Source organism: Cupressus sempervirens, chromosome 3, assembly GCF_028749045.1.
Source record: "Cupressus sempervirens isolate cs-2001-9-10 chromosome 3, ASM2874904v1, whole genome shotgun sequence".
NCBI lineage: Eukaryota > Viridiplantae > Streptophyta > Pinopsida > Cupressales > Cupressaceae > Cupressus > Cupressus sempervirens.
Window position 1 is genome coordinate 740,186,821 of NC_143120.1, and position 72,089 is coordinate 740,258,909.

The 72,089-nt window shown below is 35.4% G+C and overlaps 1 protein-coding gene and 1 long non-coding RNA gene across 2 annotated transcripts; one reads left to right on the forward strand and one right to left on the reverse strand.

Annotated features, from left to right (window-relative positions):
- Nucleotides 1-10,240: 10,240 nt before the first annotated feature.
- On the reverse strand, nt 10,241-59,364 carry LOC149568930 (MAC/Perforin domain-containing protein). The gene is made up of 7 exons (XM_089821767.1): nt 58,947-59,364; nt 46,898-47,136; nt 28,975-29,176; nt 20,033-20,110; nt 19,614-19,797; nt 11,380-11,546; nt 10,241-11,289 (listed from the first exon to the last, which is right to left on the reverse strand). Exons 1-7 carry the CDS (start codon nt 59,205-59,207, stop codon nt 10,615-10,617), a joined length of 1,806 nt encoding a protein of 601 aa, XP_089677893.1. The 5' UTR covers nt 59,208-59,364; the 3' UTR covers nt 10,241-10,614.
- Nucleotides 43,053-43,763, forward strand: LOC149568931 (uncharacterized). Its single transcript, XR_016361710.1, has 2 exons — nt 43,053-43,121; nt 43,228-43,763. It is a non-coding gene; the product is annotated as an uncharacterized LOC149568931 (long non-coding RNA).
- Nucleotides 59,365-72,089: the final 12,725 nt, after the last annotated feature.

The following is a 72,089-nucleotide window of genomic DNA, read 5'->3' on the forward strand; positions in this document are numbered from 1 at the left end:
TGGATTTGATGAATGGAGGGGTTTAAATAATGGTAGGAAATGGAGGAGGATCTATAAGGGGGTTGGATGAAAGAGGGATGATAGAAATGGGACATGAAGAGGAATGATGACTATGGGGGGTGGAAAATTTTGAGTGTGCTAGCAACTTTACATGATGTAATTAGATGACACATCCTTGTCAACTTAACTTGGACATGGATATTCTATTGGCTTCCTTGTAGAACTTCTTAGAGACTAAGTGTTCGTTGTAAAACAATTAAGAAAAAAAATTATGGAAATTTGTTTTGTTAGTGTCATACTAATTAAGAAATAATATGTATTTAAAAAACTTTATGTTGGGTGTTCTTGATCCTAGCCTCTCACTTCTAGCAAAAAGAGTACTCTATGGTGTTCTTGTACCGCTTGTTGCACCCTACATTGCATATTATTCACATATCAATCTAGAGTGCTCTATAAAATAATAAAATATTTACTTTTACAATATTTGGGTGATTAAATAATATCATGTCAAAACTCAAAAAGAAAAACCTATGTCTCATGTCCACCAAAAACCATCGTCATCAAATCATCTATGAGTGTGAAATCCCCACCTCCGTTTGAATAACAAGTATGCCCACAATGTACACATGGATGAGATGCCACACAATCCTAAGATGCCTCAACATCCATCCCATTAATCATGTGCTGACAACTAAAACAAAAATGTTGATTGGGGCTCGAAGTCTGTAATGATGCATGTGATGATGATGTAGGTGGCACAAGCGAGGATGACATTGGTGGTGCAAGTGACACAAGCAGGGATGACAATGGTGGTGCGGGTGATGCTAATGGAGTTGTTGTAGGATGTAATGACCCTAAAGGCACATCTGATGATATTCAAGGTGCCATAGGTGACGATGATGGAGAAATCACAAGCTGTGATGACCCTAAAGGTGCATTTGATGATGGTCAAGGTACCATAGGTGAAGGAAAACCACTTAACTATGAGCCATGATCAATGATAACATCTTCCAATGATATAGCGACATGAAGAGTTTGTAAATCAATAGAATCCTTTACAATGGATGGGATCACAACACGAGGCATGGTTTTTCGTGCTATATGTCTCCTCTCATGTTGTGGTACCACCCTACGAGCCCTAGGACTATCCTGCGCAGAGCCTCTCCCTCTACCCTAGAACTCATAGATGTCAAAGTAATTTGGCTTCTTGCCAAGGATGAACTCATAGTATAGTTTTCTCAAAAAATATAGAGGCATCTCATAATTATTACATGGTACTAGGTCAAATATCATATACCACCTATCCCAAAAACATGATCTCATCCTAGTATGAGTGCACCAATAAATAGGAAAAGTTTTGGTTGCATGTAATAGGGAGTTGATAGATATAGGATCAGTGAAAAGAGAACATATAGTACCTTTCTTTATGTCCTTATCTTTCACTTTCTAATATGATAACCCATCAACATAAAATGCACAACACTATCCCTCCATGAATCCCATTTCATAACCTCCATAAGCAAGCCACATTCACATTTTGGGCCATTTGTTCAAGGGTATTCACTAGGGTTGAGTGGTGAGGAAGTGTAGATGACTGCAACCTATTGACCATTTGGGTAATGTGAGCACTATTTTGTGTAAGGCAGTTTATGAGGTCCTCTTGTGTAGTATTTAAATGATGTAATGGTATGCATGAAGGGTTTATAGGCGGCAGTGGTTGTTGAACGGGAACATTGAGCGGAGGATTTTATGGTCGTGTCACTACGAGTAGAGGGTTTTGTGTTTGTGTCACAATGGGTGGAGTGTTTTTTGGTTGTGTCACTACGAGTGGAGGTTTTTATTGTGCAAGAGGTTGTCTTTTGCCTCTCCCTTGTTTTCTTGGATTCATTGATGCATCTGATATTTTTAAAAAATTAAAATAATTACAAATAATGCAAGCAAATTACATATCTTAAAAATTACAAAACCACATTACAAACTATGATGGAAAAATACATAAACGACAAGGAGAATGAAGACATACCTCATTTGTGGGGCACCATGGATAAAAATGCAAAAAAAAATCCTCTTTTCCTTACAAACCTGATCAGGTTTTGCCTTCTTCATCTCCAATCCACACTGTTGTTTTCATTTGAGGATATAAAAATTCCCTCAAACGTGAGCAACATAAATAATTTATATTTCTTAAAACCTGATTGGGTTTTAAGAAGCCCGGTTGGGTTTCAAGAGATAAATTTTAAAAACCTGATCCGGTTTTTAATAAGATAAATTTAAAAACCCAATCAAGTATTATAGAACCCAATCTAGTTCTTTTAAATTATAATGGTCAAGCTTGGATAGCAAGCCTAGCCTGCATTTGATGTTTAAATAACTCGATCAGGTTATTGAAAACTCGAACAGGTTATTGAGATTTTTTGCTTTTTTTTTGGGTGTCCACTTTTTTGTACACCAACTTGGTGCACTCGCTTGTAGACTGTAGAGCACTCAATACAACCACTAAGAAGAGTTGATTTACATTTCCTTTGATAGATCACATGCATGATAAATTAGCTAGTAAAACATATTTCTCTTTTTTGGGTGGGTTTAGTGGCTACAATCAAATTAAGATAGCACCTAAAGATTAGGATAAAACCACTTTCACCTATCCTTGGGGTATTTTTTAGTCCTATCATTTGGCTTATGTAATGCACTTGCTACTTTCCAAAGAGTTGTAATCAATATATTCTCTTATATCTCTACTGACTATATGGAAATCTATATGGATGACTTCACTGCTTACGTATCTACTTTTCAAGAAACCCAGGATAATTTAGAAAAGGTCTTTAAGAGGTGTCAAGAATATAATTTTTTGTTGAATAGTGAAAAGTGTTTCATAGTGATGGAGGAGGGAGTCATTTTGGGGCACTTTCTTTCTTCACTTGATATTTAAGTGGACCCAGCAAAGATAGAAGTAAAGCAAAAGGATATTAGAAGTTTCTTAGGACATGTTGGTTACTATAAAAGATTTATAAAGGACTTCAATTAGATTATAGCACCATTATATAATCTCCTCAAGAAAGAAGCAATCTTCCCTAGACCTCGGATTGTGACAAGTCCTTTCATTAGTTGAAAGAAATCTTAACTAAAGCATCTATATTGAGAGGGCCTAATTGAAGTCTTTCATTTCACATTCACACAGATGCTTCATATTATGCAATAGGTGTTGTGCTTGGATAAAAAGATGGTGTAGCAGAACATGTTATTTATTATATCAACAAAAACTTGCAAAGAGATGAACTAAACTATATTGTCACTGAGAAAGAATTACTTGTTATTTATGTGCTTAACAAGTTTAGGCATTATATAACAAGGTATAAGATCTTTATGCATACTAATCGTGTAACAATTAAATACATGATGAACAAGTGTGCTATCTCAGGGAGGTTAGCTAGGGAGTTACTATTTATGTAGGAGTTTGATATAAAGATAATACACAAGCCAAGAAGGGAAAATGTAGTTACAGATTTTCTCTCTTGGTTGCAAGTTCCAGATGATCTTGCAGTAATTGATGATAGATTTCCACATGAGCATCTCTTCTCCATATCAACTCAAAATCCATGGTATGCTCAATATGGAAAACTATCTTTCTACAGGAAGTACTCCAACACATTTATCCCCAAAAGATAGATGATTTCTAGCAGAGAAAAGCTTCAACCTTTCTTGGATAGATGGATGTATGTTTTATATAGGTCTAGATCAGGTGATGTGTAGATGTGTACATGAAGATGAGACATAAGAAATTCTTTATGCATGTCATGATGAGCCATGTGGTAGTCATTTTGTGGAAAAAAGAATAACATTCAATATTAACCACAAGTTATTATTGGCCTACAGTCCACAAATATGTTGCAAGGTGTAAAAAGAAATGTGACAGATGCTAGCGGATGGGAAGACCTACCAAATTAGATGAGATGCCCCTGCAACCGTAGGTAATTGTTACACCCTTTGATAAATAGGATATTAATTTTGTAGGATATATTGAGCCTTCATCAAATGGAAAATCGTATATATCCTGATTTGTAGTGATTATGTCATTAAATGGGTAGAGGCTAAACCTATGAAGCATGCTAGGGATAATAATGTTATCAAATTCTTATATGAAACTATCTTTACTAGATTTGGTGTCCCTAGAGAGTTAGTAACTGATCAAGGTTCTCAATTTACATCCAATCTAATCACTACTTTGATGGATGAGTATACCATTAGGCATGGTAAATATTCTCCTTACCATTCACATGCCAATGGTCGAGCAGAAATAACTATTAGGGATATTGAATCCATCCTGAGAAAAACTATAGCCATCCACAAGAAAGATTGGGTAGTTTGCCTTCCTAAAGTAATTTGGGCATACAGGATAACATGGAAAACTACTACTACCTTCACTCTCTTTGAGTTAGTTTATGGAAAAATACCTACGATGTTAGTTGAATTTGAGCACAATACTCATGAAACAACCTTAGAATTGAACATTGATCTCACTCAAGCTCAACATGAAAGGATCCTACATCTTAATGGGCTAGATGAATATAGGAAGTTCTCTCTACACAATACTGAGATAATTAAATAGAAGATAAATAAATGGCATGATAAATTCATAAAAGAGAAGTAGTTTGTTGCAGGTTACTAGACACTTCTCTATGATTCCTACTATCAATATATGTCATGGAAGTTTCAAGCAAGATAGTTGGGCCCATATGAAATAGTCTCAGTCTTTACACATGGTGTTGTGCAATTGTCTACCATAGATCATGTTCAGTTCAAACTATTGGTCAATGGTCATTGACTCAAGCTCTATCATAAACCACAACATAGAGAATAATTCTTGTAGTAGTTTCAATTTCAAGAACATCTTAGAACTCCTACAACAGAAAGAACTACGTCACGTGCCCGGATTCTTTCATCTCTTTGATATAATTTGAAGATGTCATAATAAACCTTTCACTTTATGTAAAAGTAATTCTCCGTAATAATTTTCCAACTCACCATCCATGTTATTCATCATTCAGCTCACCATATCAATTCAGTACATGGCTACTATGCAACACACATCATTTGATTATTACAACAAGGTAAGTGGTAATATTCCATCGTACATATGTTTTAAATCATTTTATTTCCTAGTTAAGTTTTTTATCATATGACCTATTCTTGCATATCTTGGCATGGTGGGGCCTCATGCCTAATTTTAGCTGGGGGGATGATACTTTTTATTTTTGCATATCTTATTTTTTATTTATCCATCTGTACGTACATGTCTATGTCATAATTCCATGTCACAATTATGTGTTAAAACTCATACGTCAATATGACTGCAAGCTTGTGTACTTGCGTTCATGAAAATAAAACATTAATGAAGGTCATTTCAAACACACATACTACTGATTATGACAAGAAGTGCTCTAAAAACTTGTTACAACCAGTGTTTTCTTTTCAAAATCAAAACTTTAATTTTCTGTTAGGTGCTTGTTTCTAGACTAAACTTGCAAACTTGTCTCATTTATGTATTTTATCTTATGTGGTTGTAGTTGCAAGGTTGGCCTCTATTAAAGGTTCATTTTCTTTACCCCTTTGGAGAGGCATGTTTCTGCTGGTTGTGTCTCTCTCCTGCACTTGGGTGGATTTTCTTTCTAGGGTAAATCTAGTTCCTCCAATGGCTTCAATCTTGCAATATTTAGTATTGTTGTTTTCTTCTTTGCATTTTCTTTAGTTGGCTTTGTTGTTTCTTTGTTGACTAGGAGTATTGCTTAGGTGTTGAGGTGGATAGGAGATCTCTCTTTTTCTTAGGTTAATTAAATTTTTTGGTTGTGGCCAATCCTGTGCTAATTTTCAAGGGCTCGCTTTGGCCTTCGATTGTTTTGGTTAAGGAGGCTCTCATATTTTGGCATTTCTCAGACCCTTGGTAGAATTTGGTGCTTCTCTTTGATGATGATCTAGTGGACTCTCATGAACATTCTTACGTCTCTTCATTTTGAGGCTTCTATAGAGGTGAAGCCTCCCCTTTGGCCTATGAGGCGCCTTTATGCTTCTTGCTCATGGGTTGGGTGATTTTTGTTGTTGTCTCTTTTGCTCTAATTCTTATTGAAGTGATTCTATCATTTATGGAGATTGTAATTTTCTCTGAGGGTGAGGTTGGTTGTGGCAGAATGTTGCTCTCGCTTGTGGATGGTTGCTAGGTGTAGGGTTGGTTTTGAAGTCATCCTTCTATCTTATTGAGGTTGGATCTCACTCTATTGAGGTGGAGGGGAGTTTTGTTGGGTGAAAGGCTTTGCTCTTCTGGAAAATCAGTGTTACTCATAGTTCATTGGTTTGGGGGTTCGTGTTAAAACACCCTATGAGAGCTGAATTTTTTCTTATATTAATTCTTTATGATGCAAGTCTTTGGTTGGGGAGTCATTCATCTCTCTACTATGGTTTTGGGAGCCATTTTGAGACCCAAAGTAATCTTGGGAACCCTATCAAAGCCCAAGTCAATTTGGGGTGTCCCTTTTAACCCCATGTTTCAATTGTACCTTTAATGCCTAATCTTCTAAGGTGGCTTCTAATGATGGTTTTGGAAGCCATGATAAAACCCAATGGTAAGGTATGGGGAGCCTTTAAAACCCAATGGATCTTGTTCAAGAGACTCGAACTTTGATGTAAAGTTTTGGCCTTACTTGTCGAGATCTTGTGGGCAACCAGTGCTTTGAATGTTTGATATTTTTTATTTGTTTGTCTATTGGCTTTGGGTTGCTAGTTTGCAAATGTTCTATTTTATGTAGCTTCTAATCATATTGGGTTTCTAGATCCCCCTCAAAATCAAATTGTAAGGACTTTCACAGTCCTTTAAAAACCTTGTTTTCCTTAGTCAAAAACCATAATCCTACATTGATAGATCTCTTGTCACATATTTACATTTGCAAATACGTAAAAAAGTGTTATCTAGTAGCCATTAATTCGTAGTATTATAATAAAATTATTTGTTGAAATTCTTTCATTATAATTTTTTTAAATATATTGTACAATATTAATATAACTCACATCAATAAAATAGTATAATAACTATTGTTTAAAATATATGTTATATTAAAAATATACATTTTTTATTAAAAAAATAAATCTAATTTAATCAAAACATTATTAAATTATAGTTATAATAATAAGATTGATTGCAGTTCTATTCACAAGAGCTTGTGGTAATGCTTTAATGAAATAATTTAAAAGCTCTCTCTAATAATGCTTATAATTAAATAATTTAAATATTAATTTAATTTGAATAATGTGAAACAGTTCTCTTTACAATAGTTCATTCAATTTGTCACCTCTTATAAAATCTAGACAATTATATTAAAAAATCATTTTATTTATATTACTAAAAATTTATAAATTAAATATATTTAAAATAAATATCTATGTATTTCAAATACTAGTATAGGCTATCAGCTATCAAAATACTAATAAATATATCAAGAGCAAGAGCAGTTTTACATTAGAGGCCCAAAAAAAAAAATTAAATGATTAAAACTAATCATTTTACATTTTCTCAAATCAAATTATAGTAGTCCCATTCTAATTATTAAATATAGTAAATATACTACATTATTCTAATATGAAAATGAAGACATGCTTGATATACTACACCATTCCAATATGAAAATGAAAACAAAGGCCAAAGTCAAGATTCATCATTATTATGGGATGTGATTAAGTATTATTATTATTTATTAAGAATAAAATCAATTCTTCCTCTTAAAGAAGACTACCATTGTGTTGTAGGCTTAATGGTATGGTATGCAATGAATTAGATGGATTGAAATAACATGCTATGGTATTCAAAATGTTCGATGTCAACAGACTTCAAACACATCAATGCATTTTTCAGTTGGTTTTCTTTACACAATATACTTTCCCCTATTCCTATGTACACTTCCCATCTACAAAAGCTAATGCTAGAACTTACCCATTAAAGCACATCAATGCTGTTACCAGCAACATCTTTTGGTAAGCATATTTACTCTTAAAATACTTTCCCCACTCTCCTGTCGAGAATATGCTTCTTTAAGAGCTACAGATAATACTTACCACATCAAAGCTCAATATTTAATTCTCCAACAAGTGCCTGGTCCGGTATAATTCTATCGTATAACATCTTTTGGTAAGCATATTTACTCTTAAAATACTTTCCCCACTCTCCTGTCGAGAATATGCTTCTTTAAGAGCTACAGATAATACTTACTACATCAAAGCTCAATATTTAATTCTCCAACAAGTGCCTGGTCCGGTATAATTCTATCGTATAGAAAGTCAACAGAGAACTGTTTTGGCCATCTTTTTTATTTGTAATCGGAGTTGGAACTCATCGTGTTTTGTTCATTCGGTTTATCACTCACCGCTCCAATCTTATAAAAAATGTCACGTCAAATCAAGTTCACATGTTGCTAAGAATATCCTTTTCAAATAAGTCATATTTATATTTTTATTATTACAGTATGTTTTTTAATAGTTATTTACAAATCAAGAATAGTCTGGATAGCATACGATGGGAAGTTAGCCAAACACCGTTCACAAAATACACCACCAAATGGAAAGTGAGAAACCGTGGAGATAAAAAGACAAATAATCCTGAATTGATCTATGGAAGGTTAAAAAAATTCTTCAAAATTCTTGTCAATTATGATATTTTACCAGATCACGAATGGAACATCAGATAGCTGATAAAAAAAAAGATATTAACCCAAAAAAAAATGATAGCAATATCACAACTTGACTTGCTGTGGAAACATATCTATCCTGATAGCAATATCACAATTTTGACTTGCTGTAGAAAAATATCTCCTACTAATCAATTGATGAGCTTAAGGGGCATAAGGCACAACACTTGATGAAGGTTTTGCAAATGGAGTTGCAAGCAGAGTGGTTTCACCATGGAGGAAACTCCGTAGTTAAGCGCACTCAAGCTGGAGTAATACTGGGATGGGTGATCTCCCAGGGAGTCCTGGTGCTTCACTTTAATGAGCATCATTAGATCCAATGCGTGTTGAGTGTTCCATTCATTCTCGTGAGAGATAGGTTCTGTGAACCACTACTCATGAAATATGGGTCAATTAGTTTGACTCCAGAAACTATACAGTTGAATCCTGATAGCAATATCAGAACAAGACAAATAACCTCAATAAAGATTGTGATCAACTTTGAGCAACTTTTAGAACTTGATCAAGCGATTTGATATTTACAAAGGATTCAGGCTGATATATCTAGATTTACCTCAATATAAATACTCATTGGCAATCTTAGGATGAGATCACATTCTGAGAAAAAAAGAAACAATTGTCCCTTCAGTATTTTCCTTTTGACCTGATGATGCTCAGGGATAAATTGTTTATAAACTTTTCCGTATTCAAAACTTGATTAACAAATTAATGTTTGGGAGCTGCCATCATAGATCACCACTCCCTGTGTGCTACAGCAGCTGCTGCACCTAGAGTGAGTGCACTCCTACTGGCCTGGAAAATCCTCCAACTATATACGAGTAGGCAGATTTATCACGAATAAAACCTTTCCCATATCATGATGATAAAAGCTTAATCCTTTACCTCCGCATACTTGTCTAGAGACTCTGCCCTGCCCTCTTGGTGGTTGGACCAAAACTTATCGTATGGCACAACCATAAGCACACAATAACAAATAACTCATAAATTATGCTTAATAATGATTATCATGATTGCCCTTGGTCTACACAGGTCAATTTCCAGGGAAAATTATTTTGAGAGAATTAAATTTATATCTAATTTGGTTCATGCATTTAATGTTGTTAAAAGCAAGTTGAGCGCCTTCAAATTCTATTATAGCCGAGAGGCATTCTATTATGCAATCCCTCTTTAATAATGATTAGTTAGTTTCATTCCCTGTCAAGACATTTGCCTTGTTAATACATTTAATTGCCTTAAAAGTAGTTCGAAGTTGCCAATATATATTCGACCTGTCAGTTCTGTTAATCGGACGCAATATTTATCCATCAATATGAATAAATACACTTCATTCGGACTTACTGATCTCTATTGGATTTGGACAGAATCATTATGTGAATCGGTAATGTTAATATAGTGGCACAACATCCGTTGTGCACTTTTAAATTATCAGAATAAATACTTTGTTCTGTGGATTTTTTTTGCTTTCTTAGAACAGTTCCATTCACAGATGTACAGTCAGTACATAAGGCACTTCATCAAAAAAAAATGTTTCCATCTATTTTTAACGTTGCTTGAAGGCTACAAGGAATATCATGTTCTCAACACAAGTTTGTCATGGAGAAAATTACATAAAATGTATACAAGATAGAACTACACAAGATACAACCTTCCAGTCACAGAAATGGCTTCTTGTACACAAGCCACAGCTGGATCATTGCATCTTCAGAAAATGTTCCACAGAAAGTATTAGAAAACCACTAGCTGTGTCCTAATCTATTAATACATACAGCAAGAATGATGTTTTACTGCACTTCCTCTTAACATGGTGTATGATTATTTTAACAAAAGGAAAAATTATTAAGTAGCTGACTATAGCACAAAAACTACTGCACTCATCTGAATTTTTCTCCTACATGGAATCCTCCAATGATATAGTTAAAAGGGAATACTTTACTCGCAAAGATATTTTACCACCATCCACACATAGCTTAGCTCCAGTGACTACCCAATGGCCAGGCATGTCTTGTGGACCTTTTGTCAATTCTGTTGTATCAACAAATTTCAACAACTTTGGGACTTGCACTGGAACAGGTGGACCACCAGGATATATGGCAGAATTAATGTTAACTGGTGTAGGCTTTGGCGGCTGTTGCGCTGAGGTGAAATGTGTACTAATGAGTGTGGATATAATCCCTGATTTCTGGTTTATATTAGGAGAATTATCCCATTCAGACCTCCGAATGCTTGCTCCAACTACCCTCGAAAATCGAAGCCTCAAAAATAAGACCTTTTTCATTTTCTCAACCCGCACTTCAAGCTGTGCCCCAGTCACAATTGACGCTGGATCACCTATCAATGTCCCACTGCACTCAACAGGTGCAGTACAGATGTGAGAGAAACTTTTCCATTGCACTGGTTCATAGTATTTACGACTAGCTTCTTCAGTTTCACCATCATCGTCATCAAACAATTGCAAAATTTTTGGTAAAGTGGAGAGATGCTGAAGATGAATTGCCAATCGATTGCATTTCTTCCCTTCCAAGAACAAACGAACACCAGTCACAGGTCTCCTACCAACATTGACCTGCCCATTTGCTTATCAGAAACAGTCTTAAAAGCCTTACCATAGAAAACAAATAACACCATCTGTAGAATTTGAAAAGACTTTACGTACTGGACTTGTATTGACATATAATTTGGGACCCATTAAGCTGAACTGAAGGGATGCATTTCCATGTTCCTTCCGTTGCGGTCCAAGAGGAAGCTCGCTAAAGACAGGAGCCCATTGTCTGGGAAGCTGGAATTCCAGAAACTGATAGAGTTCTTCAATAGGTGGCTTATCTGTAAGAACATAGACAATGTGAACTGGTTAACAACTTAACACCTTCAAGAACAGAAACCAAAAGAAAAATCACAACAATGAAGCCCTTCTAAAGTTAAATTGATAGACTACCTATGTTTTGAACTTTCAAAAGAATGCTTCCCTCATATCTCTTTTTTATCAGGTCGGATAATTAAACCAAAAGTTCCTAAAAAACCAGTTAATTGTAAAACACTAGTTGGAATTTCTAAATAAATAGACACTCAAACTTTATATATAAACACACCCTTCAACAGAAATAATGAAGCGGACAACTTAAGCTAAATCCTAAAAGACCTTAGTTTCTTCTTGTTTTAGTTTTTGCAACAAGTGGATAAATATCTTGAATAATTCTAGCCACCTGTTGGCATCAGGAGCATGAGTTGTGTCAGGTGCATGAAAAATCACCTCTTCTAGCTTAAAGCCAAAGACTGAGGGGTATCTATTCTGCGAAAATCCCCTGGAACACAATACCAGGCCCATCCCTTCAAAATGTTTAGCCTTTGCATTCAGCAAGACTTGATTCTTTGCGGGATCTTCATTTGGGTGGGATTGTGCCATTCACCAAGTTTGGGTGTCTTGTAATAATGGTAAATATGAATGGCAAATGTTGATTGAAAGCATTCAGCAAGACTTGATTCTTTGTGGGATCTTCATTTGGGTGGGATTGTGCCATTCACCAAGTTTGGGTGTCTTGTAATAATGGCAAATGTTGATTGAAATCCCTTAATCTCATAATTCAATGAGCGTCTCTGCTCATAAGTAAAATCCAAAATATAGCATCCCTCTAAAACAACCAATGTTGATACCAAAGCAGCACAATGGAATTGAATAATATTGGCAATTGCATAATCATTTTTAATTTGGTTCACCACACCACATTATAACCATCTTCATAAGAATACAAAACACACATAATTCCATTAAATATCTTACCGATCATTCTCCAAAATAGGAAATGAACCAAAAATTTGCTATATATAATCCCTCTCCTAGACTCCTAGTATGTGTACAAAAATATGATATCTATATAAACAAAGATGGATCAATAAATACTAAAAACCCTAACAAAGAAACTGTCTAGCGCATAAATTAAAGTTTCCTCATTCAATCTGTACATTGTTCTATTGATTTCTTAACATGTTAGAAGTAATTTGTAATGTCCCATTTTTTTTTGGAGGAATTAATTGTAAAGTTATCAATTAAAAAAATATATATTACAAGGTAACTTTATAAATTAAATAAAAAAAGCTTCTAGAGGTTGCTGGAAGAAGCGGAGAAAAATTTTTTAAAAGGAGGCCGACCTATCAAAGAAAAAAGAATAAATAGGCATTGAGGGCTCATTGCCTATCATCGAGATTTATTATTGATTTTTGCTTATGTGCATTGTGGAGCCTAGGGTTTCTGCAAATAGTCACAATTGGCCATTGAGAACGAAAACTCTCAATTGGTACGCAATTTTGAGGGTGTGAGAGATCACCTGAATTATTGCAGCTGGGGGAAGGATATTTCAGTCCTTTCATTTGTGCTTAATTGCTGATTTGGAGTTTCCAGTGGAGTTGCACTTTCACCATATCATCTACAGCATTCAGTCTCCACCATTTGATCAATCCAGGTTCTTTATTTCAATCTGTAGTTGGAACAAGTTCTCAATTGTATACAGCCAGTTAGGGTTTCTTTGTAATGTGCTATGTCATAATGTTTTGGTGCTGAAATTTGCCATATCATTTGTAAAAACCTTTGATTTTCATTGAATGAATACATTGGCACCGCTATTTCTTTATTTTCAGCAATATATTTTAGTAGTGTATTAAATTTAGGGTTTGTTTAGTGGCCTACTGGTACGGGTCATTACAATGGTATCAAAGCGGTTTCCTGCCAGCCTGACAGGGTTACCCAGCCACCATTTAATTTTGTTTACAAAGGAACCAGCATAACTAAGAATATGGCTGAGAGACATTCTCGAAGTCCATCCAGAAGTGTGCGAAATGATGAGACTTTACAGCAACAGGAGAGGCTTCTACAGTCAATAGAGGCAAGTACACAAGCAATGATGGTTATGATGCAACATTTGATTGGGGAAAATAGGAGAAATAATCATGATCAGGATGATAGAAGCATAGCAGGATCACAACATAGGACACGGTCTGGAATAGCTGATAGACCCACACGTCCTACATTTCACGCACACCTGATGCTATGGTAACAGATATTGTAGATGAACTTCGACAAGTGAGGAATGAGTGGGATTCATTACCAGAATATGTACAAGATGGATGGACATTTGACAGGTACCTGAACTATAGAGCTGCCAGGCAGAAGCAAGTAGATAAACACAGTGAGTTGCAACAGGCCACCGACAAGTTGGTATTACCCACATTTGATGGCAGTGGAAAAATGATTGCTCGTGCTTGGATTCATAAGGTGGATACTTTCCTATCTCTGAAGACTATGACAGAAATTGAAGCACTCAAGTATGCCACTTTACACTTAGATGGGACAGCACATGATTGGTGGACACATGGCATGATCACATTGCAACACAATCAGGTAACCACTTATCAAGAGTTTGTGGATAGATTGATAGAAAGGTTTGATAAAAAAAATCCTGAAGTTTATTTCCAGGAGTTAGCCCAGTTGAGACAGTCAAGAGGCTTAGAACAATTTATCAATAACTTCCAGAAGCTTGCAGTGATGGTGCCTGACATTTCAGAAAGGAGGCTAGTCATTTTATTTATAGAGGGATTAATTGAACCACTCAAGGGGTGGGTAAAGGCCTTTGATCCTCCTACATTACAGGAAGCCATGAAGAAAGCCCGCAGTATGGAACTTGCAGCTCCAACAAATCGGTTTAGTTCAAAGAGTTCTTCACCATTTAGAGATAACAAAGGGGAATTCAGCAAGGGTAAAGAGAAGGTTAATGACTCAAAAGACAAGCTAGCTGCACCTTGGGATAAGGAAACACTTAATGACCTACGTAGGAAGAAGCTATGCTTCTTTTGCAAAGGTCCCTTTGAGTTTGGTCGTGATTGTCCTATGAAGCCTAAGGGGAAGGCTAACCGGGTGATGTGGGCTTATTATGAAGGTTCAGATTCAGACATCTTAGAGCACCATGATGAGGATCCTGATGAGGTAGAGGGTGAACAAGAGGTAGATAGTGCTGAGAAAAAAGAGGCTCCAAAGATACATTTACAGGAGGCACGTCTGTCTAGTATTCAAAGAGAGGGATCTTTCAGATTTCGAGGAATCTTGGCAAGACAAAAGATTATTACTCTGTTGGATACAGGTGCCACGCATAATTTCATTGATGCATGATTTGTGGAGAGGCGTGGACCCATTACTGAGGAGTTCGAGGGACTAAGAGTTAAGGTAGCTGATGGATATACTCTTCGTTGTGATAGGATGGTGCGAGATCTACCTTTGCGCCTGAACAACTATGAGTTTAAGACGGACTATCATGTGGTCAACATGGGTGACATGGACATAGTACTTGGGATGCAATGGCTACATTCTTTAAAGGAGGTTACCCTGAGATTGGATAATATGGAGATACGATTCGTGGTGGATGGCAGGACTCATGTGCTGAAGGCTATCCGTAATGGTAATGTTAGGACTATCTCACTTAAGCAGTTGGAGAGATTAGCCAGGCATAATAATATAGAGTGGGCAGCAATATGTGCCTTGATGCCTACCCAAGGGGAACAACATAAGATTGAATATCATCCAGATATTCAAAAATTGAGAATCAAGTATGGGAAGGTATTCAGTGAGATTCCACCAGGCAAACCACCAGACAGAGGTATTGAGCACATTATCGAGTTGGAGGAAGGTGCTAAGCCTATCATGATCAGACCATACCGACACCCAAAACAACTCAAAGATGAGATCGAGAGGACCATCAATGAGTTGCTAGCAATGGGACACATCAGACCAAGTAAGTCACCTTTTGCATCTTCTGTTGTTTTGGTAAAAAAGGATGGAACTCTACGAATGTGTATTGATTATAGGGTGTTGAATAAGAGAACTATAAAGAACAAGTATCCCATCCCATGCATTGATGAGCTGATAGACGAATTGCATGGGGCTTGTTATTTCACAAAAATTGATTTGAGATCAGGCTATCACCAAATCAGGGTTCGAGACCAGGATATTGAAAAAACTGCTTTCAAATGTCATTATGGGCATTTTGAGTTTGCAGTCATGCCTTTTGGTTTGACTAATGCACCTGCCACTTTTCAGTCCACTATGAACAAGATCTTTCACCATCAGTTGAGGAAATTTGTGCTAGTGTTCTTTGATGATATTTTGATCTATAGCAAGACATAGCAGGAACATTTAGAGCACTTGGAGATAGTATTAAGCATTTTACAGAGCGAGTCCTTGTATGCCAAGGAGTGCGAATGGATCTTGAAAAGATCCGTGCTATTGTTGATTGGCCACCACCAAAGAACCTTACACAGTTAAGAGGGTTTCTTGGTCTATGTGGATTCTATCGCAGGTTTGTTAGTGGCTACTCACGACATGCAGCGCCTATGACAGATTTGCTGAAAAAAGGGGCATTTGTGTGGACTCAGGAGGCACAGGAGTGTTTTATGCGGTTCAAGGAAATAATGACTACATGCCCAATATTAGCATTGCCTGATTTCACGAAGCCATTTGAGCTTCAATGTGATGTTTCTGGAGAGGGAGTTGGTGTTGTACTCATGCAGGACAAGCATCCTATAGCTTATGAGAGTACGAAACTCAGAGGGGTTGAGAGATCATTCAGCATATATGATAAGGAGATGCTGGCCATCATGCATGCCTTGGCCAAATTCAGACAATATCTTGTGGGCAGCAAATCTTGTATTAAAATTGATCATAATAGTTTGAGGCACTTTTTGGGACAGCGGGACCTGAATGATCGTCAGCAGAAGTGGGTGAGTAAGTTACAGGCATATGATTTTGATATCACATATGTTAAGGGGACACAAAATATTGTTGCAGATGTTTTATCCCATAGGCCACACCTCACTTCTATGATTCGGATATCAAAAGATTGGCGACACTTGATTGTAGTAGAATATGCCAAAGACACGTGGGCCTCTGCTATAGTGGAGGGAACAACAATTGACATCAGATACACTCTCATAGATAATTTGATCATTCACAAGAACAGGATCTACTTAGTCCCAGGATCGAAAGTGAAGCAGTTGATTTTTAGAGCATTCCATAATTCACCTACAGCAAGCCATCCTCGATATTTCAAGACTTACAGGTTAGTACGGGAACGATTCACTTGGAAGGGACTTAAGGCTGATGTTTTGCAATATGTGCGTGAGTGTCATGTTTGCCAACAAAACAAACAAGAGCACACTTATCCAGCAAGGCTCCTTCAGCCACTTCCTATTCCTGACAGGAAGTGGGAGTGCATCTCTATGGATTTTATTACGGGCTTGCCTAGGGCTCAGGGGCGTGATTGTATCTATGTGCTGGTGGATAGGCTAACAAAATATGCTCACTTCTTCCCTATCGCTACTACATACTCAGCAACTCAGGTGGCAGAGGTATTCTTCAGGGAGATTTTTAGATTACACGGTTTGCCTCGGAGCATTGTGAGTGACAAGGACAGCCGCTTCATGAGTCACTTTTGGTAGGAGATATTTCAGTTGTGTGGCACTGAGCTTACACCTAGTACCAGTTATCACCCACAGACTGATGGTCAAACAGAGATTGTAAACAAATGGGTGGAAGGGTATTTGAGGAATTATGTGGCAGATCAACAGCGAGCTTGGGTCAGATGGATATATCTCTATGAGTATTGTTACAATACTACATATCATATGACTATACAAATGACACCCTTCATGGCACTTTACGGTTATGAGGCACCTAGTTTCTTCGATTTGTTGTTGGGAGACAGTCGAGTACCCCGTGCAGGTGAACTATTACAGGAAAGTAAGGATATAGTTGCTACTCTCAAAGACAACATTGCTAGAGCTCAGAACCAGCAAAAACAGTATGCAGACAAGAAGAGGATTGAGCGTAGTTTTGAGGTAAATGATATGGTTTACCTCATGTTGCAACCATATAAGCAGTCCACTCTCAAGAAGAGTGGTACAGAGAAACTCAAGCCACGCTATTATGGACCATTCAAGATCATCAAACGAGTTGGTGAGGTGGCTTATGAGTTGGAGCTTCCCACAGATAGTCGAGTGCACAATGCGTTTCATGTATCACGCCTCAAAAAGGCGTTGGGTCAGAATGTGATGCCTTCTGCAGTATTACCTCCCTTGGATGATGAGGGGAAATTGATCTTACTGCTAGAATTCATTCTAGATAGTAAAGAGAAGCAGCTTCGCAGGAGAGTAATCAGAGAATATCTAGTTAAGTGGAAAGATTTACCTATTGAAAATGCTACTTGGGAGGGAGAAGTGATTTTGCAGCATCTAGCATTAAGATTGCTTGAGGCCAAGCAATTTTAGGAGGGACGGACCTGTAATGTCCCATTTTTTTTTGGAGGAATTAATTGTAAAGTTATCAATTAAAAAAATATATATTACAAGGTAACTTTATAAATTAAATAAAAAAAGCTTCTAGAGATTGCTAGAAGCGGAGAAAAATTTTTAAAAAGGAGGCCGACCTATCAAAGAAAAAAGAATAAATAGGCATTGAGGGATCATTGCCTATCATCGAGATTTATTATTGATTTTTGCTTATGTGCGTTATGGAGCCTAGGGTTTCTGCAAATAGTCACAATTGGCCATTGAGAACGAAAACTCTCAATTGGTACACAATTTTGAAGGTGTGAGAGATCACCTGAATTATTGCAGCTGGGGGAAGGATATTTCAGTCCTTTCATTTGTGCTTAATTGCTGATTTGGAGTTTCCAGTGGAGTTGCACTTTCACCATATCATCTACAGCATTCAGTCTCCACCATTTGATCAATCCAGGTTCTTTATTTCAATCTGTAGTTGGAACAAGTTCTCAATTGTATACAGCCAGTTAGGGTTTCTTTGTAATGTGCTATGTCATAATGTTTTGGTGCTGAAATTTGCTATATCATTTGTAAAAACATTTGATTTTCATTGAATGAATACATTGGCACTGCTATTTCTTTATTTTCAGCAATATATTTTAGTAGTGTATTAAATTTAGGGTTTGTTTAGTGGCCTACTGGTATGGGTCATTACATAATTTGACTTGCCCCAATGTAAATAAGCACTGGAACATCACAACTCATAATAGTATCCACAACAGTCCACAATGATGTATCTCATGTATCACATTCTGCTTCCTATTGAACTACATATTCAATGTATTAAACATGCTCCGTTGTAACTTGCAAATACTTCCACAAGAAAGTAGGTCCTGAAATGGTTCCCTTTCAAAGTACATTCCATCAGTTGTCCACAAGAGGCAATGAAATAGAAACATGATCAATAACTCATCAAATATGCATTTACCTCTTTTAGTGACTCTATGAATGCCCTAGTACTTCCCATGGAGCCAATCTTAGGAAATAGCATGTCAATGTACAGTTTTCTCTGAAAAAGTTTAAAAGCAGAACAAATCTGCGAGAGAGTCAATACGAACTACCCAAAAAAAAAAAAATCGCAGTGTGCATGTAAGAGGTTGGAATTGATTTCCTTGCTTTGTTTAGCAAGATGCTTGCAAATGCCACCTTCAAACATGCAACTGGGAAAGGAAGTTAGTGACCACACCAAAATAAAATCTGCTCTACAGTGTAATAATAGACACAACAGCAGGTAATGCACACCAATTGATTTTGAGTGCACTGATGAAAACATTCAAAAATTAAAGCATAGTTGATCGACCCTTATCCCTAATGTTTTCGATGTACTGTGTTTGCCTGCCTATGAAACTATAGTTCTGTAAGACCACCAATAGAAGCAAAAGTTCCAAAAAAATGAAGTCTCATCTCCATTTCTCTCAAACTACTAAACCAATATTTTATTCATGTCACACAAGGATAAGAAGGAAAAAGAAATCAAAATTATAATGTTCAGCACTAATTATTTCAAGGTGAGAGTATAGTAACACTTACAACGGAGGTATAAATTTACAGCATGGCTTAAAAATCCAGTTCCGGGAACTCCATTTAGGAGGGATGTTATTGGAACAAATGACATAGATATCACATCAGGAGCAGATGGTACTGTTGTCAGCCACTGATGGTGGGTGTCAGAATGCTCAAGACCTCCTCTCCTCTTATATATCTTTATGATATCCTGCAGATATAAACCTGATTTATCTTAAGAATTATTAGGAAAAATAAGTACATTGTTGGTGACATGGTTTTGAAAAGATAACATTAATTATAGAACACTAAATTTATGTGCATTAGACTTAATGAGAATGGTAAGCATTTTTAGGAAAAGTACATTGTTGGCGACATGGTTTTGACAAGATAACATCAATTACTGCACACCAACATTAGGCTGATTGAGAAAGGAGAAACATTACCTCTTTGACTGAATGAGATGTAGAGCCATTTGACTCCACAAACCTGAGATGGTTTGTATGCATTAAAGGATCTGCAACCTGACATATGGAAATTGGCAGTTCAGTATACGATTCATACAAACCCAAACATATCCATACAACTATTGACAAATAAAATCCACAATACTCACAGAAATACACTAATGTTTTCATCAGAAATACTATCAATTAAGGGTCCCACAACATTAAAAAAATAGAAGCATGGGCTATTTACAACATTTCAGATGGTAAATGATCAACGTGGAAATTCTAAGTTGCACAGGCAAAAAATTGAATGGAGAGTTTCTAGAAAAAGGCTAGAATTAAGAACACTACCCAAATGTTGTTAAAGAAAATTTAAAACAGTCACATAACCAACTTCCCTGCCAGCACAGAATAGGGGAAAGAACTCCATTAAAGCAGGAATTTTCACTATTAGGATTATTTTTCATCAAAGAACCAATCTCATAGATATTGATTTGTTAAACAGAAGAGTGTTAACAGATCTCAAAAGGCCTGTCTAAGGTATTTCACAACAAAATTGTAGCCCTATAGTATTAGAACAAATTAAATTGCTGGCATTTTTATGCAGGCGCTGTTTATCCCGTCTCTTATGAGCAATGGTATCTTAGAAGTTATAGCTCAGATATTTGACAGCATAATTCTAGTCTTATATATTATTAAAATGAATTTAGGTAGTTACATTTTTGTAGCAGGGTTTATATCCTTCATCCGTCATGATATTCAACAAAGGTGGTGGATCCCCTCACTATATTCAACAAAGGCTCACAACCATTTCATGTTTTCACTAAGGTTGAATGTGAATAACATGTTTGTTTTGCATTGCTCTGTACCAAAATGATAAAAGGTAATAGGCCCTCACATTCAATCTCCTTGATTGCCCCTAGCCATAGATCCTTCAGCCATCACCACAAGTTGTTGATCATTAAAGAGATGATGAATCAAGACATTGACCTAAAAGGAAGATGGCGGACATGTGGCAATGCAAGATGATATAATGTCCCCTGCTAGGTTTAGGCCTGTTTTAACGCCAGATTTAATATTTATGTCCTAACCTAAATGGATAATGATATAATGACTAAGTGTAAGACAATCAAAGTAAAGAGAATTATTCAGTCATCTTATTAGATTAAGTTATTTGTATATATTATTAACATCCATACCGACCTTATTACTACTTTAACTCAATGAAGGAAGGACTAGGCATGTAACCAAGGTGTCTAGAGACCAATTACAATAGGCTCCCTCAAAGTTTACAGGTCCAAGCCTGTATCCTATCTTGGGACTTGCACTCAAGGCTTTTGGGAAACTAACCCCTACCTTGTCTTGGGACTGATACTATTGATTGGATTTAGACAAGGCCCTCCTTGGAAACATTATAGCCTCTTTCTCCTCGGCAAAAATAGTAATAAGACTGAATCTGTAATGTTGAACACAATTTATTATGCAACCAAATCGATTCAACTAGGACGCTATTAATTCTCAATGTTGAACACACTTTATAATGCAACCGCTATTAATTCTCAATGTTGAACACACTTGTTATGCAACCAAGTCGATTCAACTAAGAACTCAATTAATAATTCATAATACATTTGGTAGTTAAAATATTTGAGCCCAGATTCCTTATGTCTCTCCTAAACTCAACTCTACAGAGATTGTGGTTTTAATTGTTGTAGGGAACTTGATACAAGTACATTCTCTAGATTTACTCCACCTCTCCCTACACAACACCAACCTATCATTTCCCAGGGCTATAGCAAGAGATTAAGGAATAGGCTATGCATCTATCAATATCTTTTGTATTACCAAAATATTATATGTGTGTGTGTGCGCGCACGCGCACGCACGTGTGCCTGTGTGTGTATATTTTGATCTTATTATCATTGACACATAGATACATGAGTAGGATATACAGATTACACCATATGTGAGTACCTATCTCCAAAAGAATTCAAATATATATAACAATTATCATTATATGCCTTACCATTGTGTGTTGTGTGCGTGCAGGTGCGGGAGCGGCCGCATGCAGATGTGTGTGTGAGAGAGAGAGACCATATGATGGTTTTTCATCCTTAATATCACATTGCATAAAATTCTATAAATTAGTACCTAATTCAGATGTGTTACCATCTTATTGCTGTCATATAATGCTTACAGCATAGTAAATGAGTTTATATCTTCAATGAGAGTATTCTTCATATTTATAATATTATCTTAGTCTTTCTTATGATCTAGACCTCCTAATCCCTGGAAAAGGGATTTTAATCTCCATTTTATATCCTGCAATATTGACAGTTATATTAATTGAGTATCTAGGGACATGACTCTTCATAAACAGCTCATATCTCCTAATGATAACAATTGGTTTATTTATAATGCTTTCTTATCTCTCGATCCCTGCCACCCATAATTACCTTCATAATTACTTTTTTAATTTGTATCAATTACACAGATCAGTTTAGGATGTAACTATTGTTCAGCAATGGTTGCAAATAATTATAATTGACAACCCTTGGTCAATATTGCATCATTCTTTTGTATGCTGATTGGTGGCAGCAAGAAACTCGAAGTCTACAACATATTATATTTAATGCTAGGTGTTGACATTGATATAATCATTGTCTTAATTTTCAGGGTAATCGACCACCTCTACTTCTGTATTCTTTGCTACTGCATATGCAAATTACAGACACATACTTTAGTGCTACATGTACAAACTATAATTGTTTGTATTACTCGCTCAATGATTCCTTATTAAAGTCACTGCCACTAAGTGATTTTATGGACTGCTGAGTGTGTGTGTGTGTCTATATATATATATATATATATATATATATATATATATATATATTTGTATTTAACACTGCAATACGAATGGATTATATGATACAATCAGGCACTCAAATATATTTCATAAAACCATCTCTTCAATCAGGCACTCAAATATGTTTCATAAAACCATCTCTTCTGCATGACTAGGATACTTCTTACATGTCTATAAATTATGTCATAGTTGTTTGGATACTCTTTCTTATTTCCTAATCTTAATGAATACTTGATGATCAAGTCTCTCACTTTAGAGACGTGGTCTAGTTACATTATTATATTCTACTGTAATTTGTTGTTATTTATTTATTTAATTTTAACTCTTATTACAGATCATTAAATCCTATCTCGGACAGGGAACATCACAGAAGACTTCATGGTCAAAGGCTTTATGCAAGTTTTCTAACAGATCCACTCTAGTGGCAACAAATAGAATATTGGTGCAAACCATCGATTCTATCAACTTTTTAGTTGGCAAGTAGCAAAGATACAAGGGAGATGGCTGCTTTCAATGTACATTTGAACTAATATGTCACACCATTGTTTCCCATAAGGAGAATGCATGGATAATCCATATGGGTCCATATCATATGGAGTCTTGGACTAGTGAAGAACCACCATGTGGCCATAGATGGCAAGTGTTGTGGGATCATCTAGGGGCCTCGTTTTAATATATGTGTTCAAAAGCTTTTATTTGGGGGCACAAGGTTTATATGGGCTGCATGGATTGTAATATGGGCCACAATGTCAAAGAGCGAAAGCTGCATGGCTAACTCAAATGAAATGAAAGATGAAGAGATAGTGGAGTGTCGCAAGGTAATTTCAAGAAACAAAGGTAGTGGACCCCCTCAATATATTCAACAAAAAGCCTGCAACCATTTCATGCGTTCGCTAAGGTTGAGTTTGAAGATAACGTTTGTTTTTTATTTGCTATCCTTGAATTACCCTGAAAGGAAGGTGATGCAGATGTGGCAATGCAAGATGACTTTTTTGATTGAACGCCTATATCAAGATTTCTAAGGGTTTCACTCCAGTGGCAACAAATAGTGAATTGCTATACGATCTTGAGTGGCATACTTAGAATGTTCATTGTGTATACTATGTAAACTCATTTTGTATAGATTGCATGGTGCTCAACTACATTTTTCAAGACAACTTAGCAATATTTATAGGTGACATGTTTATTTCCTATTACATCATAGCTAAATGGCTAAATGAACCCATGTGTAACTTTACTTTTAGTATTCACTCCTCAAGCATTGTTTGTTGATTTGTCATATGCCATGTTAGATTATGGTGACTGATCAGGAAAGTACTGTACATACTTCATAATTCGAAAAAAAAATTTGGGCCGTGGCCGACGTTGTAGCCGACATATTATGGTTGACATATGGCCGACATGTTGTAACCCTAAAACGGATAAAATACTTGTATAAAAGGATTTAGGGTTAGGTATTTTCATTATGTTGTGATGCGAAATTGGTTCTTGCAGTGGTATTGAGCTGTAAGGGATTACGAACTGTAATCAGGTTGTAATCACTGGTTTGTAATAAGATCGGACTTGCTATTTGGTGGATGTAGCCTAGGGATTGGGTGAACCACGTTAAATCTTGGTGCCTTGTGTTCTTTTCTGTGTGATCTATTATTTTCTGTTATTGGTTATATTTGCGTGTAGTTTTTATTTCTGTCCGTGGTTTATCCTAACATGCCATGCCTCCATCTTTCCTTTCTTAATGTCATTGATAATGATTTCTGAATCTCCATCCAAATGTATATGTTGACATCCAATTTTTACTCCTAATCCTAAAGATTCCTTTGCAGCAAAACATTCTACAATATTATTTGTACCATCCGACAATCGTTTGGCTGTAAATGCAATTATGTTGCCTTTATGATCTCTTGCCAGACATCCACACCTTGATACACCTGGGTTACCCCTTGCCGCCCTGTCAAAGCTAATTTTAACCCATCCCTCCTCTGGAGGTATCCCTAATGCCTTCTCCCTTTTCGAGATTGGATTAACCCCAATACACCCATGAACGGGCAAAATTTTGAAATATTTAAATGGGATCTTACAACGTAATATAAATATGATATGAGATACATAAAATTTAACATATTTATAATATGTTTTTTAATAAAATGAACATAAAATTTTGCACATATCTATGCAATAATATTTTTAAATTTACGATGAATGGTGCAATGCTTAAATGGCAAGGCCTATTAAGATAATATCTTATACTTTTTATAATAGTCAACTACTTGTCTGTAGTCCGTCTTTCAGTCTAGATAGGAATGTTTCCTATCCTGCCTCTTTTGTCTTCAGTCCAAATAGGAATGTTTCCTATCCTGTCTCTAGTTTTGTTTCTAATTCCGTCTTCAGTCTACATTGTTTCTTTTAGAAACAACATCCTTGTAATCCTTCTTAAGGAACACATTTGTTCCTCTGTTAATCAATCAATCATCCGAAAATCCGTTAATCTGCCAACTCTTCTTGAATCTTGTAACATGGTATCAGAGCCAGTGCTTCAAAATTTTTCAAAAAATTTATAATTTCTTTTGAAATTATTTGTTACATTTTTTCGAAATTATTTTTGAGATTTCACCAAGAACCTAGCTAGGGTTTCTGCAAATCGTGGTCTAATTCTGGTCGAATATGAAAATCATATTTTTTTTTGGCATCCAATTTTGGAAAAACACAAGTTTTGTAATGAAAAATCGCAGCCTCCTGGTCTGCAAAATCCGTGCCTGTATCCTTGGGAAAGCTTGCAATTTTTTTCTACAAATCGCGTCCAAATCACACGCGTTTGAAGCAACTCACGTCCATATATTTTCAAGCTCATTTAACAGCAAAATCGCTATTGTAGGGTCCAGGATTAGTTCGTTTTGTCTGCATTCTTCATCGTTTGCGCTCTCCCTGAAAAAAATGCCATTTTTATCAAGAAATCTTAAGTTTTTTCAAGCTTTTTTCAGCCAGGGCCTTTTTTTCGAAACCCTAATTTTTGGGGTCGAATAATTTTTTTGTTTGCAGATTCTTGATGGGTTTTTCGAGACCTCATCTAAGTCTTCATCAAAATTTTCTGGGTACCTCGTTTTCTGTGCCTCAATTTTCGAGCTGGCAGATTTACATTGCGACTGCAGATTCCTACTAGGTTTTTTGTCTACTCTTCTGGGCACTTGTCTTTTTTTTTTGGGTCAGCCTTAGCGTTGCCTCGAACTTCGTGCAAATGGCATCTTTGACTAATCTGATGTTGGAGGGCAGTCTACGATTCAATGGCCACAATTATAATCACTGGAAGCAGCGCATGTTAACAATCTTCGAATATCGTCGTTTGGATGAGCTTGTTCTGGGCACAAAGACTCGTTCGATCTCCGACCAAGTAGAACAGGACAAGTTTGATGATCGCAATCGAGAGGCTGTTATGCTTCTTAAGCTCTCTGTTATCGATGATCAGCTATCGCAAATTCCTTCCGGCAAGTCAGCTGCAAAAATCTGGAAATATCTGAAGGAGCTGCATGAAACATCTGACAAAAGTCAAGCATTCTTTCTAAAGAATCAGTTGTTCTCCATTATGATGGATGAACGTATGTCCTTACAAGAGCATCTAACAAAGATTAAGGACATCTGCGATCAACTCGAAGCTATTGGTCGAAAAATGGAGGAAGAAGATATGGTAGTCATCACTCTAAAAAGTCTACCAGCATCCTATGAGCACTTCATAGAAACACTCAACATTACGTCAACTAATGTTGATCTGAAGTTTCCAGAATTATGCACCAAACTTCTGCAGCAGAATCGTTGGAAACGACAATTTCGCAGCAGTGCTTCTACAGCCTCCTCAGAGCAGGCATTTGCTGCAAAATCCTTTCAACAGAACATTGGCAACCATTAGTCTTCTCAGCCTTCCCAGCATCAACCTTTTGATCAATCCTTGGATGGCTCTACGAAGCAAAATGTACAATGTAATTACTGTCACAAGTTCGGCCATATGAAATTCGAGTGCCGGAAACGTTTGGCTGCCCAAGCAAGGCAAAATGCTTCCCAGCCAACAGCACAAGTTGTCGAGCTTCCTAATCAAGGCGAAGCTGCATTTTTCACCTTCTGAATCTGTTTCTGTATTTTCTGGGTTTGTTGATTTTCTCCTCAAAAATCATTTTCAAGTTGTCTGTAATACGCAAGGTTGCGTGAGATTCTGGGTTTTACCGTTTTTTCCACAAAAACGAAGTTTTGTAATTGCAACCTATTTTGAGTCATAGCAATCTTCTGACAAAGCTTCTTGGTTTCAGCATTCTATAGATCCAAGGAGGGTCTCAGTTATCATAGAATGTTCTGACATCCGTACGTTGACCATGAAGGGAGGGTATTAAGTTAATATCTTATACTTTCTATAATAGTCAACTACTTGTCTGTAGTCCGTCTTTCAGTCTAGATAGGAATGTTTCCTATCCTGCCTCTTTTGTCTTCAGTCCAGATAGGAATGTTTCCTATCCTGTCTCTAGTTTTGTTTCTAATTCCGTCTTCAGTCTACGTTGTTTCTAAAAAGAAACAACGTCCTTGTAATTCTTTATAAGGAACACATTTGTTCCTCTGTTAATCAATCAATCATTCGGAAATCCGTTAATCTGCCAACTCTTCTTGAATCTTGTAACAAGGCCATACCGTTTGCATGTTGTAGATCCATGTTCAGATCCCTCAAAGTGACATCTAGTTGCCTACGTGGCCTATGTTGACTTAAGTGGCTTATGTGTTTTTATGTATGGGGAGGATTCCCCCATATGACTGCAGCTTCGACTGCACCTTAACTATCAGACTATATATATATATATGACAAGGCCATACCGTTTGCATGTTGTAGATCATGTTCAGATCCCTCAAAGTAACATCTAGTTGCCTATGTGGCCTATGTTGACTTAAGTGGCTTATGCATTTTTATGTATGGGGAGGATTCCCCCATATGACTGCAGCTTTGACTGCGCCTTAACTATCAAAAAATATTTTATTTTTTTTTAAATTTAAATTATTATGTTTTATTTTTAATAATTTTAATTTAATGTGTACAATATTTATATTGATTTTTAAATTTATTTATTTTTATCAGTAAGAGGTTGAAGCCAAGATTTATTTTTATGTGTTTTGATTAATTATTGTTATTATTTATTCATTCAACTCGAGTAGATTCTAACCCAAGACCTCCTAGATAAGAGGCTCACAATTTACCGTTGTGTTGTAAGCTCTTGCCTTATATTAATTTTAAATTTAATAACATATTGTTTTCAAATATCATTTAATTTCAAAATTATTTATCATTTTATTTTTTTTTTTGGCAATTTTATGTATTTATTATTTATATACTTTTTAAATCAAATTAATATATTGTCAAATTTTTCTTCAAATTTTTTACCCTTGTTGACCATCCAGATTTTATAGTTGTTGAACTCAAAATTGAATTTGAACCTTGTGACTTAGGTTATTGTATTAAACAGAGGAGAGTACTCATATAGAACGTTACAAAAGATCTTTCCAAAGAGAAATGATCAAGAACTAAAGACATAAATGGAAGTTACTAAACCAACATACAAAATAGAAACTTATAAACTGAACTACTTAAATGACTTAAATGATCATTATAAACTAAATATGACAATATTACTTTAATAGATACTTGATAAAAATATAAAGTGAATGGAAAGAAACCCTCGTGTGACCTCTAAAGTGAGCTCTCATATAAAAAAATAATCTATGATACCTGATTTGGCCATTACCTAATTCCCTCTCTGTAAGGAAGGATAATAAAAATAATATTTTTATCCATCAACAAATTAAATATAAATTATATAATTTTTTTCAAACTGTATAAATTCAAGTCAAGGTGACAAATGCAAAAATTATGTTTTCCTTAACTATAATTCTTCTTCAACAATTTATTAAACACTTACAGGCTTCTATATTGCATTTCATATCTTTTGTTCTTTGTTTCCAAGTTTATACAACTAAGCTATCAAAAAATACTAGAAGTGCGTCAACTCAATAATACTAATAAAGATTTAAAGAGTAAAAACATTCTTACTTTGTCTCTTCGGGAGGTTTCCTCAGATCCAAAACTGAACCGACCATTAGCATCTGCAAATCTTTCATCTGCTATCCTTTTTAACAATTTCTGTACATCTGTTGTTTGAAGACTTGAAGTGTGTTGCTGTTTAACAAAAATCACATCTTTCCCTCCCATCTTTATTCCAGTAATAATATGAGTTCCATACTTGTCAATAAATCTGAACACAATTAAGTGTAGTCAATGTCTGTCCTATTTGTTAAGAACTAAAAAAATTTGAATTACATAAATTCCTTGAGAAAGCAAGGACGCCCTTGAAGATAAGGCATTCATCAAACAAGAATAATAAAGTCAGCTAAAAAGCATTTAAGAAACATGCATTTTTTTTATTTGGTGGAGTTTTTGAGGAACATTTATTAATTAAATTATGTATTGAAATTTAGATAAAAATTAATGAACTTGTTTAGTTTGACTTCTAAACCATCCTAAGTTGAGCAGAGTCATAGACAGGACATACAATCCAGACTACACAGAAAGAAAATATGTAAAATAAACAGCGTTAGAGTACAAAAAGACACCTCTGAGATTATATATTTCTTACAAACATATGTCAATAAGAGAAATAAGAGATTGGAACTATATACATTAAGGCGTTAAAGAAAGTATTTTCCCTACATCCCTTACACTGTGCCCGCACACTCACCATATCTGTATCCTTTTAGCTTATGTTAATATTAATTTAAGGTTACTTTTGGGACTTTTCAGTCCCATTTCTCTGGTGTTCTAGGCTGCTGCTTCAAAATATCAAAATTTTCAGTATTAAACAAGACGGGGACAGAGATTTCATCTTTTCAGCCTTGAAATCTTCAACACTTCCAATTTTTTATGCATTGCTAGCTTTAGTGGAAAATTTGGGATTAAAAACATAATGGTGGTATTGAGAAAAAGTCCTTGCCCACACAAGGGAGTACCAAGAGTCACTCCTTACCAAGCCCTCATTTAGAAGATTATATGAAATCAATATTGTATTCAATGGTGGATGCCACAAGAAATTGGTTAGAGGGCACAAGACAAACTGTGCATAAAATTAAGCAGGCTCTACATTTTTTGCAAGCCATATTCGACTATTGAGGGCACATAAAGAGCAGTAGAGAAAATGGCAATCAAAGATTACAAAACAGAGAAGTGGAACACCGTGGACAAAATGAGAAAGCTCTACATTTTTCGATGGCCACAACCAAACGATGAGAATGTAGTCACAACAGGAGTGAACAGACTGATCCAAGTCCCAAGAAACAGGTAAGGGCAGTGATCATTATGATAATTATTAAAATTCCCTAGCAAGAATTATTAGAACCAGATGACAATTCCATTATATTAGCCAAAGGATACTTGAGAAAGTTCTCGTTTCTAAATTTGGTAGAAAAATTCAGAAGAATTAATCCAAGGAATTGACTAGATTAAATGTCTATCTTTCTCCAATAAGTCCAATGCAAGATCACTAGAACATTCACTTTTCAACGTTCATAGCCTGAATTTTATTGGAGTAATATTAGCATATTTCTTATTTCATGGTCAATGAGTTCAGTTAATTGTTTCGTTTAGAAACATCATTCTTGTAATTCCTTTAAATGCAGCTTTGCCTCTCAATTGTAAATACATCAGCTAGTTACCATTTCATGGTATTAGAACGGGATTCACTTTTTTGAAGATTTTTACCAAAAAATCATAGGCATTTCTAATGATTTTTAAATAAATCTTTTATAAGATTATTAATTTGATGTTTTTGAAAAAAAATTGAAGGCGGTTTGCAGACATTGAAAGTTTTAATACAGGGAAAAAAATGCGGGTATCCAGTATTCTGCAAATTTTTCAAGGGCATCTTTTTGGAGAAATGGTGGATTGTTTTGAACTAACACACCCTCCATTCAAAGGGTTTGGTGGAGTTGTTTGGCAGGCATTTTTTAGGGCTCTTTATTTGTGCAAATCAGTTAAAAACCGTGGCTCTTTCTTCAGTAATAAATTGCGGGTTTCTGTGTTTCCAAGATGCGCCATTTTTTAAGGAATCATTTATGATTTTTAGGGTTTTCAAGCCCATTGGGAATTTTGATTTCTACCTTTAACCTTCTCACAGGCCCGTGCATTGCATCTGGACTTTCTTCAAAATTGCACAGCATTCTGCACTTCAGATTGCTATTTCTTTTCAATAAAAACCTGTGTGATTTCTGTGTATTCTCTTTCATTGATTGCCTGCATTTTTTCTCAAACCACACAGCGGAAGCACGTGAGTTTTTTTTTGGAAGAATCACACACCATTTCTGCTTATTTGTCCAGCACACGGAAGGGTTTCTTTTTGTAGCAGCTACCATTTTTTTATTCTTTTACAGAATCAACTGTGATTTACAGCCTAGAATTTTGATTTTCTTCACTACAGATAGATTTTGCGATTTTCATTTTCAGCACCTAGAGTTTCTGATTTTTCACCTGGGATTTCAAGAAAAAGTTTCTGCAGATGCCTTGGGATTTGTACTGGTACATTCTGTCTGATTTTTTACAGCGAGCTCATTTTTTCGGTGTTGCTTTTTTACCTCATTTTTCGTGCATTGGAAAACAAGAGGGATGGCATCGATAACCAACATCATGTTGGAAAGCAGTCGATGCTTCAACGAAAGAACTACAACAGTTGGAAACAGTGCATTTTCACAATCCTTGAGCATAGGTTCCTGTATCAAATTGTACTCGATGAAGTTGTTCGCCCTACGGCAGCAAGCAAAGATCAAAACATGTACAACAAGTGCAATCGAGAAGTAGTCATGCTCATCAAGTTGTTTGTTATTAATCACATGCTTCTAGAAGTGCCCTATGAAAAGACAACTGCAAAGATCTGGACTCAATTGAAGAATCTCCATGAACAGTCCAAAAAAGGTAGAGCATTCTTTCTCAAGAATATGTTGTTTTCCATTATGATGGACAATGAGGTGTCTCTGCAGGAGCATCTTATGAAGATCAAGGATATTTGCAATCAGCTGTAGGCTATTGGTCGCATGGTCGAAGAACACAATATGGTGCTAATCACATTGAAAAGTCTACCACAATCCACAAATGTTAATCTCAAGTTCAATGAATTGTGCAACAAGCTCCTGCAGCGGGACAGAAGGAAGCAATAGTTTGGGGTCAGCCAGACACCTATTGTGAAACAAGCATTCACAGGCAAGCCCATTTAGCAGAAAGAACAAAACAAATCTGAGGAGAGTTCCAGAAAGGTAAACAAATGTTTTTACTGTGTAAAACTTGGTCATATGAAAAATCAATGCAGGAAACGGTTGGCTAATGAAAAATATAACCAAGGACAGTCTCAACAGAAGGCCCATGTTGCAAAGCATCTGAGCAGGAGTCTGCCTTTTATGCATTTATAGCCAAAAGACCAGCCGATCGTGTCAAAAAATCTATCTCATACCTTATTCTGGAGCTTCTCAACACTTTACACATAGAATGGATTGGATTACAGAGTGTACACCGTGCTTTGATATTGTGATCTTTGGGGGAGGTGAAGAGTATACAGTTGTTGGCAAGAGCATAGTTCAAATTACCTCTGGTCGGAGAAATCTCATATTTCTCAGCGTATACTCTGTTACGAGCATGTAGCTAAGTCTGCTCTCACTGAATTTAATTATACGAGACTGTCCGAAGTTGGATGTCATTTTCTTCAGTACACACAAGTGTCATATTGTTGACAAAGAGTCAAAAACTACAATTGCTGTTGGTCCATGATCTTTGGTGGAGATGATGAGTATACAGTTATTGGCAAGGGCGGAGTTCAAATTACATCCAGTGGTAGAAAATGTATACTATGTTATGGATATGGAGCTAATCTGCTCTCAATGACTGAGATTATTCATTATACACAATTGTTCAAAGTTGAATGTCATCCTAAATTGACACAAGTAGTGTCATATTGTTGACAAAATGTCAAAGGCTATGATTGTTGTTGGCCTTGAAGACCATGGATTATTCTGCCTTATTGGTACTGGCAAGTCTCAGGAAGTTGCATTGGTTGTGAAGAGTTCAACCATTAGTTATCTTTGGCATAAATGCTATGGTCACCTCGACATACACTATTTCTCAAATGACCCAGCATACTCCGGTGAATAGCTTACTGAGATTTAGTCACAAGTACACACTGTTTATGGAGCTTGCCAGGCAAGGAAATAGCATCGCACTCCCTTCTCAAATAAAGACTCTTGGAGAGCATCTAAGGTCTCGTAGCTAGTTCATGTCGGTGTTTGTGGACCAATGGATATTGCAGCAGTCAGCTAGGTATTTTCTTTTGTTTGCAGATGATTTCAGTAGGAAAATGTAGGTGTTTTACCTAAAGGCAAAATCGAAGCACACTGTTTATGGAGTTTATCAGGCAAGGAAATAGCATCGCACTCCCTTCTCAAATGGAGACTCTTGGAGAGCATCCAAAGTCTTGCAGCTAATCCATACCAGTGTTTGTGGACCAATGGATATTGCACCAGTCAGCCAGGTATTTTATTTTGTTTGTAGATGATTTTAGCAGGAAAATGTAGGTGTTTTACCTAAAGGCAAAATTAGAATGTATTTAATGAATTTCAAAATTTAAAGCATTAGTTGAAAAAGCGTCAAGATGTCAGATTATTACTCTTTGGTCAAATAATGGGACGGAATTCTGTTCCAATGAATTATTCAACTTATGTGCTTAACACAATATTAAGTGTCAACTAGCCACACCCTACACTCCTCAGCAAACTGGTGTTGTTGAGAGAAGAAAACATACTATTACAGAAATGGCCCAATCTACCTTGGAGCATTGACATGTTCCCAAGAAGTTTTGGGCAAAGGCAGCATATACTGCAATGTAGCTTCTGAATAGATCTCCCACACACACCGTCAAGAAGATCAGAAGAAGCATGGTCTAAGAGGAAGCCAAATTAGTCACCTAATGGTTTTTGGTTCAATGTCTTATGCTTGGATTCCAAATGCAAAGAGGACTAGACTGGATTCCAAAATTTATAAGTTGATGCTTAGGAGATATAGTGACAATCACAAATCCTATCAATTAATTGATGTGGACATTGATCATCTCACATTCAGCAGAGATGTGGTTTTTGATGAAGAATGTGGGCCCTTTCTGCTCTCTTTTCCTATCCAAAGTCCTAAAGATCTGCCTATGAAGAAAATAATTTTGGCTGTTAGGCATTCATTCACTTCACTGGATGAGAGGGATTCTGAAGATTCTAAATCTATAGTGGTGCAATCTTCTAGGCATGACATTGTAACACCAGGTTTCCCTCGGGATAACCAGAATCAACATTCAAATGATTTCATTCCGAGCAGCCCAAGTCATGATGCTCATTCTAATTTGGAAATAGTTGGTTCTACTCTCGAGACTAAGTGGCGTGAAAAACCTATCAATGATGTTCAAGATGATGAGTTGGTTGCGGGTAGATCTTTCAAAGGTCAGTGCAAGAACTCAGCCAATTTGTTTCTTATGGCCAACATTTAGAGTATTTATGAGCCCCAAACTCATTCAGAGGCAAAAGGGATGCTTGAATGGGAGAAGGCTATGGAAGCTGAGTATCCTAGTCTTCTCAAGAACAACACTTTTATCAGATTTTCCACCCAAGATGAAACTTATAGGCTACAAATGTGTCTATAAAGTGAAGTACATAGCTGATGGAACTCTTGAGAAGTACAAAGCTTGCTTGGTGGCTGAGGGCTTCTCACAAAAAGAAAGCATCGACTATGTGGAAACCTTTGCTTCTACACCATAGATAAGCACCATGAGATTGGTTCCAGCCTTTGCAGCACTTGGTTGGAAAGTCCATTTAATGGGCATAAAGAGTGTCTTCCTCAATGGTGATTTAGAGGAAGAAGTCTATATGTCACAACCTCCTAGTTTCAAAGTTGCAGGCAAAGAGCTCAAGGTATGCAAACTGGTTAAGGTTCTTTATGACCTCAAGAAGGCCCCCAAGGCTTGGTACATCGAAACTGATACCTATTTGGTTGTGCAGGGTTGTCAAAGGAATCCTTCGGACCCAAAATTGTATGTCAAAAGCACTAGTAATGACATCATTTTTCTTGTAATCTATGTTGATGATATTATCATTAATAGTAATGGGGCATAGTTGCTTAAGCAGATTAAATTGAATTTTATCATGCATTTGATATGACTGATTTGGGACATCTGAATTCTTGTCTCAGCGTAGCGGTTTACCGTTTGGCAGGCAGGTGGCAACATCTTTATTTCTCAGTCTAAGTATGCTAGGAGTTGCTAAATAAGTTCAAGATGGTTGACTGCAAGCTTTCATATAAACCTATGGAGCAAGGGCTGAAACAAAAAGCCAAATCATATTCGCTTGTGGTGAATGAGTCAGCTTTCAAGCTACTAGTAGGCAGCCTCATCTATCTTATGACCACTAGACTTGATCTAAGTTATTTTGTGAGCTACATATCTCATTTTATGACGAACCCTAGTTCATGACAGCCCCTAAGGCAGAACATTGGGTTGTAGTGAAGCATGTACTGAGATATGTGAAAGGGACACTAGACTTTTGGCATTCTGTATAGCAAAAGAAAAGATCCTCAGCTAATTGGTTTTACAGACTCCGATTGGGTATGTTTTTGTTGATGATAAGAAGTCTACTTCTCGGCAGTTCAGATGAGGGGGTGGGTACAAGAACCCCATATGTGGATACATGAAAAAAAAAATAGGTGTCTTTAATGCATTTGGGTACGCTTATATATATAGACACAAAAAAACAAAAATATACAGAATTAAATCATTTTATATAATGATACCTCATTATTGATCAATGCCAAATGTCAAAGATAAAAATTAAATGTCAATCGTTAGTTCAAAAATATGGCTACGGAGGATTTTTTTGATATAAAAATGTCTCATGATTAACATAAATCGGCAGTGGTGTACTGTATATAAAAATTAATATGGAAGTCTAAGAAAGATTAATATGGAAGTCTGAGATTGTGAATACCATATATACTATGCATACTTCCAGAAGAAGTCTTTGACAAGCTTTGATTCTAGGGCTTCAAGAATTAAATCTGCCTAACAGTACTTCCAAAATTATCTTTTGCTTACCAATATTTTCCAAACTCTGCAGGGAAAGAAGCCATTACAATTCTTGGCAGGTTCTCAAAACGTCATTTCAGAATTTGGCCACCTCAAGAACCATAATGGAAAACTCATTTGCACCAAGCTTAAATAAAGTTATTCAATAATAGATTCTGAGAGAAGGTGAGCAATGCCTTATTAAGACCCAATGAGTGTAGTCCCATATATTTTCGATACCAATATTTCATCGGGTAAATGCAAATAAATTTTTCATCACAAATATATGGAGATGAGTTCATAAAGATCGGTATCAACTTTTTCGCCAACTGTAAATTTACTTGTTGCTATCTCTTATTTAAAACGAAACCTCTAGAATATGAAACGGCTTCTAACTCATTCAAACAAGGAGTCTATAGTAACAACCCTTCTAATGAATGATTCATTTTGTCTGTAGCTCCTACAAAAGTTCCCGGAATAATTCTAACTTCCTACCAAATTAAGGAACCTTTTAAATATCTCTTTCCTAAGCATATTTGGAGCAACCAAGGAATAATTTCACTCTTGTTCTAGAATATATTGCTCAAATGAACTATCCCCATGAAGGATTTCACCTATTGGTCTCTTCGAATTTACAGATATTTTTACTTCTTCATCAATAGCAACCTCTATTCTATTGCTTTAGGTATCTATCCTAGTGCTCATGATGAGCTTGGTCCAGTGGTTTACTTTGGCGCTATAGTTTTTGAAGGCCGGATTATATATGTATTCAGACTATAGCAACTACGACTCCTGATGAATAGCTTACCCAACATATCAAATATTAAATCTAACACCACATATTATATTATGGCAAGTCCAAAGCATTTTTTATTTTATTCTCTTCTCATACAATATTCCGACCAACTATGGAAGTACTTCCAAAATTAGCTTTTGCTTACCAATATTTTCCAAACTCTGCAAAGAAAGAAGCCATTAAAATTCTTTCCAAGTTCTCCAAAATTTGGCCACCTCAAGAACCATAACCGAAGACTCATTTGCATCAAACTTAAATAAAGTTATTCCATAATCGATTCTGAGAGAAGGTGGGCAATGCCTTATTGAGGCCCAATGAGTGTAGTCCCATATATTTTCGCTACCAATATCTCATTGGGTAAATGCAAATAAAGTTTTCATCACAAATATGTGGAGATGAGTTCATAAAGATCAATATCAATTCTTTTGCAAATTGTGAATTTACATGTTCCATCTCTTATTTGAAACGAAACCTCCAGAATATGAAACAGCTTCTAACTCATTCAAATAAGGAGTCCGCAATAACGACCCTTCTAATGAATGATTCATTTTGTCTGTAGCTCCTGCAAAATTTCCCAGAATAATTCTAACTCCCTTCCAAATTAAGCAACCCTTTAAATATCTCTTTCCTAAGCATATTTGGAGCAACCAAGGAATAATTTTACTCTTGTTCTAGAATATATTGCTCAAATGAACCCTCCCATGAAGGATTTCAGTTGTTGGTCTCTTCGAATTTATAGATATTTTTGCTTCATCAATAGCAACCTCTACTCTATTGCTTTAGGTATCTATCCCAGCGCTCATGATGAGCTTGGTCCAATGGTTTACATCGATGCTATAGTTTTTGAAGACCAGATTATATATGTATTGAGACCACCACAACTACAGCTCCTAGCGAATAGCTTACCCAACATATCAAAAATTAAATCTGACACCACATATAATATTATGGCAAGTCCAAAGTATTGTTTATTTAATTATCTTCCCATACAATATTCAAACCAACTATGGAAGTACTTCCAAAATTAGTTTTTGCTTACCAACATTTTCCAAATTCTGCAAGGATAGAAGTTGTTACAATTCTTGGCAGGTTCTCCAAACGACATTTTAGAATTTGGCCACCTCAAGAACCATAATTGAAAACTCATTTGCATCAAACTTAAATAAAGTTATTCAATAATCAATTCCGAAAGAAGGTGGGCAATGCCTTATTAAGGCCCGATGAGTGCAGTCCCATATATTTTCACTACCAATATTTCATCGAATAATAAGTTTTTCATCGCAAATAAATTTTTCATCGCAAATATATGGAGATGAGTTCATAAAGATCAGTATCAACTCCTTTTCCCAACTGTAAATTTACATGTTGCTATCTCTTATTTGAAATGAGACCTCCAAGATATGAAACGGCTTCTAACTCATTCAAATAAGGAATTTGTAGTTACGACCCTTCTAATGAATGATTCATTTTGTTTGTAGCTTCTACAAAAGTTCTCGGAATAATTCTAACTTCCTTCCAAATTAAGTAACCCTTTAAATATCTCTTTCCTAGGCATGTTTGGAGCAACCAAGGAATAATTTCGCTCTTGTTCTAGTATCTATTGCTCAAATAAACCCTCCCCATGAAGGATTTCAGTTGTTGGTCTCTTTGAATTTATTGATATTTTTGCTTCCTCATCAATAGCAACCTCTAATCTATTGCTTCAGGTATCTATCCCAGCACTCATGATGAGCTTGGTCCAGTGGTTTACTTCGGCACTATAGTTTTTGAAGGCCAGATTATATATATATTTAGACCACTGCAACTACGGCTCCACATGTAATATTATGGCAAGTCCAAAATATTTTTTATTTAATTCTCTTCCCATACAATATTAAAGTTTCACATATTCACCGAACATCAATGTAGTCTTGGCGACCTACAGGAAGGCAAACAGTGTCCAACAAATAGAAGCATTGCCTTTATGGAATATTTTGCCTGATTGTATTCTCAAAATAATACGACTTTTCAAGGAAGCCACAACAATCTATGGAAAATATTCACGAGAATATCAACTTCAAAATGTAAGCCCCATAATAATTAGAGATTCTAGTGGACATAACAATCTCTAAAATTTCCCATCATCAATTCAAAATTTAAATGGGTCTCGATAGTTCTCAGATGAATTCATTCCAACCCTAAACTTTAGCCTATATGATGGTGTGCTTTGGCCCCACATATTATTATTTATGATCACTCAATACATAGACAAGAATATTTCTTTCCCACAAATATTTCGGGTCCCAATATAATGTTTAGCTGTCAAACTTTGAAGAACATGGGCCTGAATATTTTCTTATGATATTTTTCTGCAAAAAATTGTGTGATACACCTTACAGGCAGGCAGAATTTTTAGCTCTGATACCAATTGTAATGTCCCTTATTGAGACCTTTAATTTAATTATTTTTCTAGGAATTGTAGACACTTGTATATATTTTCTTGAAAGTTTCTCCATTTCTGAATGATGATCTCTCAATGTTAAAACTCTCTATATATAGTTTTTTTAATTAAATGTCATGTATTTTCATAAATATTATATTATATTAATAAATTAATTATATCAATTATATTAATTAAACATGTTATATTTAAAAACAAAATACATATTATATTAATAATTATATTTCTTATTAATATATATTATTATTAATATTAATAATATTATTTTAATACGATTGCATAATATATTTACCACTGTATAAATATTTATTTTATATATTATAAATAATAATATTTAGTTCTCATATTTAATATTAATATATTATGCAATGAATATGGAAAATTTAATATTATTAGTATTTTATTATTGTTTTATCTATTTATTATTTAATTATATGGATTTATTTTGACAGGGATATCACATTTTTGGGCCTGGACAAGTTTGTAAAATTCAAGGGACCATTGATAAAATGACTAGTAAGGGCAAGTATTAGAGTACTATTAGCAATATTTCTTTTTTAATGGTTACTTAATGTACTTAAGCAAGTATGGCTAGTTTATATTTTCAGTTTCCGTTAATGATTATTTCATTTAGAAATATTGTTCTTGTAAATCCTTTAAATGTAGCTTTGCTTCTCCAAATTAAATAAATCAGTTAATTACAATTTCATATTTGACTTGCAAGTTTGCAACAAATCAGGGAAGGCAGTAAAGACAAGGCTGTAGCTAGCAATCCCCACTTAGGATCGTTTACTGACTGCATCTTGTCATAATTGTAAGGCTTATACCCAAGAAGATTGTTGCATCACTTTCAATAACATAAAGAAACAAGTTAATGGGGCATCCTACCCCAGATAATTCTGCCATGCTAGCTTGCTTGTGGAAATATTTCAACACAAAGGCCACTTGGAATATGCATTGATGTATTGAAAGAGTGCTGCAACAAGAGATATATCAAGACTTGAAATATTTCACCCTTGAGAAGGCATTCAGTCAATGGCCACTCTACAAAAGCACCTTCTCCAAAAATCTCTTGATGCTACAGAAGTCCACAACATATAATAATGCCTAAATACCACTTGTTTCTGTGGCTACAGATAATAAGCTAAATTACACGAGTACCCCTCCCCCCCCTCCGGACCTCGAACTGGTTCGAACCGGTTCGAGATTCTGGTCCGGTTCGACCAAGGTTCGCCCAAGGTTCGATTTTCGAACCCTGGTTCGAACTGGTTCGAACCCTGGTTCGAACTGGTTCGAACCATGGTTCGAACCCAGGCGGACCAAGCTGGGAAAATCGAACCAGGTTCGAACCCAGCCAAGAACCCGCCCACGGACACGGAAATAAAGTTATTTATTTGCATTTTTTAATCATTTTTGGGGTCCACGTACCCTAAAAAGGTGTTATGAATTGGTTTTTTGCTCTCTCATAGTCATTTGTTGTTTCTAAATAGGTTGTTTTGCCTTGAAGGAGAGCACATAAGTTTTTGAGCAAGCATCCGATTGTGCAAGGAGGAGTTTGAAGATTGACTTGTTGGTGTTCTTGAAGTGTTTGTGCATCATTTATACACATTTGCAAACTTGCAATGGCTGGAAAAGGACCAAGAGGTAAGATCTTATTCCATTTACTATTGTTTTGTTCTAGTTTTTCCAATTTTTTTCATTTCTCTTTCAATCTTCATATGTTCTAAGTTCTTGAATCTTTTCCATTATTTCAAAATTCGTCATTTTCTTGCATATAGATTATGAACATATATCTAATTAGTAATTTATTGCCATAGGGAAAGGTTCGAAAGTAATGTCATCTACCTCTTCATCAATAGGCAACACCGAACAAAGAATGGAAACCAACTCTGATTCTCCTCTATGGAAGTATGTAGACATTATAAAACCCATTCCAGGAGGTGGTGCATTCCATTGGAGATGTCGAGGATGTGATGTAGAAAGAAATAGTTCTTATTATCGTGTGGTAGGCCATCTATGTGGTTATACTGGAAGAGGAGTCAAGAAATGCCCTAGCAAAAATGGTGTCCCTATACCAAATCACACCATCTTAAAATATATTGAAGAGCATGAGGCAGCAGAAGAGAGAGAAGGACACAGGGCAATAGAACTCGGTAGTAGTAGCAATAAAAGTAAAAAAGCTAAGGGAATGCAGCCCCCCTCAGATGTTATTGTACAAGACCATCCCTTTTTCAATACTACAATGGACACTGACACTGAATCTGTCCCCATTGTACACAAAAGAAAGGGGCCAATAGAAACTTCTTTTCAAAACAAGGCCCGGGATATTGCTGACATTAAGGTGGGAAGATGCCTCTATGCAAATGGGTTGTCTTTTAATGTTGTCCGCTCTCCGTTTTGGAAGGACATGTTGAGGGGTGCCAATGAAGCTCCAAAAGGGTATTGTGGCCCCGGTTATGAGAAAGTGCACACCACCTTGTTGGATGATGAGGTCCAACGGGTTGAAAATCAATTGAACCCCATAAGGGACTCATGGGTTGAGACAGGGGTGACAATTGTTTCAGATGGTTGGAAGGATTCTAGGAACCGTCCCTTGATCAATGTCCTTGCGGTGTCCCCTAAAGGGGCAATGTTTCTGAAAGCGGTGGATTGTGAGGGCAAAGTAAAAGATGGGCCATTTATTGCTGATATCTTAATTGAGGCCATTGAACAAGTGGGTGCAAGAAACGTTGTCCAAGTCATAACGGACAACGCAAAGAATTGTAGAGCAGCAGGTTTGTTGGTTGAATCACGATATCCACATATCTTTTGGACACCTTGTGCAGTCCATTCACTCAATCTTATGCTACAAAAGATTGGGAACCAAATTGAGTGGATCAAAACAGTGTATGAAGAGGCTGAGGACATACAAATGTTTGTCACAAACCACCACATGACTCAATCTCTTTTCAGGAACTACTCAAAATTGGAGCTATTGAAGGTAAATGAACTTGAACTCAAATTAGTAATTTAATTTTTAATATTTGACAATTTCTGATTTTTCATATTTTACTTGTGCAATTGCCAATGTGTATACTTTTCTTAGTTTTCTAAAATATGTATCTAATAGTTGTTTTTTGCTCTAATTTATGTCACAGGTTGCTGAGACCCGTTTTGCATCACATATAATCGTCTTAAGACGACTTGTGCAAGTGAAAGATGCACTTCAAGGTATGGTTATCAGCAACAATTGGGGTGTATGGAAGCAAAAGAACACTGAAAGGGCAAACAAAATAAAGGATAGGCTATTGGCTGACTCATGGTGGGAACGTGTGGAATATCTCCTTAAGATCACTGAGCCCATTATGAGCATGCTTAGCTACACTGACATGGATAGGCCTTGCCTTGGAGAGATCTATGATGGCATAGACTCAATGATTGAGAAGATCAGGCAAGTTATAAATGAGCAGGAGCAAGATCCGCAAGAGACCTTTTTCAAACAAGTGCAAAAAATTATTGATGAAAGATGGAACAAAATGACCACTCCATTACATTTGCTTGCCTATGTCTTGACCCCCAAATACTATAGCTCACAATATTGTGATCTACCAGGAAGGTTGCCACCATACAGAGATATGGAAGTGTCTGACGGGTACCAGGCAGCATTTAGAAGAATATTTCCTGATGATGATATAAGAGATGTAATCATGGATGAGTTCATAGCATTTGTCAATGCTACAGGTCTAAGTAATGATGCTCTTCGTCATCGGTTCAAGAAGCATGCTAATGGTTGGTGGTACCTCCATGGCCAAAAATTCCGAACATTGCAGCCCCTTGCAATCAAAGTTATATCACAAGTAAGTTTTATTTTTTTTTAAATTAGCTCACTTTATCTTCAAAAGAATTTTTTAATAAGATTGAATTAATTCCTTTTTAATTGCCTACCCTATGTTGTCTTTATAGGTTGCTAGTTCTTCTGCATCAGAAAGAAATTGGAGCACCTATTCTTTCATCCACTCGGTGAAGCGCAATAGGTTGCAATCAAAAAAAGCCGAGAACCTGGTATTTGTGCATAACAACTTGCGCCTTCTTTCACACAAGAGTCAAGAATACAAAGAAGGGGAGACAAAGAAGTGGGATGTAGATGCAAAGATTGCGGACTTGGATGCTTCCACTACTGCGCTTACAATTGATGATTTTGATAACTTTGATGCCAATACCATTGTTGATTCTGCTGCTGATCCCATTGGCCTTGGTGCAAGTAATAGCGTAGGCGAAGAAGGAGGAGATGAAGAAGAAGATGAAGAAGAAGAAGATGAATATGAAGAAGATGAAGATGAAGAATGAAGAACTTAGAACTAGAAATTCAGAATTTTAATAGATTTTCATTCTATTAGTTACTGTTAAACATTGAACGTGAAACAATGACACTTGAACTTGATATTTTAAATGTTTTGAATCTTTCATCTTTGATGTTGAAGTTGATTGAATTATGTTACTATATGATGGTATGCTCACCATGATACATTGATATGTTATTGTTTATGGCTATGCTGTTTTAAAGTTTTAAATGTGTTTATGGTACTATGCTACATTCTAATTTTAACTCATGCTTCATAAAAATGTATATATATATATATATATATATATATATATATATATATATATATATATATATATATATATATATATATATATATATATATATATATATATATATAATTTTTACATGTTTTTGTACTAACGAACCCAAACGAACCCAAACCCCTTTCCAAAATTTTGTCGAACCAGCGAACCGGTTCTCGAACCCAAACCCGGAACCGAACCACGAACCGGCAACTTAGATAATAAGTAATCAATATTATATAGGTTAAGCTCAGAAATAGTAAGTTTTGGATGCAACTATAAGCAGTGTGAGGTCTGTAGTCACTGATCATCCTGTAGTAGATTTGAAGTTGGAACATGCGTCTAGATAAGTCTTATGGAATGGAGAAAGGGTGCTCCCCCTCTTGATCAAGAAATTTCTGATATAACAGATCTAGAATGAGAAAATATGTAGACCCTAGTAGCCGCTACACATTGAGGAGGAATGCAGTGGCCAGTATTGATCCCCAATTCAGGTGAATTTACCTTAATATCCAACAGGAGCCCTGAGACTATGAGTACAGTGTCAGCAAATATAAATGTATTTTCAGTGATTTGATTGTTGCTCAACTGTCATTATTTTGAAGATTAGCTGAGACCTGTAAAGCCAATCAATCGAAAGGTCTGACCCCTGACAAAATGACCCTACAATCCACCTGATTCTTTAAAGAAGGAATTGGTGCAGTTCAATTTACTCAACTGGTTTAGTAAAAGCTAAAACATCAACCTGACAACCAGTAGTTGTAGCATTGACTTACTTGTAAGAACAGTTCGAGTGAAGAACAGAAACAAAATTAAAGCTTCAACAGATGACTATTAAGTTAATTACTTCAAAGTTCAGAAGGTATGAGAATAGCATCTATTTAATGTTGACTAAAATTTTACTTTAGTTGCAAATCACTAGGTATTCAAGTAGTGTAGTTCACTTTGTGGAATCTTATTGTTATAATTACTCCCGAACAAGATATATATTACTCATTAAAAATGGAAAATCTATATAAGTTAGTTTTATATAGCCCACAAATAAGTGGACTATGCTCCAACAAAAGTGAAAAGGTTGTGACAGTAGATACTTATGTCCCCATTGGAGCAGAGGCATTATGAACTTTATAATTAGATGTACCGGTTTCATCAAATTATTTAAATTATTTTATTTGTAATCCAAATTTGAGGGGTGATGGAAATGTAGTTGGTATTGATCCCAAATTACCAATGCCTTATGTAGATGAGCATCAAGGGATACCAAATCTCTACTGACACTAGATCTATTGTGTTGATAACCAACTAATGGGATAATTCATAACAACGGATAAAAATAATGCAGTTACATATTCAGTATTTCCTATCCAAGCTATCTAGCTAACACCGTGCACAATACTTCAGATTAAACAAAGGTGCATAGAAGAGATACATGTTGGACATGAAGTTGAAAGAAAAATAAGGTATATATTCTCAAGTTATTTGGTTCCCAATGAGAACTACATTTTCTGTTGGTTACTGTGATTTTCTTTATCAGGTTTCTAGTGATCAATCTAGAACTAGTGGTGTCCCTAATATGAAATGTGATGGCTCTAGTTCTCATTGTACTCCATCATAGCCACCCATGTTTCATCTCAAGTTTTTGACTTTTCATATTTGTTTTCCATGAAGTTATCTTAATATCTAGTAGGGTTCTATTTTAAAAATTTCAGAGTTTCTATTTATGTTCAGATTTAGATTTTAGATTGTTGTCTTCAATTTTTTTATTTCAATCTGTTAAAAATGATCTATTTTTTACATTCTCTAGCTCTAAGTTTATTGGGCCAAGAAATTGGATTTCAGGACAACAGCATGTTATAATAATATAACGACCTTAACTTTACTGCTTCTATATGTTTTGATCCTTCATTAGTAATCCAAACAGGGGTCAAATTTAATATGATATTCAGTGCAGGCAAAGTGTATGAATTATGTTTGAGATAATATGTGTAGACCTTGATGTGTTTTTGTGCCTTGAAAGGCATCACATGGATGGTTCCTTGCAGATCATCTCAACCTGAGCTAAAAAAAGTGAACATTCTAACACAAGAAAGAAAAAGGGAATGGAATCATGAAAACACTATGTTCTTTTAAATGGCTTTAGTGAATGGACTAGTACGAAAATGACAAAGAAAAGGTGGCACTGGCAATCCCTTTACTTTTACCCAAGAGGCAAGGAGCATATGAAATTAACATAAGCTCATAAAAGCCCATGTCTAGGGTATGTCTATAAGCACCATCTCCAATCTTCCTCTACCAACAAGAATAGCCTTCATTTAGCATTTAGTACATCTCCTTGGGTCCAACAGAGCACACTTATATTTTTTGGGTCTCTGACACATCATGTAAACTGCAAATTTACTATTTATTGTTTATCATTCATTGTATAAATTATTGCTTATTATTTGCTTAATGTGTAGACAATGAATTACCCCACCCTGAATGTAGAAATACCCACCAACATAAACAAGAGGTAACAATCCAACACAACCATGATCTTCTTCAATGTTTTCCCAGGATACATATCAATCAATTAAAATACAAGATACTGTAAATCTGCCAATGAGTTGAACTTGAAAACCACCAAACAGCAATACAGACTTTTCTTCACTGCAAGTTAGAAGAGGCCTAATTATTCTAAAACCTAGCAATTACTTGTCAAATTGTCTCAGCTGGCCCTCTTACACAGCTTTTTATATCCTTTATTGACCAAAAGCAAACAGATATCATGCCACTTGAAACTGCTATTTATAAAATTGAATGAGTCATTTGTCATCAAAAAATTAATCAATTAACTAGATATACTTCTGTTTAAAATATAAAATTGAGACAATTTGAAAGGAAGAATGTTGCCAGTGATTTCTTAAACTAATTGAGAAGAACTTTCCCAAATAACATCATTGACCAATTTCTTCCTTAAGAAGAGACATAATTACAAGATTAGAAAGTGACAGCTTCTGGAAAAACTCACCCAGCTAATGCTGCAGGGTCCCATGCAGATGGAACCTCTTGTTTCACTGCATCACGTAGTACTATATGTGATCTTGTAAGCCCTACGCTGTAAAGAGTTATAAACCATCCATCAAAGGCGAGATGTTTTGTTGCAGATGCATCTTTTTGCCATGAGCCTGTGAATTCGAACATCGCATTGAATATACCTGAAGGAATTTTCCCTGGTATATTGAGTTCCTGATTAAAATGCTCTGACATCTGCAATTATTTTTTAACACACATATTGTAGACTTCAGATATTTCAGAATACATACTATTCCTTATTATGAAGTTAAAACTAACAAAAATATTCAGCTTCACTGGACCGAATTATAAAAAACAAATCTGATTAGGATGTGCCAAATCTTATTTACTATGTTCCCCCAAGTTTCCGGTACGGGGACGGCAGGGGACGGCGGGACGGGTTTCTGGGACGGCAAATTTTTTTGGCAATTTTGGGGACAAGGGGGACAACAAACAAGGACGGCTATATATATATAAAGAAATTTTAAAATATATATTGAAATTTGCAAATATACATGTCATTCATATGAGCATGTCATTTAAACATTATAGAACCATAAAATACAACATTTGAATGCCATCTAGGAAATAATATCCGATTTTAGTACCCAATTGTCAAAATGCATATCAATATCAGTGAACACTGAATAATGAACATTAACAATTCTCAATATCATAATGTCATAATGATAAATATGATAAATCTGAAAATCAAAATCAAAATATGCCCAAAGCTATAGGCCCAACAGGTAGAGGGCTGCCATAAAGTCATAAGTATCAATGCATCATAATCATGTTCATGTTCAACATTAAAAAAAAACATAGAAAAATGAAGCAGCCTGCTGCTCCTATTTTGCCTCTACTACCTTTTAGGGCATTTGGAGGGGTGGGGACAACTTGGCCGACCAAGTTGGAGGCTTTTAAAAAAAAAATTATGCTAAACTTTTTAAATTTTATGCAAACAAAAAAGGGAGACTGCCAGAAGTACCCGGTACGGAAAGGGGACGTCCCCTTTCCATACCGGGTACTTCTGGCCGTCCCCCTTTTTCCCCTCAACCGTCCCCAAGTTTTTGACACGTCCCCTGCATTTTTTCACTTTTTGGGGACGGCTGGGGGACGTCCCAGACCCGTCCCCGAAACACCGGGTTTTAGGCCAGGTACGCGTCCCTGGGGAACATAGCTCATTTATCAATTCTTTTTTACCACTCAGCATTATTCCGTCAGCCAAAAAAAATAATGTATGAAGAGTACGATAAAAAAACTGTAGACTAGTCAAAAAAACAGAATGAGTTTCAACCCATTATAGCTCTATCTAAAGTTAATAAAAAGACAAATATTAATAAAAATGAATATAAACTCTCAGTTAACATAAACAGCAAGCAAAGTAGTGTAAAACCAAGGTAAATAGTTACCTTGACCCAAACATCAATTAACATTGTCATCAACTCAGAAAGAAAATGTTTGAGACAACAAATCAAAGATTTTGAAACATAACTCCCATGAATATCAACATTTTATATAGTGTGGCATACAATGGCAATTTACTGTAACAGACAAGCAAAAGAGGGAATTGCTTAATTAACAAAAGTATACTTGTGAGCATCAATCCATAGGAGAGAACGGTATATCTTACAGATATAAATTTTGAGCGAATGACCATAGGACTCATCGTGACATGAATACTGTTTTCTCATGGATCATACAAACCATCTCTATTTGAGCAAAAAAAAAAAAAAGGGTTTAATCTCTATTTTTTTTAGTGAGATAATTGATCACTTTGAGCCTTGAGGACTTCGCAAATTGTCAACGTAATTTTATCATTTCACTTTTTCAAAATGTCAATGTGTACATTGTTACATACACCTCCAAGACAACTAGTCAATTAAAACAAACTGTCTTTGAAGACTACAAGTCTGCAAAAGCTAACAAAATAATTAACATTGGCTTCAAGCAAAATGACAAACATAATGGCAATTCATTCCACATTAACTATTCCAATGAGGATATGAAACTCTGAATAGATTTGCACCCTCCATCAGTTGTCAAAACTTAAAACTTAATGTTCCTATCTGACTTTAGCCAGCAATTCCTCCTATTTGTTGCATCTTGTCTTAAAGGTCTGCTTGCAGTCCTTGTTTTGTGGGGCAATGTTGTTCAGGCATTCTAGTTCAAATATTTTCTAGGCAATGTTAACATGTACATTAAAACATACAACTAGGAAGCAACTAGTCAAGAAAACAAACCATAACAAGCCAAACAAAATCTTTGCCATTAACTTAAAAAGGATCTAACAAAGATTATGCAAATTTGTACTCTACTTCAACAACTTAAGTATCTCAATGATTTTACATTCCCCATTAATCATTAATGTGCCTATCTGACTCCTCCTACAATGTAGCATATTGTCTAGAACTGATTGCAGCCATCATTTTGTGGGGCAATACTTCTCAGGAATTTCAGCTCCAACATTTTCTAGGAAAGAAACTATCTAAGGTCATTTTTTAAGTTCTCTGTGTGTAATGTCTGCACTGTGTATAAATTCTTGTAAGGATATTTTTCGAGTTTATTTTAAAGAATGTCAGCCATGCTTTACTACATCTTATCTTTTCTTGTGGTTATAATGGCTAGAAGAATGTTCCAATCTCCAAAAGCTCCTTGAATGTGTAAGAACATTCCTTTAAAGAAAGGAATGAAGCAGGAGAAACATCATCAGCAGGCTAATTGAGTAATTTACAGTTGTAATTGACCCTACATCAAACTGTCATGAATAAGATTGCCCTGAACAAGCCTATTCAAGGTGATAAAAAAAGACCTTCATAAGCATAGAGAGTTTGCAGTCATTCACTCCTTTTGACTAAACAGAAATAGAAATTTTTGAGGCAGCAAGAAAGTTGGACTGCTGCTGAAATATTGGACAGTCAATTTCAGTCCCATGGAAGACTCCCTTCAATAACAATAACAACTCTGGATTTTCCCTCAAACTCTGTGCTGATTCAATCTGTTTATGTTATAGATTCCTACTAAAAGGGTGTGCGGCAATAAATCAAAGAGCCTAGGGTGACATGCGCCCCCCCCCCCAAAAAAAAAAGGAATCTTGGATTCATATTAAATTTCAACAGCACTGCCAAAGAGATTGCAGAACTATCTGGAGACGGGAATGCCCTGAGAAACAATGAAGGTGAGTGTAGATTATATATCGTAAAGACTCGTATAGTTTGGACAGACTGTTAAAATAGTAGCTGTGATAGAATCTTCATACTTGTGTTGAGATGCCTTAGATTTATCTGCAATTATGAACTGGTTATTTTGCATTCAATCTGTTGTTTCCTGTTTCTTGTGAGCCTCCTTGCTTAACATATCCAAGACTACTTTCCTCGTGTTCGTTATACATATCGGGAGAATTCCATGGGCGTCATCATTACTATATCATGTCTTCTCTTTTGTCATTGGATGACATGGCATCTTGCTGACTTGACATCTTTGTGTCTCTTCATGTGGCAGCGGGTTTATTTTCTTTTCAATAACATCTCTCTTTATTGGTGTCATCTTGTGTTAATTGTGTGGTGGTGATTTCACATAACTATAACAAAAGATTCAACTCGAGCAGTTCATGCCTTCATCCGTTCTTTTGCTTCTCATCCTTTCGTCTCTTAGCATGGTCGGTATTTATTAATTTTTTTACCTATGGTCAAAATCTGCTTGGGCTATTCTGCATCGAGAGTTGCTTGAGAGTTGCCTGCCTGTGAGTATGTGTATTGGGAGCTGTCTGTGTGTGTGTGGCGGTCAAGTTCTTTCTTACAGCATTGATGTATACTCAGAGACATTTGAGAATAATTTAATTGGTGATTCTATTGAATGTGTTTGAGTAAGACTGTGGTGTTGGAAATACACTTAATTAGTGTCCATTTGATCTGTGAATAGACCTACAAGCTTATTCTGAGAATCACTTTCATTAGTAAAGTGTTTATTATATTAGACACTGAGAGATCTGTGAAGAAGGCAGATCCATTGATTGATAGCTGAAGAATTCAATCATAAGCAAAAAAAAATTGTAGTTGTTTTGAGATCTGAATAAAGGCATCATCTTTTGGGAGTGGCTGGATTTTTCCCTCGAGTAGGAGGGTTTTTTCAGGGTAAAATTGTGTCTGGCTTTCTTGTGTTTTGATGTTAAAGGTTTTGATTATTGCATTAATATATTCTGTTTAGAAAATTTAACATGGTATCAGAGTGGGTCTAAAGAAAATATCTTGAACCAGAACTCTTAAGCCTTGAGATATTCTATTCATGGAGATGTTCTTTGGCATTCATTGTACGAGATAGTATGCATGCAGGTACTAGGATCATCGTATAAATGCTGGTCTACAATTATTGTTCAATATTGTTTAAAGAGATAGCTATGTATTGATCCATATCTATGTGTGTACTGAGATCCTTCTTGAGAAAGATTAGACAAGAAGGAGATAAGTATTCTATGACTATACCTTTAAATATTGATCATGATGTTTTAATTATAACACTGAGAATAGCGTATGCTTTTAGCATTGATCTATATTTTTCTCTTCATGATAGTTTAATTCTATGAACTCTTCTAATCTCTCTAAAAATGCTTCCAGGATGGATCAAGAAGCAACGAGGTGATGAAGTTTGCATGGAAATGTTCAGAAACTTCTTTCTGAATGGACACTTGCAAGGAAATATTGATATACTGTTTCTAATATGGGAATTTGGAAGGAACCATTTAAGTACGCATCTCTAGGATTTAAGGAAATAATGAAGGTAAGGAAACAGGATAATGAAATGGGATAAAAGAAAAAAGAAATATTAGAAATTGCTTAAAATACAGGATATTATAAACCTCCTTCAAACAAGAAATCGAATGAGGGTCGTCTGAAGTATAGACACGCATTTCAAATTCTTTTCAACTAGATGGACTTTATTTGACAAAGTTGTTGGCACATAAATAAATCTAAAATACATTTCAAATTCTTTTCATAGATGGACTTTAACTGACAAAGTTGATGATGGCACAAATACAAGTCTGCCTAAGAATTCACAAGTAATCGAGGAAATTCCAGTGAAATAAGAAAACAACTATTGGAATATTAAATATCATATCAGAAAGGGCACTCCTAATCTGACAGAGTAATATATGCAAACATGATGCTAACAAATAGAATTTTAGCAGAAACATGGGAAAGAATATAAATAAAAAAGAGGAAACGGCACCCATTCCAGATGGCACCAAAGCAGTGGAAATTAAATAAAAAATTGCAGTTCAAGGAGCTTCAACTCTCTTCAGAAGAAGGTAAAATTAGTCACAGGAAGCCCACTATAAGAAAAGTTAAGGCAAACAATGAAAACTGTATGGGCCTTTCTCCAAATTTTCTCCGCAACTGTTGCTGATTAAGTTTAGGTGAATTTTGCAGTCAAATGATCCTGCAAAAGCCCTGTTTCAGCTCCTTCACAGAATTTTAGCTGTATTAGCTGCCAATTAATGTATTTTTTAATTTTTCCAATTGAAACCTCTTCAGTGTTGTCACGTTGAAATAAAAATGTTAGGCCAGTTTCACAAGCTTTCTGTATTTCTTTCTAGAACACAGAAAATTTCCTGCTCAGAGTTTGGATGGAGGAATGTTCTGATTCTTGCATTTTTATATGCTCAGAGTTTGTATTCACAGTTTTAACAAGTCGTAACTTTTTTTACAGCTTCCTGATTTTTCTTGTCAATAACTTAAGGCAAAAAATTAAAACTGCATGGGACCAGATCTATACGCAGTGCCCCAAAATTATCTTAGCCACTGAAAAAAGTATGGTGGCCCCCTTCAATCAAGCCATTAGGTTATATTGGTGCTACTTTTGATCCTCCTCTCTGAAGGCTGCTGATATTTTCCTCTTAGGAAGTTGTAGGTTTGTAAGAGTATACCAAACTTTACATTTGATGAATTAAAATTGTTTCATGTGACCACCTACAGCTTAAAAATTATTACATTGGAGAAGTGGACCCTCCATAGGACGATTGACTAAAGGGCATGATTCACAAATAATACACCCTGGAATTCAACATCAAATTAGCACAGATGAAATCTATTGAACTTTTACAATAAAATTCCTAGTAACATGATGATTTTATTCAAACTTGAACATATAGTTATACAAAGTTTGTCATCGCCGTCATTTCTAGGATGTAAATTCAGGTAATTCCACTTATTCCTCAAATGAAACTATTTTACAAGGGAGTTGCACCAATTCACCCAACAACTCAACAAACATAAACTAATAGTCTAACCCACTAACTATTACTAACTATTAACCATACTTTTAAATATTTAAACTTGTTCATCTAACCATGTGTAATGATTCCTTACACTGCCCCCTCTAATTCAGGAGATAAATAACTTTGCACATGAATTGGGACACACCTTTAGTTCATCATAGTTACAAACATATAATAGCTAGCATGTGTGGTCACACTACACATCTTTAGAAGCACAAGGCCTCAATGAACTCTCAACAAAGGATATGAATACACTCAGCTATCCTCCTTAAAAGTTGTTAACAAGGACACACAACTACCAACAGATGATCAGCTGAACTAGACCTTAATAAATCAATAACTAAGTTACCGGTTTGGGTTCGGTTCCAAGTTCGAAGTTCAAGAACCGATTTGCAAGTTCGTCAAAATCTTGGAAAGGGGTTTGGGTTCGTTTGGGTTTGTTAGTACAAAACATATAAAAATTATAAAAGATATATGTATATATACATATTTATGAAGTATGAGTTAAAATTAGAATGTAGCATAGTAGCATAAACACATTTAAATTTTAAAAAAAAAAACTTGTAATCATAGTGATCTTACCATCATATTGTCATAGTGCTCATATCATATAGTTCAACATCAAAGATTCAAAATATTAAAAATAAATTGTAGCATCAAGTTCAAGTACCATTGTTTCACATTCTTTGTTCAACTAATGGAATAAAAATCTATTAATATTCTACGTTCTTCAATCTTTATCTTCTTCTTATCATCTTCTTCTCCTTCTTCATTTTCTTCTTCTCTGGCATCAATTGACTCAGCAATAGAGCTAAGGCCAATGGGATCAGCAGCAGCAACAATGCTGTTGACATCAAATTCTTCAAAAAATGACAATGAGAGGCCACCAAAAGCATTTCGTAACAACCTTGTAGGGTTGTGGATGCCAACAACTTAATAACTTTTGCAAAAAAAAAGCACTTTTTTGCCGTCCGTGGGGCCCAAAAAGCATGTGGTTCGAACTGAACTTGGTTCAATTTTTTTGGCCTAGTTCACCCAAGTTCAAATTTGGTTTGAATGAGCAGACAAGAAATGGAACCCTGGTCAAGCCAAGTTCGAACCGGAACCAAACTTCGAACCAGTTCAAACTTCTGCAGGTCCGAGAGGTGGGGAGGTATCCGTGCAACTTGGATCAATAATCAACACTTTCTACTTACTAAAATGTTCCTTTGAACCAAAGAATGCTACATAACCATTACTCCAATCTCCAAGTTATCCACAAACTCAAGTTTCTTCTAAGGTCCCTCAGCACCATGCAGTGTTTGACTTCACTCAAGCATGTTGAACCATATGACCATGTGGACCACAAGATGGAATATGAAACTCTTCAATGGTTCTAGCAAATTCTTGGAAGGTGTCTAGATGTTTTGCTAGACTTGCATCCCTCGTGAGATTATATTCCCCTACTCAATCAAATTGACTTGTGTGGGCATTGAAATCCACTAATAGTGTATCCATTTGTAAAAAAAGGTAACTTATGAATTTAGAAAAGGCAACATTTAATGATTTTTTTTTTTAAAACAATTAAATATAACTTGTGAGATAAAGTAAAACACTTCTACAAGATGCTTTACAATACATTTTCACATATACTAGCAAAGTTTTGCTGGAAGCCGCATCCCAAATCAAAACTTACAAATTTGATACACTCCCTCCAGGAAAGATTACACTAAGAACACTAACAAATAAAACATAAAAACTTAAAGAAGTTGGAGCAAAGTTCTATTGCAAAAAGGATGACAAGTATATTTGACCCAAAGTGGCAAAACCTCGACAAATAACTCAACTTAGTTCATCAGATTGAGCACTAAGATGGATCCTCCGCGTAAACTAGAATACTTTGAACAAAAGTGAGCCTTAATTTTTTCTCCCTAATTTAGTCAAGTTTGTGAAAAGGTTTGTAAGATCTACTCTAAGAAGATATATTTGCTTCTTTTGAGTGATGAGGTTTTGAAATAAGAATCTCACTATGTGAAGAATATGTTGATATACAAACTTAAGCATCTTTGGCCTAGTTTGCCAAACCTCCATTCATGGATTTCCAAGCACTAGAAGCCTTTCTTTTTAAGCTTATTGACATTTACCGTTGTGCGTAAGGTCTTTTTGTAATTTTTAGTCAATTTATAGATGAATAGGTGAGTATCCTAGAGAAGGGGCAGCGATTGCGGGCAAAGTTTGTTTTAATACTAAAGCATATCCTACTCTCAACCCTCTTTCTTGATGCCTCTAGTTTAAGTCAGTCTTACTTATCCCCCATTATAATTTTTTACTGATTCTTGATTAAAGGCCATTAGTCATTCTCTCTCAATAACTTATTGGCGTTCTCTAGAAATAGATGCTCTTTTCCATCCTACTTATTCTCATATACAAATTGCATTACATATTTAAAGGTGTTGTCTCTAGTAATCTGGCTAGGAGTGGAGGATGTCTAGAAACCGTAGTTAGACCATGAAAATCTGGAATTTCATTAGTGTTTACACTTTGGGCTGGGACATTTGGTATTTCATTCTTGTTTTCACTTTTGACTGGGGCATTGGACAGACACTAACACAAAGGATAAGCTTGAAGCTAGCGGCCAAGCCCCATGGTGGAGAGATTGCAATTTATGAAGTTGTTGTTGAGGTTTCTCAAAAAGCCCTCTATCACTACTTTAGTCCTTTCCTCTCCTAGAGTTGAATCCGAGACTTCTAAAAAGGCCCTTTTGGATCCCCTCCTAGGGATGTGGTTGAATCCAAACCTTTAGTCTCCTTGGCTACTGAATAACATATCCCATACCGACACATCACTTTCATGAACTTTATTCTCCTCGACCTATGACGGCTTCAACTCTTGCATCAAATGTCAATCCTTCAATAATTGTTGGGGTTTCCCCACGCCCTCTTGGTAGGCCCTTGGTTTCTAGTGAGGTTGTCCCAACTGAAGGATTTGGACAATTCTTTACTATCAAAATGCTTTGTTTGGCAAGAAGGATTCCACTCGGATGGTCTTGAGATCACAAGAGATATAAGGTTGGATCTTAGATAGCTCTAGTGAGGGATCAAGGATGTTGTTTGTTTTCCTTAGGTATTTTAAATTTTTGGTATTTGTTTTTGTTTGATGAGCTGATTTGACTATTACGTTGTAAACAAATTTTTTAGAGTAAATGGATGAGGGTGCAATAGAACCTTATCTTAAGTTAACCAAAAACAATATTAATGATAGGTTAGGCAGGAGCCTACAACACAACGGTAACTTGTGAGCCTCTCATTGGAGAGGTCTTGGGTTCAAAACTACTCAAGCTTAACACATAATAATAATTAATCTTCACAAATAATAATAAATAAATGATAAATAATCAAGGCTTTAGCCAATTACCTATCAAATATATATGTGTGTGTGTGTGCGTGCGCGCGTGTGTGTGTGATAGGTTCAAAATTCAATTATTCAAACATATCAACTAATTATATATAATAAGTCCTAATAGTTTCGAAAGCAATACTCAACATCTAGTTTTCTATTGGGCATGGAAATTCACTTTCCCCTACTAGTCCCTACCCCTTAAATGTCTCTTTACTTTTATTTCAATTAAAGCATTTTTCCTCTTTAAAAAATGTAATGATTAGAGTAACTTGATGGTTATAAAAAGCAAATGGTCACAATGAAAAGGAAAGGCTTCTAAAATTTACTCTGCCTCACAGCCAATTCTTCTTGAGCAACAAACTACCTAAGCATAATCAAAGCAACTTCCAAGCTAATCCCAAAGTATTTCCAAATAATGAAAATGTGAAAAAGGGTAAAGGAAAAGAGAGAGCTCAAAGTCATAACTCCTTATCAGGGGTTTCAATGGGTCATGTAGTGACCTATATTAAAGCCTTGTGAGGCAAGCTCTCAATGCTAAAACACTTAGAAGAAACATCAGCCAGATTTGGCAGTACTAAAATTCCTAGGTAGTTAGACTAACAGTAAGCTAAGGCGTGAATTAACAACAATAAAAAATAGCCATTGGGATTACAGGTTTCAAATTGACCCTTAACATTAAAAAAAAAAAATCTCACATTTTGCCCTGACTTGACTAAATAAAAATTGAACATTAATTTATCAAGCTCATAAGAGATCATTCGTAGACAAAATGACTACTCAAGATAAATGGATCCCTGAAAGACTGACTCAACTATGGAATAGAAAATGCAGCTAATCCCAAAAAACTACATCTAAAAATACTGCATGGTGCGAACTCTGAAAGCTTAAAAATTGAAGAGTGACAACCATTTCCTTATAAACCCCTTGGATGCTAATGGATCTACATCAAATTTTCAGCCACATTAAACAAAAAAGGAACCACTCATTGTGGCTTCTATTTTGGCACAACAAATTATTTACTGGCTAAACATTCCATATTTAAAAGATAATGTATATCCACAAAAGACCCTCGTTCTTGCCCACACTTAGAAAGATTACCAAATGCCAGCCATTGCATTATTCACCTATACGTAATTTCAAGATTATCATCACACCAATTTTATTGATCAATGTTTGATGTTCTTGATATATATAAAGATCATTGCAAGATCTATTTCTGTAGACTTTTTAACATCCACGAGACCATAATTGTTAAATGTTAGCGCACAGCTAAAGACAGGATCTACTGCAATGCAAATGACAAAACTGAAATGTTTATATTGCTGTCCACATGTATGTTAGGCCACAATATCAAGGCCATAGCAAGGACTCCAATGCAGTAAATAAAATGAAATTATCTTATAGAGGTCCACACGCCAATAATAGCCTATGTACCCACGAGGCCACAGCTTGGACATACCGGTAATCCATGTGACACGAAGCCAAAGTTAGAAAATAATAAGCTGCAGTGCAAATGCAACAATCAAATTCAATGAGATCAAGTTGTGGCGCTGGCATTTCCTTCCATTGAGTATACCTTCAACTTTGAACAATAATAAGTTTTCATTTACTCTTGGAAGGATCAAATTCACGGTAACCAATTTGCTCAACCATTGCCACAGTGCTCTTGCTGATCAACAAATCAAGCACAAGAAATCCAAAATCTCAAATAAGAAGAACATCAAATGGAATAACCTCGATCAGCAAGAGTTGCAATTATTTCATATTAAATGAGAATATTGAAATCGAGTAGAACATATAATCAAACTCAACAGGTGCAGCATACCCAACTAAAGACATGTAAACCTTTTGTAGAATATATGAAACATCCCATCGGCAAGGTTACAAGACCAGAACAAATAATGTCCTAAGTCTGTCCTAAATCCCGGTGAATTTGAAGGATAACTTAAGGCTACCAAATAAAAACAAATCCGTGCCTCCTTTCTTAAATGGACGGAGCTCAATCGGGATTAGTGAGGCAATATAGTGCTACATATGCATATGTAGAAATGCTCGAATACTGAGTGCACTAAAATACCACATCCAATTAGGCGTAGTAAAATCAAAGCACGAGGTCGGGAACAAGTCCCGGAAAACTTCGAGGGAAAAGCTGAATCCCAGGTGAATGTGATGGAGAATATATATCCTCGCTGAGGATACAGCCCACGAGACATTTACCTATGAAAACAAAATCTCTACCATCCCTAAAAATACCCAATAATCCTCGAGAGTTTCGGTGAAATCCAAACGGGCAGAATTGCCCTCTCCAATTTCAAAAGCTAGAAATTGAAATCAATTTTAAAGTCTAACCCACCTGCTGAAACGGCAGAACGTCTGTCCTAAAGCGCGTGCGCTCCCCCTTATCGCACTTGATCGCCTTGGGCACATCGCGGACGGTAACGCCTCCGGGTATAACGGCATCCTGTTTGGACTCCCCTTGAAGGTCGATCAGGCAACCATCTCCCTTGCAGTAAGACAACCGCAGATCGTTGGTGATATCGTAGCCGCGACCCACAGCTCCAATTGCGTTCTCCGCAGCCGCTTGGGCCTTGCTCCTACTGTTCTGCCCTGCCATGCCCTAATACCATGGTCAGTGAAGGTGCTGGGTTCGACTCCCTGTGGCCGAAAAAATCATTATGGCCGTGCAGAACCAAAGAAATATAGCACCATTCACACCGTCATACGTCTCCCGTCCCGTCTACCTACTCTCTGCCGATTATTCAACGTTTATTAGCCCCTTTTCACTTTCCTCCCCTATATATATCGAGAATCGTCCGTATGCAGACAGTGAGAGAGAGAGAGAAGAGGATCCTCTGTTATTTACTGAAAATTGGTCCGTTTTTGCTCACTGTAGATTTCTTTTGGGTTTAATGCATTTTGAAATACGACTGTCCGATTCGTCATAAATGTGCGTCAACGTATGGCAGAATTTTGATTTGCCCTTTTGGAGGTTCAAAGTCTATAGGATCGCGAGCTGCCACACGTTGCTTTGACTCCCTCACCTCTCAAACCTACGAAATTGTGCGATACATAATTGGCAGATGCCTCTTGCTAAAAACGCAATTGAATTTTGACGGCCTGCATGACTCCTCACATCTTGTTTTTATGACGTTCTTTACTTGTTCAATATTGCTTGCTGCAGCTGTCCATGGTTGAAACAAGGAAAGGGGGTGTCCAAAGTTAAAACGGATATGTTTTCTATCATCATTACTATTGTTTACAGTTGTTCGGAGATTTTGACGGCCTGTCCTAAATTTCTCATTCGAAGTCCGAGAAAATTTATAGTTTCTGACAATATTAAAGGATTATTAAAGTAGTCCGATTTTTCCGTATTTAGTTTTTGGAGTATCTTTTCAGTCTGAGAGCGATGGACGGTCTGACTCTTTCTTAAATTTTCGGGAGGATGTGTCAACCAATAATGATGTTTTTTAGAATGGTTTTATTAGTTAATAAGTAATTTATTAGGCTCAATCATGCTCTTATTACCATGAAAGAGATCTTAGATACGTTAGTAATACTCAATAAGAAAGTAGCTGTTCAAAAAAGAAATGAGTTTGAATATTGTTTAGCTTATTTTTTAGTTTGGATTGTAGAAGGTTGGATTTATGCTAGTTTATAGTTCTCTTGTATGTTCTTTGTGAATAGGTTTATGTAGATGTTAAAATCAAGATTATTCTTTGTTGAAGTTAAATCTTGTTTGATTATTTCTATGTGTTTTTTTTTTTTTTTTTCTATTTTTCAATATAGAAAAATACATTTAAATTTTATTAAGAATTATAATATAAAAATTGCACTTCTTTTAGAAATTAGATTTTTTTTTAGAATTTGTAGTTTATTTTTTAAGATTTGGTGGTTAAGGAGAATATAAAAGAGATCTTAGATATGTTGGGTGGATGCTAAATAGCATGATTACATTTTTTGAAGTTTAATTTTGTTTGATTTGTCATGAAGGTACTAGTATTAGTCATATATATTATGTTTTTCCAAGACAAATAAATATATTTTATGTTTTATGAAGAATTGTAATCTAAAAATTGTACCATTTTCTAGTAAGAAAATAAAGTTTAGAAAATTTAAAGTTTTTTTTTTTTCTTGAGTGATTGTTAAGGAGAATATAAAAGAGATCTTAGATATGTTGGTCCTGATAGATAAGAAAGATGTCATTAAAATATGAATAGGAGAGTTTGATTGTTGTTTATTGGTGTGGATTTTATCTAATTTGGATTTTAGAACTTTGGATTTATGGTAGATTGCAGTTGTCTTATATGTTTTTTTGTAAACAACTTTTGGTAGGATTTAATATCATAATTATACTTCTTAGAAGTTTGATTTTGTTTGAATTATTTTGAAGGTTACTTGTTTGAGTCATATTTATACTACTTTTTAATAATAATAATAAAATATTGGAGCTATATGAAGAACTATTATCTAACATTTTACCATTTTTTAGGAAGAAAAAATAAATTGTTTGAAGTCATTTAAGCTCTATAATAAGTACAAAATAGTAGCTTGTGAAAGTTGTAAGATAGTTATTTCACAAAGACAACCTATCCAAAAAGTATATAGTACTAAGTCAAAGCTTTGAGATTAGAGATACTGGAATTTTCATCAAATTTGGTCTTACCAAATAAATTAAAACTCTATAGTATAATGTTAACCTATATAAGGTGTGGCTTCATTAATAATTACCTAGGAAAATAGATGACAATCACTCTTTATAGTATTACCATCTATGGAACTCTATATCATTGTAGTAGGATTAGTAAAATCTATGCTAACTATATATCATTTGAATAGTTTGATAACTCTTACTAATCCATGCTAACTATATATCATTTGAATAATTTGATAACTCTTCTTTCATAATAATGTAAGCATCACCTCCTGCTTAATTGTCTTTCTTTTGATTGGCATGTTTAATTAACGAACATTTTAATTATTATTAATGTTTTTTAATCTTCCAAGCAACATGATCAACTATAATTCACCTCTCTATTAAAATGAATAGCATAACGGTAACTTGTGAGCCTCTCATCTAGGAGCTCTTGAGTTCAAGTCTACTTGAGCTTAACACGTAATAATAACTAATCTCAATAAATAATCATTATTAATCTAGGTTTCAACCATTACCTGTGTGTGTGTGTGTGTGTGTGTGTGTGTGTGTGTGTGTGTGTGTGTGTGTGTGTGTGTGTGTGTGTGTGTGTGTGTGTGTGTGTGTGTGTGTGTGTGTGTGCGCGCCTCTCACAAGTCTTTCCACCATAGGTTTTAATATCCATTTGATTTCTTGTGCACTCTAGCACACTCTAGTCATTTTCTCAATACATACAACTAGGGAATATCGTCATATTTTAAAATGTATTCAAACCATGGAATTGTATAAGTTTGTTTGGTTCATACTTCGATCTATTATTTGTTAGAACATTTAGAATAACTTGGGGGCGGGGGGGGTGTCGCGGTGGTGAATCGGTTTTCCTCATGTTTGGATGTACCAATTTAACATTTAACAATTTATTCAATCTCTTAAACTCACTTGACCAATATAGCAACTAATTAGCAACTTAATCTATTCATTCATCTCTAGTGCTTGGTTCAATATATGTCGAGTAACAAAAATAAATAATTATAAATAACATGCATCATAAAAATAACATTCACACAATTGTGACACCTAGATTTAGTGTGGAAACCCAATTTGGGAAAAACCACCAAGTAACATGCTACCACGGTTTCACTCTTCTGAAGTGAGCTCAGTTAAGAGCCAACCCTGTTAAAGGTTATAAAACACACTGTTAGGTGCAACCATGTTAAAGGTTTTAATCACCCTATTAGGAGTGGCCTAGTTAGAGGACTTTGGATCATTCCATTAGAATGTCACCTTGATTAAAGGATTTACAAATGACTATTAGGTCAACCTTGATTAAAGGATTTTTACTACCATAATGGTTAGAAAGTAATGGCTAGGTTTGCTCTATTAAGATAACACTCACTTTACAAATTCATATCTCCATTCTGCTCATTTTTGGTTCATTGATTAGACTTCATCATGTTCTCCATCTCTAAACTGCTTGGCATCCCTTCAAGAAATTACACTTCACCAACTTTCCCACTTTTCCTCTACTACTATGTTTTTCATATTTTTTTCATAAGTTCGCCTATCAACAACTTGAACCATCCAAAAATCATAAAACATCTTTTGTCCATCCTTAAATAGGTAGCTTTGATCATTTGAGGCTTAAACATCACTATAGATCTTAGGGTTTGATCAAATTCAATGAATCTATCCATCATTTTGTCCTTCTTCTCTTTCCTTGACACTTCTAGAAATTTCTTATTAAATCCTTGCCTTTGATCACTTAACAAACTTAGTTCTTGCATTAAATACATCAACTCATCAATCCTTATCATTCACACATTTTAACCAATCTAAAAATTCAACTATGTCAACCTCAAATCTTAATTCTTTCACAAATTGTTATTTTGTTGACACTCGGTCATCATTGTATAACTCGATCTCTATTGTTCTGTCTTACTCGGCTTACACTGGCTCACTCAGTCTTCACTATGCTTGATCGATATACATTTTCTTCTTCATCTTGCTTGGCCATAACTAACACTTGGCTAATATTGTTATGCTCAACTTCTATTTAAGTTCCTTAATCTTCTACTTCATTAACCTAGTAAAACTTTCACTTGGCAATTCTACACTCCTTGAGTTATTTCAAATCTACTCTTCTATATTTCAACTCAACTATGTTCTCCACTTCATATGATGCCTAAACAACACATTATCTTGCCAAAGACTAGTTGATCAAGTGCCTATTGTAATTTTATCATACTTACTCCTCTTTACTTAGCAACTTCGTTAATTCATCTAATTAACTTTCTTTTCAAATCTTCTTCATCAATCAATAGATATGGCACTCTACACTGTTAGTATATGTCTTACTAGTAAAGTTTGACATCAATGACAATATAACAATTATTCCAATTGTAGTTTCCAATAATATCCCTCTTTGGCATTGATGGCAACACCTTTAGTTACCATACAATCCAAAAGTATTCTCATGATGTTCACCTTCAGCTCCCTTTGTATTCACTATATTAGGTATTAATATCCTTAGTTTCATTATGATTCTCATCTATGCAGCCATATGGATTTTTGACACCAACTGTAATATCAACTACCTTTTTAACATCTCTTCTTGTAACTCAATGGTAATTGCCATACATCTCTCCCTTGTTGGATATTGGATGGTAACTATATTATATCTCTCCCCCTTTGACAATAATGCCAAAGACATAATCCATTACATCTTAAATTTATCTCACTCATTAACTGACACATCATCCATTTTATCTATTACTGACTGATCTTGTAATATCACTCCCTCTGTCATCTTTGGCTTGCAGCTTTGTCTACTCATACTTTTGTCCATCTTTTGACAACTATTCACAACTCTAGGAAGCTCCTAAAGTGTGACCTTATGCATCAATCCGCGAGATATTATGATCATAACATTTGATGCAATGTTAAATCTCTTCTTAGTTAGCCTCAAATAGATTTACCACCCATCCCCGTGAATAGTTGTTCATACATGGACAATCAATATGAAAGACAAGACCTTTCCCTCTTCCCTACAATTCTCATGGGTATTCATATATACACTACAGGGAATCTAGTTTGCATGCAGGGTTCCATAGTCACGTGACCAACAACTTGTGAGATCCCAAAATGACCACTAATTTACCTCTTAAATACTCAAACACATCCTTAGGTAATGCCTTAGTGAATATATGATCTATCTACTCCTTTGTGTTTTCATATTCCAATCTCACTTCTTTGTCTTGCACGTGTTCACTTAAGTAATGATACTTGATTGTAATGTGCTTAGTCTTTGTATGCATCACATGATTCTTAGATATGTTTACAGCACTTGTGTTATCACAATATATCACAACAGGTTCAATAATCTCTTCATTGCAATGTGCTTAGTCTTTGTATGCATCACATGATTCTTAGATATGTTTATAGCACTTGCGTTATCACAATATATCACAATGGGTTCAATAATCTCTTCCTTCATGTTGGCTCTTGGTTTAACAGTATTGGAAATAACCAAGAAACCTGACCAATACATCTAAGGTTAGCAACTTCCTATGATGGATGCACTTGATTATAGTCTTGGGCCAACTATAAGGATAAATCCTTCTTCTTCTTTAGGCTCTAGAAGACCTAGGTGAGTGGACCTCAGATTCTTTATATGGTACCAGTGTAAAGGCATACTACTGAATTTGGAAAACAGATAAAATCCCTTAATCTTCTATGTTTATGCAAGCATTCATGGGTGAAATAGCTAATGACAGAGCACGTGAACCTAATAAACCAAGTGAGGGAAAGTCTTTTAATTCTTAAACATAAAAGGAAAGATATTCAATCAAGATTTTAATCTCAGCATAACCCGGGTATGCAACAACAGAGAACATGTATCCTTCAAGTTGACCAGTCCCTTATCCTTTGGGCATCAGCTAAACCTTAACATACACATGGAAATTTGAAGTATACTCGTATATCCAGAAATCTAATCTATCTATTTGACTTGCAAATAGAAATCAATCTTCATAACAACTCTCATACTTATGATGAAATCCTTCTAGTGTAACCTGCAATCCTATCAGTATAAACAAGCATTACATGGATCTTTGTTCCAACAGTAAATTCATCCTGACATACAACCTTAAGGGATTACAACTGAGTTCAAGCTCTTTGTTCTCAAACACAAAATATTACAGATAACAAAAGAAGGAGATGAGAATCAGAATGAAACTAAGAAGGTTAAACTCTTGCATTAATTTCCTTGAAACAATACACCATCTATATGTTAAAATTCAGAAAAGAACACCAATAAATGACTGTATAATATGAAAATGCTTCAAAAGAAATACAATATGCTATTCATAATAGAAGAACACTGAGAAAATGGTATCATAGTAAAGGGAAGGGATTTCAACCAAATTGGAACCACAAAGTAGTTACACTATAATGAAAAATATCCAAGGACTGGAACCCCTTCAATGAGCAGAAAAAGAAGATATATAGGAGAAAAGATATTTCTAGGAATTGCCCTCTGAAATTGACATGCGTCCCCTTAGAAATGATCTTCAATCTGGAATAGTTGAAACTGAACTTCCTCATCTACCTACAATTAAAATCATCAATGTTGCCAAAATATCTAATATATCCCCACTTTAAAGTAATCTGCAAATATCTCTTGAAGAAAATATCAAATACATCACAAACTATACTGAAGCTTCAAAATCCAATCTTAACATGTCACTTCTGCTTTTGTCGGGCAATTCAATTGTACTATTGGCAAAAACACTTAATTACTCTCAGTTGCCTTAAAAACATTCAATTTGTCCTTACAATTGATGATGAAGTTAAAATATGGTGAAAATCTTATCATATTTTATTACAACTTCATCTACAACTTTAAATCTGCACTTTTCACTATGAAGCCCCCGAAATCAAAAAACCTCTTGTAGCCGCTTTCAGTAGACACCTGCACAAAATCTGACTACAAAAATGGAAAATTCTCTCTTTTTTGGTTCTAACGGTATATTATAGTGCCTATTTTGGATGAAAATCGTGCCCCTGAGACCATTTCAAAAATCTGACTCTCTGACTAAACAGAGCATGTAAAATGAAAAATTTAAAATATCTATATAGTTAAAACCATATAAAACTTAAAAATCATCAAATCTTTAAAATTTTGAAATTTTGTGCATTGAGAACATCTCTGAATTTTGTTTTTATAATCATTTTATTTCCTCCCCTTGCCACTTGTCCATTTTTCATTAGATACCCTACCTAGTGGGCCCTGCTTCACATAAGCATTCAAAATATTTTAAAACTTTGAACATTATGAGTCTATGATATTACAATGAAATCGTAACATCGTAGCTCACATTCTAAGAGTTCCCAATCACATGATTAATAATCTTCTCGTAGCATCTTAACTTCAAAATTTGCCCTCCCCGATCCTATGACATTATACTAATCACATTAATATATTATTAATATATTAAACCTTTTAAAACTCCCCTTGTAGCATCGCTAGCCATTATAAATCAATTCTTGACCTTACGAAATGAACTTCGTTGTGGCATCGTATATGAAATATTTTACTCCCATGACCTTACAAATTCGTAAGATCGTGGGCCTTTTTCTCTTGTCCTCCAATCCTACGTTGGGTCATAATATTGAGGCTCTTTGATTTTAAGTCCCCGACCTTACGACAGATTGCCACCTCACCTTGCACGAGTTTGGTCAAAACATAGTCATCTAACTAGCTGGCCGCGGGTCCACTAACGAATAGGCATTAATTCCACATCAACCCGTGCCCTTGAAGTTACCTGCAGCTTGTGCTCCATCCAATAAAAACACAAAAGAAACATCCCACACAAGCGATATGGGATTTATTGTCTTCCTCCTGCCTGGGCGTTATAGTGATGTTGTTCTTTCATGGGCATAGACTACACCATCTCCCCCTTTGGCGTGGACTATGAATGATTCCTTGCCAATGTAGGTACTCCTCTTGCTGGTCAACATAGATGTATGGGTGGCTTTTTCTTCATTGCTTGTTGTCTCCTTTGCCCCCTTTTTTTTTTGCACTGGCATCTTTGCTCTTTCTAAAAACATGGATCTCCACCCATTGAGAAACCGTGGGTGAACCCTACACTTTCTTTGGATGTGGACTACTCCTTAGGATGTCGTCTTCTCCTTGATGTAGAATTTCATTTGGTTCAACTTGTTCATCTTTTACAATTATCTCTAGCTATAACCTAGCATTGTATGTTTGGTGTTCGGTCTCCTCTCTTTGATGTTCAACTTCTTCTCTCTATGACTCAGCTTGTACAACCTAATGCTCGATGACATCCTGATACTCGACATAGCTTATCTACTAATGCTCAGCATTGTTGATGCTCAACAACCTCTTTCTCTAGTTCAGATGGGGTACTAGGTTCTCCTTCGTAGATGTAGACAAAGTTTTTGCAATTTTCAGGTTCCTTCTTCATTATTTTGTGCAAATTCATCAACTCTAACATTTGCACTTTCCACAATTTTGTTAATCTTAGAATTAAAACATGTGTATGCCTTGCTCTTAGTGGAATATTCTAGAATATACATTCATCACTCATTGCATAAAATTTTCCTTTCCTTGAGTCTTTCAATATGTAGCACTTGCTTCCGAAAAAATTGAAATATTTGACATTAGGTGCATAGTCATACCATGCCTTGAAAGGGGTTTTATTTGTACCTTTCTTGAATTGAACTTGGTTCAGTGTGTATAGACAATAATAGTTACATCTTCTCTCCAGTACTTTTGTGAAACATTATTTTCCATCATTAGTGTTCTTGCACAATCTATTTCTTCTTTAACTATTCCATTTTGTGGTGAAGTCCTTGTTGCAAACATTTGTCTCTTTATTCCTTTGTCATTTTAGAATGTATTGAACTCATATGATATGAATTCACTTCCTCTCTCTAATCTCAAGCACATCAAAATCTTACCTGTTTCCTTTTTAACTCTATCCACACCACTTAAACATTTAAAAAGCATCATTTTTTTCTCTCGAAAACATCACACTCATCATTCTAGATAAATCATCAATAAATAGAATAAAATACTTGTCACCATAAAGGCTTTGCACTCCAATAGGTCTACATAAATCAGTATGAACCCACTCCAAAATATCATCAGAATAATAGGTCATGCTCTTGAAATTAGACTTTGTCATTTTTCCCATTTGACAATGTTTGCACATCACCTTATTAGGTTTTCTCAATATTGGTAACCCCTCTTACTCTTTTCATCTTACTAATTCTTATCAAATTATCAAATTTCACATGTCATGGCCTCTTATGCCATAACCAAATATCTTCAAATTATGCAAAACAACATGTATCATCGGATTGGTCTAGATAGAACAAGTTACCTCTTTTTTTCTCTCTACTTCCAATTAGTTCACTGATAGCATCATAGATCTTTGCTTTCCTACTTTGAAATTCAACTCAATATCTTAAACTGTTCAATCATGCCACACTCAATAGATTATATTTCAAACCATCAACCCAATATGCATTGTCACATCTAATATTGTCATTCAATTTTATTGATCCTTTACCTTTCACATAAGATGGTGCATCTTTTCCAAACTTAACACTACTTCCATTATAATGTTCTAGCTTTTCAAACTTACTCATATCACCAGTCATATGATGTGAGCAACCACTATCAATTATCCATCTATCATTCTTATTCACATGCAGAACTAGAGCAGTTTTCTCATCCTCATCAGATTCATTTTTCATTGCAACATAAACAACTTCTTCATCATTTTCATCAAAACCACTATCGAAACCATCTTCTTCAACAATGTAACAAGATTTATTACCTTTTCCCTTGTAGTTTATGTTACCTCAGTTGTCTCTGTTGTCTCTTCTTTCTTGGTATTTCTTGTCTTTCCTTTCCTCTCATCTATGTCAAGACACCTTGTAGCAATATGACCAACTTTGTTACATGTAAAATAGATTATGGGAAGTTTATGTTTATATTTGTATTTTCCCCTTGGTAGCCTTCTTTCCAATAAGAATTCAAGATCATCAAGATCATCATTTAATTCAGTATCACTACCCACAAGCATATTATTGTTCTTTCTTTTTGGTCCATCAAGGATTAGTTGAGACTTGAAAGCATATTCAATACTGGAAGGTGTATAGTTATCAAAATTTGACAATTCAAATGCAATGAGTCTACCTATTAGACTATCCAAGGCTAGATCATTACTAGGTGTACATCTCAGTTCTTGTATTGCGGATAATCTAATTGCATAGATAGGAAGTAAGGTCCTCAATACCTTGTTGGTCATAGTCATATCAGATATGTCTCTTTCAAACTCTCTAATTGCATTTAGAACCTCTTTGATTCAACCACAATACTATGCAATGGTCTCTCCTTTCATTTGTTAGTATATTCAAAATAACTAAGAGGGGGGAGGGGGGGTGAATCAATTATCCTCAGGTCCAGATGTATCAATTCATCTTCTAATAACTTAAAACCACTCAGTCCATATAGAAACTCAACAACAACTTAACATATTCATTCATCACGTAACTTTTTGTTCAGTATATGCTAACCAATGGTAAATAAAACATTAGTAAATAACATGCATCACATAAGCAACATTCACATATGTATGACCCAGGATTTAACGTGGAAACCCAAATTGAAAAAAAACCACCAAGTAACATGCTACCACTTTTCACTCTTTTGAAGTGAGCTCAATTAAGAGCTAGCCCTGTTAAAGGTTACAAAATACACTGTTAGGTGTGACCTTGTTAAAGGATTAATCACCTTATTAGGAGTGATTTGGTTAGAGGACTTTAGAACATCTCATTATAATGTCACTTTAATTAAAGGATTAACAAAATTATTGTTAGGTCAACCTTGATTAAAGTATTTTTACTACCACAATGGTTAGAAAGTAACAATAGGTTTGATCTATTAAGATATAACTCACTTTGCAAATTCAACTCTCCATTCAGCTCATTCGTTGGTTCATTAACATTTCCTCCACTGATCTACTTGGCAACCCTTCAAGTAATCACACTTCACCAATCTTCTCACTTTTCTTATGCTACTCTGTTCTTCACAAGTTCTCCTCAAAATCGTCAATCAACAATGAGCCATCTTAGAAAACATCTCTTATGCCTCCTTAAATGGGTAGCTTGATCTTTTTTTTCTTAAACATCACTATAGATCTTACGGTTAGGTTAGATTCAATGGATCTATCCACCATTTTGTTCTTCTACTTCTTTCTTGATACTTCTAGAATCTTCTCTTTAAATCCTTACCTTTGATCACATAACAAATTCAATTTGTGCATTTAATATGCCAACTCATCAATCTTTATCATTCCATGTTTTGACTAAATCAAAAATTCAACTATGTCAACCTCAAACTCAATTCTTTCACAAACTATTATTTTGTTGACACTCGGTCATCACTTTGTAGCTCGGTCACTACTGATCTTTCTCACTCGGCTTACACTAGTTGGCTCGGTCTTCACTATGCTCAACTGATACTACATTTTCTTCTTCATCTTGCTTAGACATAACTATCACTTGACTAATATTGTCTACTCAACTATCTTTGAGTTCCTTAATCTTCTATTTTATTAACCTTGTAAAATTGTCACTCGACAATGCTTATGCCTCTTGACTTGTTTCAACTCTATAGTTGTATACTTCATCTCAACTATTCTTTACTTCATACAATGATTAAATAATGCATTATCTTATTAGTGACTAACTGATCAATCTCTCATTGTAATTACATCATACTTACTCCTCATTTCTCAACTACTTCACTATTTAGATCTCTCTTTTCAAATCCTCTTCATCAATCAATGAATATAGCACTTTGCACTATTAGTGAATGTCTCTCCAGTAGGTTTGACATCAATGGCAACATAATAATTGTTCCAATTGTAGTTTCCAACAATCTCCCTCTTTGGCATTGATAGAAACACCTCTAGCTACCTTGCAGATGCAAAAAACTTCTCATGATTTATCATTATCATCTTCCTTCGTGATTTGATACATATCTCATTAATATCCTTAGTTTCATTTTGATTCTCATATCATACTCACTTACACTACTCCATGTATGATACTAATTGTATATTCTTCAATGCTTCAATCTAACACCAGTTGTTTTGACTTCCTATTTCACGTTTCTTCTTGTAATTATGCTTCTCCCTCTATCACTAGATGGATAATAGTTATCATACTCTCCCTCATATAACATCTTCTCCCTTTGATGGTAACTTTCATATTCTCCCTCTTTGACAACAATGCCAAAGACTTCATCCATTCATATAAACAACATCCTCTATATGTCATGGTCTCACTAATATTTCAATATCACTTTCTCTTTCATGTTTACCTTAACTCCTTACATTGTCATCAACTCATGCTTCAGTCAATATTTTCACAATTTTTTACATCTTTAGGAAAATACTAAAGTGTGACCTTGCATCAATGTGTACGATATTCTAATCACAATATTTGATGCAATCCAACATCTCTTCTCAACTTGCATCAGATAGGGGAATGGCCCCTAACTTACCTCTTAGATATTAAAAAATGTCCTTAGGTGATGCCTTTGTGAATATATCATCTATCTGCTCCTTTATGTTCACATACTTCAATCTCACTTCTTTGTCTTGTACCAACTCTCTCAAGTAACGATACTTGATAACAATGTGTTTGGTCTTTGTGTCTATTACATGATTCTTTGATATATTTTTAGCACTTGTGTTATTACAATATATCACAACAGGTTAAGTAATCTCCTCCTTCAAACCTTTCAACAATTTCTTGATCCATGCAATG

Bases quoted from the DNA above. Each gene is read 5' to 3' on its own strand.
- LOC149568930 (XM_089821767.1), bottom strand. From the start codon at position 59,207: ATGGCAGGGCAGAACAGTAGGAGCAAGGCCCAAGCGGCTGCGGAGAAC. The intron at 20,111-28,974 runs GTAAGAATGTTT...TCCATATGTCAG, and splicing joins AAACCTCCCGAAGAGACAAA to GTTGCAGATCCTTTAATGCA. The intron at 11,547-19,613 runs GTAAGTGTTACT...ATGTTCTTACAG, and splicing joins TGTAAATTTATACCTCCGTT to ATAAGCCACCTATTGAAGAA.